General features: G+C 39.0%; 3 protein-coding genes and 1 pseudogene across 5 annotated transcripts in view; 3 read left to right on the forward strand and 1 right to left on the reverse strand.

Moving 5' to 3' along the window:
* Window positions 1-15,522: 15,522 nt before the first annotated feature.
* LOC111863652 lies at window positions 15,523-20,233 on the reverse strand (annotated as a pseudogene).
* Window positions 20,234-21,251: 1,018 nt separating this feature from the next.
* LOC111863661 (glutathione S-transferase) lies at window positions 21,252-34,541 on the forward strand. Of its 2 annotated transcripts, none has more exons than XM_033751151.1 (5): window positions 21,252-21,345; window positions 24,835-24,979; window positions 26,980-27,147; window positions 29,009-29,151; window positions 33,260-34,541. In XM_033751151.1, exons 2-5 carry the CDS (start codon window positions 24,844-24,846, stop codon window positions 33,425-33,427), a joined length of 615 nt encoding a protein of 204 aa, XP_033607042.1. In that variant the 5' UTR covers window positions 21,252-21,345; window positions 24,835-24,843; the 3' UTR covers window positions 33,428-34,541. The 2 variants fall into 2 exon arrangements, with proteins under 2 accessions (XP_033607042.1, XP_023705928.1); XM_023850160.2 differs by lacking the exon at window positions 21,252-21,345 and adding an exon at window positions 21,352-21,480.
* A 3,238-nt stretch (window positions 34,542-37,779) lies between these two features.
* Window positions 37,780-54,053, forward strand: LOC111863671 (caspase-6). 2 transcript variants are annotated; one of them, XM_033751156.1, is made up of 6 exons: window positions 37,780-39,629; window positions 42,063-42,212; window positions 44,688-44,923; window positions 49,752-49,930; window positions 51,505-51,649; window positions 53,001-54,053. In XM_033751156.1, the coding sequence occupies exons 2-6, from the start codon at window positions 42,085-42,087 to the stop codon at window positions 53,765-53,767; spliced, it is 1,455 nt and encodes a 484-aa protein (XP_033607047.1). In that variant the 5' UTR covers window positions 37,780-39,629; window positions 42,063-42,084; the 3' UTR covers window positions 53,768-54,053. The 2 variants fall into 2 exon arrangements, with proteins under 2 accessions (XP_033607047.1, XP_033607048.1); XM_033751157.1 differs by lacking the exon at window positions 37,780-39,629 and adding an exon at window positions 39,995-41,175.
* A 1,746-nt stretch (window positions 54,054-55,799) lies between these two features.
* The window catches only part of LOC111863653 (serine/threonine-protein phosphatase 2B catalytic subunit 3), a gene marked incomplete in the record, with an annotated part of 233,080 nt that continues 216,790 nt past the window's right edge, over window positions 55,800-72,089 (forward strand). Inside the window, 1 exon segment of the mRNA XM_033751146.1 lies at window positions 55,800-55,956. Within this exon segment, the coding sequence (XP_033607037.1) occupies window positions 55,908-55,956 (49 nt within the window).

Here is a 72,089-nt window from a genome sequence, read left to right on the forward strand (position 1 = left end):
TGAGATGGAATCCCAAGCTGGTTGTACTGATCGTAAATGGCAAATAATTGCCTTGTAGATTCATAAGCCAACTACTGATAGAATGAGATACTAAGTAAATTCACCCTTTCCTCCTCAAAAACCATATGTATACGTACACACACAGTTAGTACAGGAATGACTTCTAAGGATACATTTGCCTACTTATTGCATTTTAAGTTCCTAGTTCTTTGTTTAGTGTTGTGCAATATTAATGATTATGTATTCAGTTTTGGATGTAGTTCAGTTCAGACATTTGTTTCTGTGTTTAATATGTGTTTCAGACAGTTCATGTGTTTATGACAGCATAAGTTCCAAGGAGTACACAATTGGTAGGTGAAAATATTTACATGATGTTCAACAAAAGAGGAAGTGAACTGTAATATAGAAAATTATGTACGAGAAGCTTCAGATTTATATTTTTGAGTAAGGGCAACACTTCAGGTACTCACATTCCAATCAGAACATCTGATTCTGAAAAAGTACAGGTTTTGTGAGGATCTTCTCTATACAATGAAATCGTGATTTAATGTTCCTGTATTTAGGGTGAGGATTTGTCCCATCCAGAGTGCAGTATATACAATGTGATGTCCCATATTTAGTGAATTTCAGTTTAGTAAATAACCCGCATTCATTGCAAGGAGTTTTCATCCTTCCAGAATTCATACCAGTGGCATCCCACACTGAACACATACTGTACCACACTGCTTGTGGCATTATAGGTGCTTTGAATCTGTACTGGGATTCTTTCAGTGTTTATTTCATACATCTTTAATTATTTTACAAATTAATGTGATATTATATAATTGTGAAGAAAGCAGTCTTCTGGGATTTGGCACGGTGTATATGTGGTGTTAACCGACGTTTCGGAGGAACGTATCGCCTCCATCTTCAGGGTAGAAGGAAAAATATAAGAAATCTGCAAGTGAAGAGACATATGCTTTTAGCGGTTCTCATGGTCTCTTCACTTGCGGATTTCTTATATTTTTCCTTCTACCCTGAAGATGGAGGCGATACGTTCCTCCGAAACGTCGGTTAACACCACATATACACCGTGCCAAATCCCAGAAGACTGCTTTCTTCANATAACCCTAATCGCAATAATCTGTTTACACTGTTGCGGGGTTTCATGATTTATAACCCTATTCACAAATCAGTTCACTCTGTCTTCAGTAGTCTACACGTTTACAGTACAGGAGCTATGTAAGTGTCCCTGTATCACACTCGCCCAATTTACACAACTACACACATGTCCGGTTCTTCTTTCTGCGAACGCTGCTATACTCCAACTGTAGGCTGCTGACTGGAGAACTGTCTTAGGCCGCTGATACACTTTAACTCTCTCCGGGGACGTCTAAAAGTTAACTCGACTACAACTGAACTCGCTAACGGCCACATTACAACTAACTCACGCTTACTGCTCAGCCGGCTTTTATTCTGTTCGCTGTTGCCTGTTGACTGCGTCAACAGCGTCTTTGCGTGCCACGTCACAGTGTCTGCGTATAGCCTAGCAACGCTGTTACCTCACGCCCTCTCATGTCACCGTGCGAAGGGGGGATGACGGAGCGCTGACTCACCCGCCGCGTCACTGCTGGTGGGGGGGGGGGNCTGTGCAACATGTCACACTATTTTAACAGATCTGAAAAGGTTATAACTGAAATATCACTGCATTATTTTATTTATTTGTATATTTCATTTCATTTGATGCATTCATCTGTATGACTCACCAAATTGGTCATGTCACAGCATCTCTCCAATCATTGCATTACTGTGGCTATACACCCTTTGTTTGATTGGTTTTCAAGAAAAAACATCCTATTTGCCTTGTTGGATGTAGCGCAAAGACTAAATGGTAAGTTTGATTGCGTATGGACCATTTCCAAGTGGTGATTTGATTTGTGCCCATTGATGTGAATGCCATTGCTAAGTTTTCCTTATATATGTTATATGTTGTTATTTGCTTCGTGTATATCCGCAGAAACGAAATAATTCTATCATAATTACATAAGTGGACCTTATAATAAAATGAACAGTTTCATGGTGTACTTTCCATAATGCCCATTTAGTGTAAAATAAAGCATTTTCCCCAGATATTCATTAAATAAGGATATCACTGTACTTACTTGCCTCCTGTCTCTACAATTGTTTTGACGTATTCTCGTTGTTCTGTGTTATTTTCCTTAGGCCTCTCTTATCTCTTGTACATTATTCTCACCATCTTCTAGACATCTCAGTCTAGGCTTTCCCAGTGTTCTTTTACTTTTGGTAGTCATTGTTCTTGCAAGCTCTTGTTTGTTGATCCATTCCGATCACATGACCCAGCCACTCGAAGCGTCTCCTCGTAATCTCTGCTGCCAGTACAATGATTAATATACTGCCTCTTTCTCCTTGTCAGTTCCTCATTTACCAATGTAAGCCCCAGGGTGGATTTTTGTCGGTTCATGTTGAGTATGTGGTTTGATATAAACTCTGTGAATGACTTCAAAAAGAACAACAATTTGTGAAGTAGTCAAAAAGAAAGGATTTTTTTTTAGAATATTACATCGATCTTGTACACCTCTAGTGTGATACTTTAAGTACAAGGACAGCGTAAACTTTTGCTTAATATTATACCATAAAAATGGGGTGTGACCTATGCATATAGATATAATTTTTTTGCTCCCTTTGATATCATAATCATTGCATATGTTAAACATTCGACATGTTTTGTGGATACTTTTTGTATTTCTAACTAGTCTGAAGTTTAAATTGTATCATAATTATTATAAGGAAAGCTAAATTATATTAAATACAATATATGTTCACTTATAGTTTCAGAATGTCTGATGTAATTCCAGCTTTCACCTTTTGGTAAATTATTATTTAACCTAATGAGAATGAACTTGCAAAGGTATCACAAGTTCAGCTGCAAATTTTTTTATGTTGTAGGTATCGTAAGGCATCAGTGTACTATTACAGGAAATTTTTGTTGTGTATCAAAATCCTTAATACTACTATGGATGATTGATATGCGGAATCTGGTGTTATGACTAATGGTCGTGCTGTTCCTAGTGTTTGGAAATATGGGTATCCAATTTCTTTCTTAAATTGATACATAAAAGAAAAAGGAGTATGATATTTATTCAGTCAGGAATAAAATTTTCACCTTTGAAATGTACAGTTATAACATTACAAATATTTTTTTTTTTTATTTTTTAGTCTGCTGACTTACACCAGCTTCAGCGCATGTGATCCAGGAGAGTATAGGTTGGTGAATTTCTTCTTTTATGATGACTTCATTTTTAAATAAGAAGAAATTAATCTTAAGTTGGTCCCTTCATGTCCAGCGTTTCCTACACTTCTGTTTTCTGCCAGATTCATACATCATCCCCTTGTTTACTCCCAGTTGAATTTGGCCAGATCTATCCAACCACATTCCTGCTTAATGTATCCCAGGCAAAAGTACTGTAGTTATGTGTGGCATTATCCATTTTCCAGTGTATATGTTACATTAGTCAACTGTATGTTGCATTAATGTGACACTGCTTTTATGTGTTCCAGCCACCTGAGCACTGACTGCTTTTCTTCATCACTGGTACCATTACCTCCAAATTAAAAATGCCCAACAGCCCTGTAGTACCAGGAGAGAATCCTCTTTTCCTAGATGATAATCCACAGAATGAAATACGGCCGCCATTTGCATAGTACAGGAGGGTTAAAATTCTCACTGCTGGATGATAAAAATTAATATGCATGACATTCTGGGAATTACCCCTGTTACAGTCTTAAGACGACTCTCAATATACTGACAAGTTGCTGCTTTCATTATAATACAGGGATATTACACAATAATTTAATACTTTCAAGTTGCTGTGAGTAAACTAAGCGAGACACAAAAATCAACATTATGTTTAAAATCAATACAAAGTCCGTCGAGTGTAACAATATTTTTTATGTCACTTCTTTCTCACTCTTGCCTTACATGTTTCGGTTTTAGTAAAACCATCTTCAGAGGCACATGGTACTAACAAGAAAACACTGGCGTTGTTTAACTGTACACAGTATATATGCTGTGTGTGGGCACTGCTACAAATGTTGATGTGTAAAAGCACAACACTAGCGAGTACACAACACACAACGCACAGCAATAATCCAACTACAAGCCAATACAACCTCAAGACATCTCCCAACATCGGGATAAATTAAGAAGCAGCCTAACATTTTTATATTTTACCTTAAAAGTCTTAAACTTTTAAATATTTTTAAATATTTTAATAGTGATGTTTTAACGCGAGGGCAACTTCGGTTTGAATGCGAAGGTTGAACGTGCATTCAGTACTCCAAGCTAGTGTTGTGCTTTTACACATCAACATTTGTAGCAGTGCCCACACAGCATATATACTGTGTACAGTTAAACAACGCCAGTGTTTTCTTGTTAGTACCATGTGCCTCTGAAGATGGTTTTACTAAAACCGAAACATGTAAGGCAAGAGTGAGAAAGAAGTGACATAAAAAATATTGTTACACTCGACGGACTTTGTATTGATTTTATGTATAATAGTGTAACGGACCAAAAATGAAACAATTCACAACATTATGTTGTTTGAAGCAGTAAGTCAGTCTTTTTTTTAGTCATCTTGTAAGTGTTCACTGTGGGCTATGTGGATAGCCCTTACAACATCCAAACAGTATGGGAACTCATCTCATGTTTTTCATAAGGTATTCATGTCATTGGACCCCACATCTTGTTGGATCATGTCTTTGAGATTGTGCTGATTTGAACAGAGTGACATAACCTTAATGTTTAATGCAGGCCCATTGATGTGAGGTCAGGTTATCCAGAAAGTCATGCCTTTGGAACTTCACAACCATTCCATTATCCATACATGTTCTCATTTAGGAATAATACTGTATTGTGATAGTGAGGTTGTACCCCATCTTGGCAAAATATCAAACTTTTTCCAGAGTCCTTATTAAGCTGAGGGTGAGCCGGGATAGCACAGTTGGTATAGTGACTGGCTACAAGCTGGACAACTGAGGTGTCACAATTTTCTCATCTCACATCATCCACACTGGCTCTGGGGCCCACCTAACCTATCCAATGAGTACCAGGACTCTTTCTCCAGGGTTGAAGCAGCAGAGGGGTGATGCTGAGCCCTCGCCTCCAACTAGTGCTGAGGTCAAGAAAACGTGGCTCTATACATCCACTCCCTCATGTGTCTTCATGACATAGTGCTTAATTAGTTAAGCACAGGGATGACCATTTTTATTAACCATTTCTAAACCATGTTGAAATATACAATCTCAGTTACAGTTTCTTCAGCAGACTGTAAGTCTTGTTGTGGGACATAGCGCAGACAGCGCACACCCAAACACCTACAGACTCTCCTGTAAATATTAACTGTGGCATGAGGAGTCCCCCCCCCAAAAAAATCCTTATTTTGTAATGATTCACATAGTTTGAAATGTGAAGAATTACATAATCAGTAAACACAACATGGGATAACAGATCATCATCCATCCAGTTTCAATCATTTTTGGCAATTGCTTGAACCACGTGCAGATTGTAAGTCTTCATAGTTAATTTTTTCCATATATTCTTCCACCTGCAGGCTGTTATATGTGTAATTCTGAACTGGCCTTGACAGTCGAATTCTTAGGCTTTATATGTACATGGCACAAACGTGTTTAACTGTTTCTTCACTAACCCTTGGCCTGCTTGTGTTCTTTCCTTTGCACAGATAACCCTGTTTATGAAAACTACATAAGGCATTGTGACTTTTCCACTTGGTTTGCCATTTTGACTGTTTATGCTAAGAGCACTCCCTGTGGTGTCTTCAGGAACTTCATATGTTCATAGGATGATAAAGAAGATGAGGCACTGCTTTGGTTTTGTGTCTAATTAATTTATTTACAGTCAGTAAGTTTTTTGATGTATTACAGTGCCGTTGTAGTATCCCTGTAAATTGGCTGTTTGTTCCCCCCCCCCCNCCACAACATTAGGGTCAATATCTGTGCTCATCGGGTCTCCAAAACATTGGTTTTCAATTCAACTTTGATGTATCTGAGCACCTAAAAGGATTTTAGTACATTTATTTTTCATGAAAGTTTCAAATCGTGGGGATATGCTACTAGACTGCTCCTTTTGGTCCAGGTAGTCACATCTTAGCCTGTAGTTATGAACATTTTACATGGCTGAAACTCAGTAGTAAGTACAGTACTGGACAGATGCCTTTGCAGTCCTCTGAAGAAGCATTTGTTTTTTAATAGCGATTTGTGAATTTTTTACAATTTATGAGTGACATTCTTCCATATGAACAGGCTGTCAGTAGCTTATACTGGAACAGTAAATGTTTTGCTGCAACATTACATTCATTTATTTACCAGGTTATTCGGTGTGAAGCAGTAGCTATGTGTAATTTGTAAGCTATATTAATTTGCTGAAACATCACATGAGGAAGACAATTTTGTACCAAGAGTCAGATTGGGTGATGAACTCAGGGATGGATGACTTTCCATAATAACAGGACTTTCTTTCATTTACAGTGCTGCATTTTTGTGCATTGTAGGGAACCTTTTGCAAACCAACTAAAAATCTGGACTGTTCAGAAGACCATAGGTTCAATCCCTAACAAGTCTAGGTATAATATTCATCACACCAAGGATTCAGATATATAATTTGATTCTATTAGCATTAGCAAAATCCACTTGTCCCTGAACCCTTGGTATGATCATACACATATTTAAAAACTTGGCATTAAATTTTGAATATTAACCCTTATGAGCTATGAAACATATCCTAGGCAATGATTGACAGATAGTTACAAAAATGAATCAGAACTCTTTTAACTATAGTACATATCAGTACTGGTTAGAAATTTGTCCTATGGAACTCATAATATGCGTAAATATCTTAGAAGGCCACAGTAGAGCAGAGAAAACTGTTGGCCACTTAACTAAAAGCTGAGTGAATATCCTGTAACTGATTTACATACTCTTTGTAAAGTGCCCTAGTGTCATGGCACATGTATGTATGCACCCACAGATGTGGCTAGATTAAAGACAGTGAGCAACTGATATATTCCTTGGTTTTCTTTCTGCATTGTACACATTGTAATAAGTAATTTGTTCATTAATTGTTCAATACATTTAGATCAAGACTAAAAATGTACTCTCCACTAATTCTGATTAATATACCTATGTGTGAGAGAGAGAGATTGTAATTCTTGAACTCCTTTGGCATATGTTAAAAGCTGTGACTCCCTTATAAGACAGGCACTGGCCAGGAAAGTTGGACCATTTCTGGTCCATCACTGTTTTGTTACAGGGCAATAAATAAAGGCAATTTAAAAAAATCACTGTCTCCTGGGATATAACTTGTGCCAAGTAAAACTAAAATAAAGTTATTCATATTTTAATGAGTTGTGCATCACACCTTGAAGACGTGTGTGAGTGGATTCTTAATCTTTGTGCCAGATGGAGATAAGTAGTCAGCTTCATACTGTGGCTATGTTAACCCCCGGGAAAATAGCCCCTGATGCTTTTTGTATAGAAGACTGGGCAAGCCCAAGAGCTCATTTGAATGCTACAGTTAAGAGAAAACTCTCTTTCTTTTACTTCTGCTGGGAATCAAACCCAAATTCTTCAGTCATGCAAACTGTAGCCTAGTTGCTGTGCTGACTGAGGCATCCTGACTCCTGCAACGCTGTGTAATGTGGCAGGAAGTGACCAGTTTTCAGAAAAATCTGTTGCATCTGTATTCAGTGTAGAGGAGTAAATTCAACTACTGTGAGAACCTCGGATCTCACAAGAGCAGTTCTTGTTTACCTCAGGTGATGTTGATGGCACTATAAAAGATGATATACAGTATGTATAAGTTATATGAATCTTCACATGTCTGCACCAGTTTGCTATTCATTTTGTCTTGAGTAACAGTAAAAATGTGACATGTTTAATGTGGTTCTTCCATTGATAAACTGCAGATGCTAGTTTTTGTGGTCATAGGTTGTAAGAACTTTGAAATTTATGGAAGAACAGTAGTTTGGGTATGGCATTAATGTACGAATGCAGGTTGAACGATTCAGAGAAGAGGAACAGTTATTATTGCACATCCTGGGTGGCGATCGATGTCACAGGTGTTGCAAGTTATGGAGCAGATCAAACAGCATGTCTAACAAAGAGGAATCAACAGTGATGGAATTGCATATGAAATAACCATCAGTAATAGAAACAAAGGATGCAAGAAAGACTTAAGACCCATCCAAAAATACTGTATTCTGATGGACTCAGAAATCTTGTGGACTCTTTTAACATAAACTGCGCTGAAGAACAGGGCTATCTAAGAAGATAAGATGTATCTAACCACGGCTATGAAATTACCTTGTCCAAACTCTTAGTAAAAAGATCGTACATAACTCTGTCAGTGAAGTGACTGCATTAAATAACCAGAGTTCAGTTCCTAACAGGGACACATATGTTTCTGTTCACAATCGTGTGAAGACTGCCTCTAGAGCTTGACCAGCTTCCTTCTTAATAGGATACTAATGGGCTTTTTCCTGCGAGGTTGAAGAGTAAAGCTAACAGCTCACCTCAACGCATGTGGTTCATAGATCTAGGATGCATGGAGCTTTACCTGTTCAGTGATATTAAGTTACTGTTTTCATTTCCATGCTGTTCTGACTTGCATCTGTGGTACAAAATTGCCTTTGCTCTTAGGACATGTTTCAGAAATATGATTGTGAAAACGACGGCTGTGGAAGATGTGAAAGATATTGACATTATGATACTGTTACATATGGACTATGATGGTCACAGAATTTTTGTTCATAGTATGTGAGATAAAGAGTGTTATGCAATGCATTCCCTTAGTTGGAATAGAAGAAGAGGAAAAGAGAAAAATTAAAAGAGTGTCAGAATAGGAACATCATGACAGAATAAACATAATTAAATTATGTACAAGTTTAATCATGGGTATGAAACCCTAACAGACCAAAGCTGAGAATTTCAGTTCTCTTTAACAAAGAAACATACAGTATGTATGAGATCTCTTAAACATCTGTTTAAGTTCTGTGTTATGGATCAAAAGCAGGGTCACTTTCTTAGTTATGAACTCATAAGTGGGACATGACATTTCAAATGCTTAAATTTTTCATTAGAAATTTGGGCCATGGGAATTTTTGCTATAAGGAATTTTATATTTTATTTATCATTATGTATGAGGATTTTGAAGTGAAACCCATTTGAGGATTGTTCTGGCCAAAGGGGTAGAGTCCTTCAAAATAGTCATCATGGATGTTAAGACGGGTGTGCCACAAGCACAGTAGGTGGTGATTGACTACTGATGTGTCATGCATGCAACCAGCTGTATTTTCTTGCAGCCCCATGAATGGGTATCATTTCAACAGCCCTCATATTTTACAACGATGCTTTTCTGCTAGCTATGGTTGGTTCCATGATTTCCTTTGAAACAAAGCATTTCATCACATAATTTATGCACTTTTGTTTTTCATTATGGAGTTTAGTTGTATCCCCATATATTCACACATTCCATTCTTGTGTATAGAAAAATATATTCAGAGTCAAAGGAGATAGCAGCTTGTATAAAACCCAGAGTGAGCATGCAGGAAGGCATCGCATGTGGCACATTTTAATAAGAATCTTACTCTGTTATTACTGCATGTCACATGATCTGCAGCCTTGCAAGGTGATAGCTGAGACACTATGCCTTACAGAGAAGTGTGATTAGTGTGACATAAATATCAAGTTGATAAATATATGAAAAGTTTAAACCACTCATCACTTGTTACAAGTTAACTTCATATAGTTTTTCATAGAAAATATTTCGCTTTTGCCAATATGTCTTATAGATAGTGATATTTTCATTAACTGATAATTTTCGTGAATTCTTATGTAAATCACACATCCAAGGTTTTTGCCATAATGTTTTGTAAAAGAAGGTGTTAAAATTACACAATGAAATGTATATAATTTGTTTTGCTTGAATTTTTTAAAGATTTAGCTTGACATTTGACTGATGGGTGTGCAAAACTCAAACATTGGAAATCAAATAGTACTGTCTTCTGGAGCGTAATATCAGTTAGTCCTGTAGAAGTTTACTGACATGTCAGAGAAACATACTGCCTCCATCTTCAGGGTTGAGGATATGCAAGCAGAGTAGTGAAGTTACTCTGCTTGCTTGCTCAGCATACTCTTGGCTCTGAAGATGGAAGCAGAATGTTCCTCATAAACATCGCTGAACTTCTGCCAGATCACACTGCATCATATCACAGAAGGTAGTACTCATCATAGTCACTGCCATGAGAAACTCACATCTCACAATGAAAATTAAATTATTCAGGACACCTGATACAGAAAAATGTATTGTCATATTTCAGTTTCTGATGAAGTTATCTCATAGTGTCAGATCAACATCTGGAAGGTTTCAGATTTTCAGAACACATTACATCATGCGGTTTAATATTCCGTTCTGTGATCTGTCACATCTTGCACACCCAGCTGTGATTCTTGAAAATATATGTACACTTCATTCACAAAGCTTTTAGTGTCACCAGTAATTATCCTCTGTCTACTTTTTAAATGTTATTTGCTTATTATTAATACAATTTTTTATTAAATTTATAAAAATTAGGACATTTGGAAGAGTTAACAGCTCTCGTCCTCTCAGATGCATTTATTCTTAGTAGGCATATACATACAGTCACAAGTCTGTTGAAACTTGGAATGTGTCAATTTGTGATAACAAGCAGTAGTAAACTAACTTTTAGTTTAATTATGATAATAGTATTCACCTGTTCTGATTATTTGTTTATTAGTTTTAATGCTGCTTTATGAGCCAGAACAGCCCAGTCATTAGTGTCACTGGTTACATGCTACCAAGATTCAGTTCCTGGCAGGGCCACGATTTTGTATCCACTCGGCCTGCCATGTAATGGGCATCAAGAAGTCGTTTTCTTCCATTAAAGTGATCAGAGCAAGAAGACAACTACTCTTCTCTGCCTAGTGATAAAGTTAAAATTACATGAAACTTGTACATTTTTCTTTTGATGTGCATATGTTATGTCATGTTGAATAAAAGTGTGATTGTGAATGATGAAATGGGAATCACTTCAGTCTTAGGCCATGTAATATTTTTTTTAGCTGAAAATGTATAGAAAATTGGATGAGGTACTAAGATGACCATGCATGGTGTTTAAATAAGAATTTGGAAAGTTTTAGGTTTTCACATCAGTGACTGAAAATCTTGTCCCCTGGGATGTGGTGCATGAACTCTGATCAGTACCAAGATTTTGGAGGAACCTGTTGCTTCATCTTAACACTTCGTGCACTGGCGATTTAAATATTTAAATCACCCTGGGGACCGGCATTTTTAAACCTACTACCCTAACTTGTGCACTGTTCACTTTAAAAATTAATATAAAATCTCGTAATTAATTTTATGAACTAAAATTTTTGGAGAACACTTACCAATGCTCCTAGAAGTGCTTGAGAGTGTGATATTTGGAATTTCTAAAAATGGATCTGTTGAGCAATACTCTTTCAGATTATCCCTCCTTGTATGGCCCATTAGAAAGATTATTGCAAAAAGATTTTCTCATTTCTGCTGAAGTGACATCCACCCACTTCATCGCCTTATAACTTCTGTCATAATGTTCACGGTGTTGGAGATAGTATCTGTTAGTTTCCTGACATAGCATGTCAAAGAAACTATCTCCAAAAAACAGTTCTGCTACCTCAGACACTTGCATTGGGTCTGATGGAATTTGCTTAAGTCTGATAGCTCATCAGAGAAGTCAGATATTTCTTGTTCTCCGAGAAAACGCTTGTACCTCAGCCTCTTCCGACCTTGATCCATTTTGCACTAGTAGCTTCCTGCCTGGAGCATGCAGCTTTAAGATGAACAAAGGCATTTCCTTTTTGAGTGGGAAAGGAAAACAGTTGGGTCATAAACAGCAGGGTCATGTTACTGACTACGAAGCAAACATTCAAGAGGTCTATCACGCACCAGTCATGTGTCTGCCTGGCGCCAGTGCAAGGTATAGTGTGTTTCAACATAACATGTCTAAAATCATAATAATATGCCACTGGTCCGCCACGTTTAAAAGCGCTGGGCATAAAAATATGCCACCAGTCCGCGAAGTGTTAAGAATAGAAGGGTAGGCTGTATGGTTCCCCACGTCCTCTGTTCTTTTTGTGTTGCTGACCATTTCTTCCCATGCTCTGTACCCTTCTACCCTGACAAAGGAGCCAGCAGTTTCCTGTGGAATGTTATGGTGTCACATCCCAAAGGACAGTAATCTTAAAAGTATTTGAAAAGACTCTGTTTTCCTGTTAAGTTACTACCCTGAAATTGGCTTTGAGTGACAGGAGAACTGCAAAAGTTCCAATTAGATCATTTATCTCCAGGCAGACATTCAAGCCATAAAAACAAACAGTCCCGATTCATACATTGAACATAACGTGGGATGGAAACTCAACTTTTACTCCTGTTTATTGTTTTCCAGTCCTGCAAAAAGTTTATGTGTGTCAGTGAGTGTCCATCCTTTTTTTAAATATTTCAGCTTAAGTCGCAATAAGCTTTAAGTGGCTTGAGATATTATTCACTTTTGGTAACATAATTTTTCATTGCTCGATTTCCTTGATTGATCCAAGAAGCTGAGTCCTTGAGAAGCCACAAGTCACACAGCTACCCAAGAATTTCCCAGCGTTTTATGGAACCTGAAGATTCATTGTGTTCATGAGCTCTCCAGTGGTCCCCATCCTGAGCCAGATGAATCCAGGCCATACCGTATCCCTTTTCTTGTGCCCCGTTTATTAAACATATTTTATTGTATTATATTATATTACTAGATAAGGTGAAGGTAAAATTGTCCTTGTGTTTCTGTAGACACCATACAGTGAAAGTAAATCCCTATGCCTAAGCACTGCATGAAGGTGTTACTGAGGAGTGGGGGCATACATTGATAACTTCAGCAAAACGATGTATGTAACGTCGAATAGTAGAATGATAGGTGATTTGATAGGATTTGGAAGGAGGCGGTAGTTGCCTGATTGACATTCTGTCTGGCATTTTTTCTGGAGGAATTGATAGAAGCCAACAGAGACCTTAGTCAGCCCTTGTCACCTCTCGTATATGTCTAGTCCCAAGGTTAAGAATGTGGGGAGCTGTACCTCCATTTCACCTCATGTATTTATACCATGGTTTTTAATTAAATACGAAGACAACTTCACCTTTTCCACTTTTACCCGAAAACAGATGTACTAACAAATTATCGTAAAATGTACACAGTTAGAGTTGTCGTAAGTCATAATTCTTGTCTTGAGTCAAGATAGCTCAGTCAGTATAGTGATGGGATACGGGTTGGACGGGCGGGATTCAATTCCCGGCAGGAGTAAGAGATTCTCTAATCCACAGCGTTCAGACCAGAGGCCGGGGAATGAAGCTGATCACTCACCTCCATCTAGTGCCGACGTCAAGATTGGTGGAGCTATACCTCAACTCTGCCGGTCACGGTAGCCGAGCGGTCTAAGGCATGCACTGTCCTCGCTAGCTCGGAAACCGGGATCGTGGGTTCGAATCCCACTCAGGGCATGGATGATTGTGTGCGTTTTTCTGTGTTTATCTACAGCTAGAGGCCTTGCGACGAGCTGATCACCCGCCCAAGGAGTCCTACCATGTGTGTAAGATCTAGTAAACCGAAGTGAAACGGAGAGTTTCATGAAGGTAGGCCTAGGCCCAAATGTAGGCTGTAGCGCCAAAGGAAAAAAAAAAACCTCAACTCCCCGTATGTCTTCATGGCGTAGTGCTTGGTTAAGCAGAAGAACAAGTTAATAATTATTGCCTAATGCTTTAAGACGATATGTTCCAGAAGAATCCGTTTGTCGGCTCCGGAAACATTCTTGAAGTAAGAAATTCGCAGAAAATATATTTTGGACAATTGAGGTTAACAGACCAGAGAAGGAACACGCAATAAGGAGGATAATAAGAATGGATGAAGACCGTTGTCTTGTAGAATTTTACCCCGTCTAGCCTAGCAGATAATTACCGACTACCAGGAGGAATGTGCTATATCAGTCTTAAACCAGTGTCTCCCAAAGGGTGATCCGCGGCCCCGAGGAGGTCTTGAAGGTTTTCATGAATCAGATAGGAAAAAGTTACATTAAATTAGAAAAATACATGTGAGATTTGAGGTTTTCACGGCGGTGACTATGAAGAATGCCGTCTTCTGGGATGTGGCGCCGTGTACATGGAGTGTAAACCGACGTTACGATGCGTTCCTCCGAAACGTCGGTTTACACTAGATATACACGGCGCCACATCAGAAGACGCATATACAGTTTAAGAGAAAACGTACTTCATGGATGTCATTAAGATTCATCAGTAATTATCATTTGACACTGTTACATCCCACGCATTCCTGTTAGGCAGGAGTCCCCTGAACATAACGAGTACGTAAAGGTGAGCAGTGGACTCAGCTTGTTCAGGTTCTGATCTAATGGCGGTTTGTGAACAAGGCAAAAGGCCTTTGGCTTTCACAATGCCAAGCAGCTAAGGTGTTAGTGAACATAGAAAGTTAAGTTGTCCGTGTGCTCTTTATTATTATTATTATTAGAGGGAGTGGGTTTCCCCATGCACTTATACCAGTTATTGGTCCATTATGCGTCCCCCTTTAATTTCTACTGTCGCCATACCCTACCTGTACTGGTGCGTGCTGTCAGCCCCGTTCAGCCAACGAGGTCGACTCCATGTACCAGAGGCATTGGGAACTACTTGGGCGGGAAATTGTTGCCTAATTTTGCTCAGAGGTCTCCTAGAGACATAGAGACATGAGCGACATGAGGATCTTTTACGCGCCGTAAATCTACGACACGGGACCCACGGCTTAAAGTCCCTCCCGGAGGACTTATTCCCTGAATTTTTTCGCCCTTAAAAATTCCACGACCTCCGCCGGGTTTGAACCCGCGTACCTTGAATCATGAGGTGGGAACGTTACCCCTAGACCACGGAGGCCGCTTTGTCCGTGTGCTTAGTTAATTAAGCAATTTGTAATGAAGATGTTCAGGGGAGTGGAGGTGTAGATCCATATATCCATAATGTTGGTACTAGACAGATGAATGGTCAGTTTCACGTCTCGGCCGCTTTACCTCCTGAGAAAGTGTCCCTGGTATCATTTGGATAGGAGGCAGGACGAGTCCCAGAGCCGGTCTGGACACTGAAGAAAAGAACATATCTTTCTTTGCCGGGAATCGAAGCCCGTCGCTGTGCTAGATCAGATACATATTGTAACGTGTTTTGTTACTTAAGACGCCGTTCGGATTGTTAATTGGTTTATTTAACAATCTACAAGTCTCGGCTACAATTAATTACAAAAATGTTACGGGTTTCCATACTTTAGAACCCTACACACAAATCTCTTCACACTCTCACGATTCACTCGTTACAACTGAACTTGGTGACTACTATAATTCCACTCACTCCTTACTGCTCACTGCTGGCTAGATTCCAACTCAACTCATAGGTTTCCCTCTGCTTTGTTTAGCGTCTTGCTGAAGTAAGCTATGACACGCTCCTGTCCGTCCTGTATTTGAGACATTACTTGCATCTGTGTCCAATGTGTCCGGGTACTCCTCCATTAAGTAGTAGAACTCCTTTCATTCACAGGTTATGTACTGTACATTCTTTCCATTAGCTAGCATGACAAGCTTGGTCGAATCATTTAACAAAACGCCCACACCCTCGTCGCAAAGCTGGTATCCGAACCCATATTTGTCTGAGTAATCTACCCACTTACTAATCCAAACAAGAGGTTGAGCAGCTGGGTCAGTGTCTTCATCTCCAAACACTCCGGTCTCTCTGCTAGGGTTTGATTAGAACAGAGAACACAACTGGCCTCTTAGGGTGGGAAGATGGTGTTGAGAGTCAGTTGCTGGACACTCGCGCTGACCACTATTGGGTCGAGCAAGGCTGCCAATGGGATGACGAAATCCGGTCTTTTTCTTTGGACTTGAACCACCTGTACCCACTTTACTAATGGTGTTGACTTCAAGAAGAGGTTTCCTGCCCACAGCCTTCTCTGGTTTATCTGCTCTTGGGGCCACAGTCAAACAGGACACAGGCAACTGGGATGGAATGTAACCAGATGTGAAAAATTCACTGTTGAGAAGTTCCTCCACCTTTGGTCGGCACTTGGGATCCAGCTGAAGTGTTGCTCGGATCATCTTAATGGCAGAACTTGATATCTGTGAGGATGCTGGTATCTTATATTCACACCTCTTTATCCGAGAATATGTCTCTGGTACCGAATTAGTCTCAAATGGTGGCTTTCCAATCAACAGTGTGTACAAAATACAGCCAATTGACCAGATGTCCGCCTCAAAGCTATGCCCCTTCTTGGTCACGACTTCTGGAGCAACGTAGTTGGGTGTATCACAAACTGTCCTTTTCCTCTCTCCAGCAAATTCAATCTTAGCAGCAAGGCCAAAATCTCCAATCTTCACTTCCAAGTCATCATTAAGAAATAAATTGCCAAGTTTAACCTTTAAACGACTAAAGACAACGTATGTCGTCTTTAAAAGAAAGTCACCAGCACGAATGACTACATATGGTGTCGCAGAGTCCGCGCGTGGCAACGTTATATAAAATTAAATTTTAAGATCACGATGGATAATCCTCTGTTCATGGAGAGAAATAACACCAAGCAGTATTTGACGCATATAATATCGGACTTCAGCCTCAATTAAAATTTTCTGCGTTTGGGTAACTCCATCATTGACCTCCTGCAAAGTTCCAACACAATATAGACATTCTGATTATCCTAAAAAAAAACGTGGAATCCCACCACATTTCTATGGTTTAAACTTCGATGAATAGCTATTTCCTGCGTCAACTCCTCCTTGTAATTTTGAATGGTCATCAGATTCTTGGAGACAATTTTACCAGCATACACATTGCCGGTCTTCATATCAGTTATCTCGTAACACTTCGCAAAACCACCCTTTCCGAACGCTGTTGGGAGTTGTTTACGGCTACGTGGCAACTGCGGTGTCCGTGTTACGTCACCGATGTTTACTCGCTCTGCATAGCGACCAGCGTGCTGGGACTCGGCTCACTTCGGTTCCGCTCGGCACGTCACGGCTGGCGGGGAGGTAGGGGCGTCATCTATAACGCAACACGTCACAATATTTTCATTTGTTTATTAATTTTTATTTTACATTTAGGTGGAAATGCTACTTCGCAGTTATATACTAGGAAACATAGTTCGCAAAATTTATGCGAACAGAAGATAAATATTGGAGTACATTTTTTAACTGTGTCCCTGCATTTATTTCTGTTGGGACGTCCAGTTTTACTTGGAACTCGGGGACTAAGGCCCATAAGACGCTACAGATAGTTTCGTGTTCATTGGAAGGCTGGTGCTCAATTGGCCTACCTCACTCCAGAGGTCAGTACAAAAAAGTACGGTTGTAAGAAACCTGCCTGCATATTCCTATGGGAAACACCGACTCTCATAGTAAATGTGTCATTTTACGTTCTCACGACGGCAACTGTGAAAATTACTTGTCTTCAGGGAGTATCACCCCATGTTGTCTAGTAGAGCGTTGCCAACATTTCAGAGTAACCTGCTGGCTCCATCTTCAGAATGTTCTTTCAGAACGTTGGTTGCGATGTACGAGACTACACAACGTAAAATCTTAAAACGCAAGTCATCATCGCGTGACGAAAGAGCGACTAGCGAGCCGAAACGGTTTAATCATACCTTGCGTAGGTTGCATAGGCAACCTTGAGGATTAAAAGTTCTATGCGTCCAACAGAGTATCCTTAAAATATACAATTTATGCTTAAGGCCGCGCCAAGGCAACGATGGGCCCTGCGCAAAGTTTAACCTCCCTCATTCTTCTTTTTAAAGAAAATACTTTGCAATTTGATAACAAGTACAATATATTTACATTATCAAAAGCGAAAATGTCAGTAAAGGCTTTCTATATAAAATTTTACGTTATAATTCTGGAACCATACAAGTTTTCGGATTAAGACAATTTCCGTTTTGAAATAGTGATACCTTAGTCGATGCATTGAGTTGGCTGTAGGCTGGACGACCGAGAAATAATGGTTTGATTTCCAACAGAATCAAGAGATATTCATATTGTATACAGTAGGCATGTCCAACGCGTCGATCGCGGGACGATTTTTGGTCGATCTCATAGGCCTATAAGGAAATTATACGTGAAATACATGTAAATTCACTTGTAATATAATATGATTATATTCAGATTTTGAAAGGAAAATACGTGTTAAAGTAGTCTGTACTTTCAATGTGTGTTGCTTTTACAACAAACATCATGTGTCGTGCTATTTTTACCAATATTTTTGCTTAAAGCGAGGTACGACGATAGGAGGGGGTGGTATATCACTGACAGTTTTGACACTAAAAAGTCGATCACAACCTGTTTGAAGTTGGACATGCCTGGTATACAGGGTCCATACCTGTTGACAGGTTTACTGTTTACATTAAGATAAATCAACCGGGGAGTGAGGGTGACCACTTACCTCCATCTAGTGCCGAAGCTAAGAAAGAAACTCCTCCACGTCTTCATGACGCTAAGCTCAATCAAGCACTGGGATAGTGCAGGGTCCATTTTAGATAGGTTGTAGTGTGTATCTACATGTATATATCGCATGACCATCTCTTTCTTCTGTTTCATGTTAATATGAGATGGAAATTACCTGAATTGAAGTTCCACATTTTTACAATTCATATTACAATACAATTTCCGCCTCGAAATTTTACACTGCCTTTAGGGATTTAAAGTGAGCACCATGCTTTGATAGCCATCCTGTTGAATTTCATGAACGTCATATCATCCATAGTTCATCCTGCTGTGCTATATTATCAGCCGATTATTATTATTATTATTATTATTATTATTATTATTAGATGGGGTGGGTTTCTCCATGCACTTAGACCAGTTATTGGTCCATTGTGCGTCCCCCTTTAATTTCTACTGTCGCCATACCCTTCCGATACTGGTGCTCGCTATCAGCCCCGTTCAGCCAGCGAGGCTGGCAGTGGTACCCGATGCTTCCCCATCTACCGGAGGCATTGGAAACTACTTGGGCGGGAAACTTTGCCTAATTTTTCTCAAAGGTCTCCTAGAGACATGAGGATCTTTTACGTGCCGTAAATCTACGACACGGGTTATACTTCTGTTACCGAGGAAAATTACTAACAAGCTCGAGAATCGCATCGCTAAAGTTCGTAGTTATTCCAGGGTCCGTGTTTTATTTCCATAAATACATGTATTCCTTTCACCGCCTAAGGTTTACACAAATTTATTTAAATTAAACTTAATACAGAACCTCTCTTTAGCCTTCATTACCGCGTTTCTTCACAGAACGCGCCTCAGAATTCTACGATTTTAATATCTATTTCTGTGTTTACCTGTATAGTTAATTATTCGTTTCAGAAATTCACATTATGTAAGCTTTAGAACATTTTAAAACTACGTCGTCGTCGTCGTCTTCTTCTTCTTCTTCTTCTTCTCCTTTACTCGTACGTTTTATTAAATATTTTTATCACAATGTACCGGAGCTGTGTGTTATTTTGAGGGTGTTTTGAGAAAACTGAGCTCTTTTCAACTGAACCGGAGAAATGATTCCCTCACTTCTTAAACATCTCAATTTTCTCAAAACATTCTCTTTTTCTTTTTATTGCTAGTGGGGTGGGACTATTTCTCTTGTACTGAGGCCACTTCTGGCCTATTGTACCAGCCCCAGATGATAGGTGAGGGTGATTGTGGAGCAACTGGTGGAATGAAGATTGGCAGGGGAAACCGAAGTACTCGGAGAATACCTGCCCCAGCGCCACTTTGTCCACCACAAATCCCACTTGGCCAGAGCCGGTATCGAACCCGGGCCGCCGTGGTGGGAAGCCAGCGACTAACCGCTTGAGCTATGGCGCGGCCGTGACATTCTCATTAAATACGTATGCTTTAAAATCACAGATTTTTCCTAATCCGTATTAGAAGGCTTACCAGAACGGTTGTGCCATTATAGCAACATGCACAGAGAAAGGCGAAGTAGTCTGTGCATTACCTAAGCACCACTTCTTGAAGAATTCTTGCTGCTAGGTGATGCCAAGAGATCAGCACTACTTCCGTCTTTACCTTCATTATCCATTGCGTAAGTGTTTGGTTGGGCATCAAGAGTCAGTCTGGACATGCTGTCGAAGACAAAAATCCTTGCACCTGCTGGGAATAGAACTCCAAGTCCTTTAAATATAAATAAGTATTATGAATTTCTTTATGCCAACTCATAAAATATACTCACTTCAGGTAACTTAATTTTTTCTAGCTTGTTCGTTATCATTGCAATTAATGATTAATGATGAAGCAAGTCACTGGCATGAAGCCGTCAGCAAGAGAGCTGAAGATGGAGGCGATATTTTCCTCGGAAGCGTCGGTTGACTTTCACCGGACTGCACGCAATTACAAACCACAAGACAGAACTCTACATAGCCATCTCTGTGAAAACCTCCTGTTATATTAATTTATTCCAGATCATGTCGGCAATAGCGCAATCGGTATAGCGTCTGTCTACGGGCTGGACGGCCGAGGGGTCAGAGTTCGATCCCGATAGGGGCAAGGTTTTTCTCCTTTTCACATAGTCCACGCTGGTTCTGGTGCTCACCCAGCCTATCTAATTTGTATCGGCGACTGTCCTCCTGGGGGTAAAGCTGCTCGGGCGTGAAGCTGACAACTCCCCTGCAACTAGTGCCGAGGTCAAGAGTATGTGGATCTGTACGTCCACTACCCCATACGCCTTCATGACGTAGTGCATAATTAAGCACAGTGACAACTATTTTAGATGTCGCCATTTTCGATCGAATGGGAAATCTTCTCTTGTCAAGTCTGTTTTGTCATTGTTTATATTGGTTCTGATATGTTTTATCGTATACCTGATTAATCATCATAACACATTTTACTCGTAGTCTATAATACGTGTATTGTAGCTTTACGACCTCTATGCGCTCTATGCAAGGCAACCCTTTACGACTTTGGCAGCCATCTCTTGTTCAGGGGGAGAACTTGAATGGATGTTGCCAACTTCGTAAGCGTTCATAATACTCATAAGTGACTGTACGAACACCCCCTCGTTTAGATGTAAGTCGTTAATGTAATTTGTTTGACGTCGTATGACATTGACTAATGAAACCAAATTAAATAACTGCGTAACTGCTGCTGGCTGTGGCATGGTGGTGTCTGACAGAGACTGAACAGGACTGAACATTCTGCTTTTGGTAGCTAGTGAGAAGGAGTGTGACCGAGTTACAGGCAAGGACGCATCAAGCCCCCTAACACCCCTCAGCTTCCGACCCTACCGACAAGTGAGGAATACATTGTGTAACCGGTAGGCAAGTTTACGGTAGAAGGTAGATATCGTTGGTTGAGGTTTGGAATTTAAAATAGGTAAGGTTGTGAGTATTTTGCTTGCATTGTGTACATTTGCGTATTTCACATATTAAAAGACATTTAATGAAATTAGTAATAAGGTCTGTTTGACGAAAGCAAGGTTTTGTAATGGGGTTGGTAAGCGGGAATTCATGTTACATGACAAAGAACATCCACTTGAGAGACCGAAAAGGAGATAGGATGATAAGAAGAATGGATCCCAGGGAACTAGTTTATGATTGTCAACTTTATGGATTGCATCCTGTTGTGTATTCAATACTTATGTGAAGTGGACCGTTAATACAAATTGAATGATATCTTCCAAGGCAGAGACAAAACACGTGTTGTGGTGTCTCTTGCTCGTTTCTCGTAAGCAGGTGTATGCTACATGTTTCGACCTTTACTGAGGTCATCATCAGGGAAATTCCATAAAACATGAACTAAGTAACTTACCCTAATATGGATCCATGTTGCGCAATATTCGTAGTGATTATTAGCGAATACACCGTAAAGAATGTAAAAAGTATATAGGCAAGTTAAAGCGAAGTAAGATTGTTATTAAAGGTTAAAACTTATATATTAGGAATTAATAAATATTATTTATTAGCATAATACATCCTAAAACAGGTAAAATTTGCCCCCTTGCTTAACTAATTAAGCACTACGCCATGAAGGCGTATGGGGGAGTGAATGTATAGATGCACATTTTCTTGACCTTGGCACTAGTTGGAGGTGAGTGGACAGCTTCACGCCCCTGCCGCTTTACCTCAGAGGAAGGAGCCCCCGGTACATTAAAATGCAGGTTATCTTTGCATGTTAAATGTTTATATTAAGTAATTCCAAATAAATCGTTTTAAAATATATTGCAATTAAATGCAGTTTGTTGGTGTTTTGTTGGGGTTGTGGTTGTTATAGGATTGTGTGCTGATCCACTGTGTGGAGGTTTCCACAACTTGCCTATATCTTCTTTAAGGTGTATTCGGTAATAATCACGACTACAAAAATAAGGCCTACATACACAGAACAAAAAGAACGCTACTAACAGGAAGGCTGAAGAACACAGTCAAAGGACCATCCATGATGGGAAGTCCATGTCGGGATGTTTTCCTTTGTGAACAGGACCATTGCTGACTGGAACCAGTTACCTGAAGGGGTGATTGGGACTCACCCCGTTAAAGCACATATATTTAGAAAGAAGGTTAGGAAAGCAAAATCAGTAGAGCAAGTGAAGTGAAGTGAAGAGAAGAGAAGTGGTACTTGTATTAGGTCATTGTACTTGTACTGTACTGTGAAAATTATTTCTTGAGACGTATGTGATTTCTTGAGATGTATGTTTTTTCTTGAGACGTATGTGATGTATTTTTGTTGAATGTATGTCCACTTTTGTAAACACTGCCACCGGGCATAAGCCCAATTGCAGTAAATAATAAATATATATATATATATATGATAAGGGCACCAACACAATTAAGAACTACTTATACACAACACCCATGCCACTGCAAAACGAAACCTAACAAAACAATAATTGGATAAAACGACTACAGCCCCCAAGCAAAAATATTGAAATTTTAATTCAGTTTTACTTTTTTTTTTAATGGTTTTTAGGGACTTTTAATAGAGTATATTTATTTAAGTGGGAGATATCACATTCACATGTGACAGGTGAAGTTGCACATACTACACGGTAAACAGTTTTAGTAAATAGAGACACCTGATGATGGACGTGTACGTCTGTTGAGCCCATTTCATTAGTTATTAGGTATAATTTTTGTAAGATTGTGTGCTTAGGTTGAAATGTTAGACGGCTGGCCGGAAGGCGAGGAGACAGAACCGCGGCTGACTCTTCGCATTCCTTGGCAGTCGATCGAATTGTCTTTAGAAAAGCCTGTTTAAGCATCAGTGGAAAGACCCGGTCAGGTTTCGCTTAGCGCGACAAGGCATGTCCGCAAGATGCCAACCTCAGGGATTTCGCACGTGCAGCTTTCGCAATTGGGAAAAAGCTGAATCTTGGAATTGAGAAAAGAGGCCGTTTCAGGCACTCTGTTTCTAGCAGTTGCCAGAAACGAACGAGAAAAAGCAAAGTGTGCCTACGGAAGACCTTGGGATGGCGCCATTGTTCTTCCTGTGCTTCATGTTTAGCGCGGGTGAGTACTTGTCTGTGGTCGGGTCACTGATGGCTTAGTAGAACTTTTGGGTTACATTATTTTGGTGGTTTAATGTGTTTTTAGGCGGTAGAGGTGTATAAGTGTTTTAATTTTATTATATATGTTTCATTTTTGTTGTTGTTTGGACAACTTGAGTTTTTGTGACCCTCCCAGTGAAGCATGCTTTCCACAACGTAGGTTAAGAGATATCCACGGACGTCCGATAGGGGGTGAGTACAGTCCATGCCCCCTATCAGGGCACAACACGGCTGAAACATGTAGTGAGGAGGAGAGGGAGATGATAAACAGGTTGCATTGTGGATGGAAGTATAGTGTGAATGAAGAGTACAAAAATTTCATAATGTGGATCCATTTTAGGACAGCTAAATTCAGGTATATGTTTTACGGGATTTGCCTGATGATGACCTAAGTAAAGGTCGAAACACGTAGCATACACCTGCTTGCAATAAACAAGCAAAAGACACTACAACATCTATTTTTTCTCCACCATAAAGTTATTCTTCTGTATACTGTGTTGATGGTCCATGATGATAATTTTAATTATCACAGCATGAAAACATACTGGGGAGTGGAGGTTTTAACTCCACCATTCTTGACCTCAGAATCAGATGTGTGTGTCCCAAGCAGGCTTTTCTGTTGGCTATTTTGAACCTCCAGGTTCATCGGTATAGATTATTATTAATATTATTATTGTTGTTATTCACTCACTAGAAGTTACTATTTTTAAGTAAGGGATATTAGCAATAGTAAGTATGTTTGAACGTAACTTTGTCTTAAACCATGCTGGAGAGGAATGTTCCATTATGTATGAACTATACTTGAACCTTGACTGAAGAGATTTTCAGTGCTGAGCTTTAGTTACCTTGTACAGTAATTTCCTCATTATAGATGTATATAGTTTGTCTCCTTGAAGTTGACTTGGTTCAATGGGTAAGGAGGTATATGAATTGCAGTCCTTTTTTGTTTCAAATTACATAGGATAGTATTGTGGCGTGTTGCCTAAATGCCAGAATATATGAGAGGCCATCCATTGCTAGACAATGGCTTGTTAAAACACGTTTCTGAGACAGCACAATTTAGTTTGTCTGCCATTAAGACAGTTTCTTTTATTACACAACCCTTGTGATCTCTTTACAGAACTGGGGATCTGTGGAACACAGTTTGGAAATTGCTGCTACAAAAGACATTACGATTCTTGTTTCAGTGAAGCATCATGAGCCCAAGATACAAGTTGATATACTTCCCAGTTAAGGCCCTGTCTGAGCCCATCCGCTTTCTATTATCATATGGTGAAGCAGAGTTTGAAGATTATCGTTTTGAATCGGAACAGTGGCCCCAGCTCAAACCATGTAAGTCCAATGAAGAATTTGTTTCTACAGGGAGATCGAAAAGTTGCACACATCAAACTGAAAGTTGTTATAAATTGTATTGCGGTTAATATAATTATATCTCCTACCTTGAGATGGTACTGTAGGAGTACTAATGAGTAGAAATGCCATCTGTGGTGTATCGGTCATATAAAATCTGCAGTATAGCTTTGTTTATTGCGTGACAGACATGTCATTTTCCCAAGAACAACAAGTTTTCATTGTGGAACATTATTTTGCCAATCGTTCTTACACACATGTCGCAGACGAGGTTCGTCGGGCATATCCAGATGCTGCAGTTCCTAACAATTGAACGATAACCAGAATAATCAACCGATTTCGGGAATGTGGATCAGTTTCAGATAGGAAGAGATCCCGGAGAAAGGCCATTTTGACTAAGGCTAAACTGGCTGATGTGGAGAAAATGTTGCAGCGTTCCCCTTCAAAAAACTTGAGGAGACTAGCAGCGCAATCAGGGATTTTGTACGGAACTGCTCAGAAACCGATGAAGAAGTTACACCTTTGTGCATATCGTGTTCGCTGTGTGCAGGAACTGAAGGACCTGGATAAAGGAAAATGCTTAGTGTACTTATTTATTTATTTCGTCTATAGATCATTGTTACATGATATAGGACAAGTCAGTTACTGTACATTGGCGGATTACAATAAGAGAGTAAAGTTACGATACTTAGAATTGTTTACAATAGATTACAGTAGATTACAATAGTTAAGAGTTTGTATAGTGCGAGGTGGAATCCGTATTAGGTCCCCTTTGGCACGTCGGCTTCCATATGTCCTATTGTACCTGTACCGGTAATTATACATATGGAGAATTTGATGGAATGAGGATTGGCAAGGGAAACCGAAGTACTCGGAGAAAACTGAGATGGTTTCGGACATTTGGTGGCAACCATGGAATTGAAGAGTTTGATAGGGTTTTCTTCACTGATGAAGTGTGGTTTCATCTTAGTGGCTACGTGAACAGTCAAAACAGTAGGGTTTAGTCATCTGAAAATCCACATATGTTACATGAAAAGACCTTGCACTGTCAGAAAATTAGAGTGTGGTGTGCTCTATCACATTGTCGAATAGTGGACCCAATTTTCTTTGAAACAACAGTGAACAGTTGAGTGTACCAAGACATCAATTACACAGTTTAGTGCGCTTCTGGAAGTTAATTGCAGCAAGACGGTGCCGTGTGTCACACATCTAATGCAAGTATGCAGTTCTTGTGTGAGTTTTTTGGTGACTGTCTCATTTCAAAAGGGTTGTGGCCCCCGCGTTCACCCGATTTGCCACCAGCAAATTTTTTCCTTTGGAGGTACCTCAAAGGAATTGTCTATAAAAACAATCCGCATACACTGGATGACCACAAGAGGAACATTATGACGGCGATAAACAGCATCAGTTTACAGCTGCTCCACAGAGTGGCCTCAAACATTGTAAAAAGAGCTCACGCATGCATTGCTGAACAGGGAAGCCATTTCGAGCATATGTTGTATCGACATGATTTGATTTTGCATTTCTAAGATGTAAGGTTATAAACATTAATGGTAAGTGCTGTATGTCTAGTAGTTTGTGCATTAAACCAGCAAAATATAATTGCTTAGTGTGATGTGCGCGATTTCTCGATCTCCCTGTACTTAAGGCATTCTTTATGAAGTGAAAAAAGTGGCCTGTTAGGAGGTTTTATGTGTCTTTATGATAGTGTCAATGCCTAAACCAATGGATAGATTATTTTTTTACGTTTGATATTTGAGACTTTCACTGAAAGTTATTGAGCATTCTGATTTTCAGCCATTTTGTTCCATTGTAATGTAAAGTTCATTTTACATGCAGACCATGAACAGACTTTCTTATGTATATCATAAACTGTTAATCAAATTTAGGTTCTTCTGGGTGTTCAAGTACCACTGCAGCAAATAGATGAAGATAAGACAATTTTTGAGTACTTTGTATTTTGGATGTTGTGGTGTTTACAGCTACACCATTTGGGAAGGTTCCAGTTCTTGAGATTGATGGGGTTCAGACCCATCAGTCAGCTGCTATTTGCCGTTACCTCGCCAAGCAGTTTGGTCTGAATGGCAGCAATGATTGGGAGGCTCTTGAGATAGATGCTATTGTGGACACTTTTGGTGACTTCAGACAGCGTAAGCCACATGATTATCAGTTACAAGAATGTAGTGTAAGAATAGAGCAGTAGAGAGAAAAAATTAAGCAGAAACATGTAGTTGAATAAAAAAAGAGTGTAATTATAAATATTATAACTATAATAGCATGTTGTGTTGTTAGAAATATCACATATAATTGATAATAAATAATATATTTATGAAGTTTTTAATATATTGTGGCATGATAATATTTAGACCAAGGTTGAATATACTTACTTGTCTGGTAGTTTGTTGAACATGCTGACTTTTTCTGGGAAAGTTCCTGGATAGGTCAAAAAAGAAATGCTGGCGTAACTTACTCAATTTTGGCAGTCATCTTGTTCAAAATAGTTTCCTTGGGAACATATACAGAGATCCCATTGTTTTTTCCATGCTTCAAAAGCACCGTGGAAGTCATTTCCCTTATGCTGTCAAGTACCGCTTTCGATTCCCTTTGTATGTCAGACTCTGTTTCAAAACATTGCTCCTTCAGTTCCATTTTCAATTTGGAAGCAAAGTGAAATCACAGTAGGAAGGATATGGAATGATAACCATGTTGTTGTTAGTCATAAACTGTTGTTTTCAGGGACGTGTGGGTGGGCACGTTTGCTGTGTTTGTGGTTGCACCAAAGTTCGTGTGTTTTTTGTTGCACATTTTCTCTCAAGCATCTCAAAATGACACAGTAAAAGTCAGAGTTGACCATAGTGTCAGGAGGAACAACTTCACTGTGAACAGTCTTCTTTGCCTCAAAAAAAAAACAGTGAACATGTTCTTTGTTGACCTCTGTACCTGCCGCACCTTTTTTGCTCTTGGTCATTCTGGGCTCTTGTACTGGGACAGTTGTTGCTTTGTTTGTGGATCATAACCATAAATCCAGCTTTCATCACCCCTTATGATCCTAGAGATACTCATAAAAGTTGGATCTTCATTGGCCTCTTGTAGCTCAAGACTCACGTTTATGCACTGCTGCTTTTGATCATTTGTCAAGAGTCGGGGAGCAAACTTCTTGGCAGTGCGGCGAATGTTCAAATTTTATGTTAAGCTCTTATGGCAAACTCCATAACTGATTCCAGCAGTGTCTGTGAGCTTATGGATTGTTTGGTGACGGTCTTTATGGATGAATTTTTGATTCTTTGCAACGTTTTCTGTTGTTTTGCTGGTGCTTGGTCACTCTGAACGTCCGTCATCTACAACTGACACTCGAAATGTGAATGCCATTTAGGAACCGCTTTCTGACTTAAAGAATGTTCTCAAAAAGCCACACGAAGCATTTCAGGGGTTTCGGTACCAGATTTACCGGGCTTCATGCAAAACTTTATGCAGACGCATTGCTCGATTTTGCCATCCATAGCAGACAAAAGGAAACAAAGTCGAAAAAGCACTCCTGTAAATCAATGCGTATTCACAGCGTGGTGTCACATGGCAGACTGATGCAATAGGTTTGTGGAAGTGTGACCTTGGCTTTCCCTCTCATCATCTTTCACCAAAGCAGTTACAACAATAACGGTCTGGGGACTTTCCAATATCCTACACTTGCATTTCTAAGGAGTTAAAATAACATTTCTTAGAAGGTAATATAGGGGCCGCGCCATAGCTCAAGCGGTTAGTCGCTGACTTCCCATCGCGGCGTCCTGGGTCTGGTCAAGTGGGATTTGTGGTGGACAAAGTGGCGCTGGGGCAGGTTTTCTCCAAGTACTTCGGTTTCCCCTGCCAATCTTCATTCCACCAACTGCTCCACAATCATCCTCACCTATCACCTGGGACTGGTACAATAGGCCAGGAGTGGCCACAGTACAAGGGACTTAGTCCCACCCCACTAGCAATAAAAAGAAATAATAGAAGGTAATATTCCTGTTATAGAAATTGCCAATTATCACTATGATCAAGACGAAGCTTCAAAAGAAAAGAAATGGGAACCTTTGAAAAATGAAACTGTGCCTTATTACATGTCAAAGTTTGAAGAAGTTGTGAAGAAGAATGATGGGTACTTTGTTGGTGGAAAGGTAAGTGTGATTGCTTCTACATACAGTAGCTGGGAAAACATACTGGATAATGATTTGTATGGCATGGCTACATTTGGATTTTACAGATGTTAATGCATGTGGAATCATAGTTTGGAGAGTGAAATAAATGTAAAGACAGAATAGTGTCAGGAGCTTACACATTTATGTCAGTACTTGGAGTCAGTACAGCCTTATCAGTACATTTTTTGCAAACCACTGAATGAATATTTCTCTTTTAGTTTTCTGATTGTTTAACAGTTTTAAAGGCAGTTATTTTCTAGGTTAGGGCTGCCCATCATCTAAACATAGAGGGGCTGAACCATGAAAAAAAGAACATACATATTTCTTCTTGCAGTAAAATAATGCACTGTTTTTAATTGAAATGGTGAGGCAAGGCAGTTGTTCTGAGTGCATAAGGAAGCTGTCAGTGATGGCCTATTGATGGTGCTTAAAAATCAGCTGCTGAAGATATGATGCAGTGTATCAATATTGCATACAATCCTGAAGTCATACTAGTTCAATACATTTCTAATTTAATACATTGCATGTCATGTGAAATGAAGTGAAAAATGTTATAGAATATTTAGTGAGTTGGTTTTGAAAAACTTGTTGTATACAATTTTCTCCCATTTTAAAGAGGAGAAAAGCATTAACACATATTTTGGAAAATGGAAGGATACTCTATTGTGCCGCATAAAACCAAAATGAAGGTTGCATGCAGTCATTGTTTCACTAATTGGTCAGCCCTGTTGTTGTATGTTATTACTTACCATGTGTCACTAATATGTGATACTATAGTGTTAGTAGGACATGCTTAGTTTATATACTCTTCGTAATTTGTAATTCATATGCTGAGTCCTGCTGTTTGCAGATTGAAAACATAAAGATGTTACTTATTCACATACGCAGGGCACCAGGAAATTTCTTGCCGACTTGCCATGTTGAAATTAACAATGACCTGTCGCAAGTTCTTAGGCTCAGTCTAAATATGTGAGCAAATGAATTTTTGTAAGGTTTTGGACTTTGCATGTAGGTAATGGAAGAAAATTTTTCATGTCACATGTGTTAGCTCCTGTTCATGTTTTATGTATGCCCCCAGTGTTTACAACTGCCGAAGTAAATTCGAGAGGAATGTGGAGTACATGAAATTGATAGTTTTTCCACCAGTGCTCACGTAACCCAAATGGTGGTGTAGGTTATTATGTTACTAGTCCTAAATGGGAGGCATTTCTTTACTTTTACATATTTTTTGGTTGCAAGAAAGTAATGTGCATTTGCATTAAATCTGGTCCCTAATAATAACAGATTTAACAGTGTTACTGTTGAATCTGTGAAGATATGAATTATTAGAGCATAGTTTTGCTGTGGGGTTTATGATCTATGAATCTGATTGCTTGTAATTCAGTGTACCTTTGTTGTTATAACCGAGATGTTTAATGTTGCATTGTGTCTTATGTATAAGCCTGATGGTATTTTATGACAGCTTCAGTATCTAGACTATATGGCATGAAGTGGTAGTATGATAGATGAATAAGGAACTGACAGTGGTATGGTCTAATTGAGAACTATCCCATCATCTCTCTGGTGCAACTGAGGAAACCACGAAAAACCTCAGCCAGTAGAGCCAATGTCCCGACAAGATTCAGAGTGAGTACTTTCAGAATATGAGTATAGAGTGTTTTGCTACGCTAACCTGTTTGGTTGATGAATACATGAAATTTGTTTTATTTCTATAACAACAGCATTCCACATTTGTGTATTGTGATATACTAGGTGGTTCAAATATGACCGGGACTGAGTTTTTTGTAAACAAGCTGCACTGCACAGCAGCTGTGCGATCTTGAGAGGGTGAAGCCACAACCTCCACCCTCCCTCCTGTTAGGGTTAGAACCTGTTCAGTCCTGTCTGGAAGTTGCTAGAGTGATGAGTGAACAGAAGGTACCGCGGAGCGTGGAACAACACATTGTGATCAAATTCCTCGGAGAAAACATCCCGTCCGCTGAAATTCACCACAGACTCCAGCAACAGTATGGGGAAGAGTGTCTCTCACGGACCCATGTGTTTGAGTGGTGTAAGTGCTTCAGAGAGGGCAGAGAGCGCGTGGAGAATGAACCGCATGATCGTCGGCCGCGAACATCCGTCACCGAGCCAAACATTGATCATGCAGACGGGCTTATTCGTGAGAACAGGTGCATCACTATCAAGGAACTTGGAGCAATGCTGTCCATCAGTGTTGGTAGTGTAGAAGACATCATGCAATACCACCTGCACTATCGCAAGGTGAATGCACGGTGGGTACCACGCACTTTGATGGACGTGAACAAAATGGTGCGCATGCAAGTTGCCAGTCGTCTCCTACAGCAGTTTGAAGACGAAGGTGATGCATTTTTGAAGTCTATAGTGACCACCGATGAAACATGGGTGCACTACTTCATTCCCTAGTCCCAGCAGTCATCACGCGAGTGGCAGCATACCAGTTCTCCCAAACCCAAGAGAGCGCAGAGGAGCCGTTCGGCAGGAAAAGTGATGGCAACGTTCTTCAGGGACTGGCAGGGGGTTATCCATGTAGACTTTCTGACAGATGCCAGAAGTCAATGCAGCTTATTACCCAGACCTGGCAACAGACGTGAAGGAAAAGATCCGATCCAAGTAGAAGAGAGGTGGAAAGCGGGTAGCCTTCCTTCAAGACAATGCACGCCTCCATATGGCCAAAACAACAATGAAAACCCTCTGGAAATTGAAATGGAACCTTCTGACACATCCGCCATACAGTCCCGATTTGGCACCAAGTGATTTCTACCTGTTCGGAAGGCTCAAATCAGACTTGCAAGGCATGTGGTTTGTGGATGACGCCATCATCCTGAATGTTCAGGAGTGGATACGCCGCCAACCACAACATTTTTTTGAAAAGGGCATCAGGATGCTTCCAGAATGTTGGAAAAAAGTGTTGACTCGGGAGGAGAGTATGTTGAAGACTGACATGTGCAAGTAAGTGTTTGGCAATTTTGGTTTAAAAAAAAATCAGTTCCGGTCATATTTGAACCACCTTGTAAAATATTAATCATAAAAGGTTTCCAATTTTTATTTTACCTTGTCATAACAATAAATATAAATATGATCAAGGTGTAGGTGGGTGGACAGTATTAAAATGGATCTTAGAGAGATAGGATGGGATGGTATGGGTTGGATTGATCAAGCTCAGGATAGGGACCAGTGGTGGGCTCTTGTGAACATGGTAATGAACCTTCGGTTTCCATAAAATGCTGGGAAATTCTTGACTAGCTGCAGATTTGGCTTCTCAAGAAGGGCTCAGCTCTGTAAGTAAATAACAGCAAATATTAAGAACTTAATGTGATTAATATTCTGCCCTAACATTAGCAGCCAGAATATCTCAGTCAGTATAGTGATATGTCATGGACAGGATGATCAGTGATTCAGGCTTTGATTCCCGGCAGAGGCAAGACTGACTCTGGGGCCCAGCCAGCGTTCTATTTCATACATACATACATACATACATCTGCGTTTCAGGATATTCATAAGTGCAATCTGCACTGAATATGAAACATGTTGCAAGCTTTGCAAACAATACATCTTTACAATTCCAACATGCCATATCACAAAAACAAACATAAATGCAAACAACATGCATCTAAATAAATACATGAAATACAGATTATATTTACACTTAATGTCTATATTTATGCCTACTGTGGGACATCCATCAGTCAGCATGCACTCCCCTTCTATTCCTTAGCTGTTGATCCCGACAGAAGAGCAAAAATTCATCAACAGTATATGATGGATTATGTATTAGGACATCCCTTATTTCTTTTATAAACTGTTTTTTATCATGTACTAAATCAGCTAAATAATCAGGCAAACTGTTAAATATTTTTATGCTCATGCAATGGACCCCTTTCTGCCTCATGGCGAGATGTGATTGTAGGACATGTAAATTTCTTTTGTGTCTTGTCGGTCGCAGCTGTACCTCCATTCATGTATTATGTCTTTATGGCATGATGATCGAACAATTTTACCTTGTCAAAACAGTGTGTAATCTTTGTAAAGAATATTGTTATGAAGTATTGTATTCTGCTGTTTCATGTAGCTGACATGGGCTGATCTTTACTTTGTTGGCATACTTGACTACTTGAATTTCATGGTGAAAGAAGATCTAGTGGAAAATCGTCCCAAACTGAAGGCTCTGAGGGAGAACGTTTTGACAATACCAGCTATAAAGGCTTGGGTTGAGAAACGCCCACATTCAGAGATGTAAGAAAAAGGTGCCATGAAGATAGGCAAGAATTGTATGACATGTTTACTTGCAAAGTTGGTATTATAAACATTTAAATTCAGTTATTAATTTTGAAATATTATGTTCATAATAAGCATTTCTTTTTGTTTTTATGTAGAATTCTTTCATAAAAAGAACATATATTTGCACTTTATGTTATGCTAAGCAGTTATTGCTCCACGTGCTAGGATGTTAATGGTTCAAAGATCTGCTTAAGTAAGTTACATGATTTTCTTGTTTCAAAACTTGTGTTTTCATGTGGTTCATGTATTTAATACCCTGAAACTAATTATAACCTTATGTCAGGTGTGGGCAACTGTTTATCCAAGTGGACAGTGTTAGAGTACATTGCTTTGAAGATAATGGTTGAAAGCTGCCAGTGTCAGTAATTGACATATATTCGTTGATGCTTCTTTCACAAGTTTATTTGGAAAGCCTGGGATTGTAATGAGGCTTGCAGTCGTTTCTACGGTACACATTTTGCACATCCTTGTTTTCTTCATGCATTTTGAAAGTTGTTTTCATTTGCATGCATAGAAATGTGAATCTGCTATTGTACAGTCAACTGCTTTGCCATTTAATTTGTGTACAGCGTGGTATTGCACAGAATGACAAAGTCTATGCATTGTTTTGAATTTGATGTGAAAAAGGTAAAATTTCAGGCATACTGAAAGTAAAACAGGATGTCATCCTTTCTTACTATACCACATGATACGTTTCCTGTTTCTCATATGAGGATGCAGTATTAATACTTTACCATGACAAATTTGTGCATATGTATCAGTTCAGGGAAGCAGATGACATCTTTTGCTTCTTTATTAGTTTCATATATTTTCCAAAGAAAACAGGGTTTAATACAATAATTATCAAGAAGTGGGGCAAACAAATATATATATTTGCTGTTCAGATCACTTTTATAAGAGTTCACAAATTCATGTAATTTCTCTGTTATGCAAATATGTATACTTAGTAACTTGTATACTGAAGTTACATATATTCTTGTATTTCATGTGTGCGTTACAGAAATATTTGTAATATCAAGCATTTAAAAATATATTTTTGAATAAATGATATATGCACTTTTGAGTGATAACTACATTTTGTTTGTACAGTATTCACAGTGAATAAATTGCAATGATATTTTATATTTGTTGTTAACCCTTTCGCGCGGTCATTTAAATTCCGCTGCCGTCTCTCCGGCGGTAATATATTCAGCCGTCCATTTAAATTTTGCTCGAAAATGATTTATTCATCATTGTTCTTAAATTATATGAGATAGGAACATGAAACTTTCACTAAAATGATCTTAAAAGGTGGTTTTATAACCTTACCTTATAACATGAGCACCCTGTATCTCGGCAATGGAAGCAGGTTGTTTAGTATTTGAGCAGTAAATGGTACGCTTTGAAGCATGAAACTTTCACTAAAATTATCTTAAAAGATGGTTTTTATAACCTTACCTTATAATATGAGCGCCCGGTATCTCGGCAATGGAAGCAGTTGATTTAGAATTTGAGCAGTGTAATGTAGGCCTTGAAGCATTCGTTTAACCCAACCCTGCCCCACATTCACCGCTCCAATATTGTGTATCTTTTCTTTGGCTCTTTTTTTTAACCACACATCTTCTGTGCGGCCTTGCCTTCTTCCCCGTGAGGGGTATACGTGCAAGGAAATGTCTTTCCGTGACCCGTTTAGTTGCCAGGTCAGCTGTAGTAAATTCAATAGAGTTATCATAACAAGGGGTTGTTGCTATGCCTTTGATATTCCATTCATTTTGGCGGCAGTAGATGTCGTAGGGGTGACCACAGAATTCATGAAGTTATTCTAAGAACTGTCTGGTATGTAGTGCACGAAAGCAGAGCTTAGCTGGCTCAAAAAAAATATTTATGGTCATCCCTCGAAACGACCACCAAGGTCAGTACGATAAAATGGCGTCAACTGGAGCGATAATACATGAAGGAATGAGTTCTTTTCCCCCCCACACACACCAGTATCGTCATAGGGGGTGACCACAGTGTTCTGCCTTAATTCGTGACGTTTTTCCAAGAACTCGCTGCTATGTACTGTGCGAAATCAATCGATCTTGCAAGAATAAATTTTTGGACATCCCTCTTCTAAGAATTCCAATTGAGTGTGTTAGTGTGGCCAGCTCAGGGCAGTATGATATTATAAACACAGCACATATCACGTCTCTGCTGTTTATAACTTCATAGGAAAGAAAACACGACATTCATAAAGGTTTGAATGACGAAACCTCTCCCAAGAGCAACACGAATTTTGCTGCAAGACAGGCATATGTAATGATGACTTAGCACAGGAAAACGCGCGCCTCATTATATACTGTCCTTCTGACAACAGGCCAGCGAAAAATCTAACAATCTACAGCAAAACCATCAATTATTATGGGCGTTATAACATAGGTGTGCAGCTGGACGAAACATAGACGTCGAACCCCCCCAGACGATTTAAATACCTGACGAAACATACACGTCAAGCCACGCTGAACGGTTAATCAGTCAGTGACTAAATTATTAACTGCCTAATATAACATAACTTGTCAGAATAGTTATAAATTTGTTGCTAATAATGATTGGCATATTATTTGAAATGTGATTCTTACATAAATGAGTTCAGGGTACATTATTTTACAAATGGTGAATTTCTCTTAGTTTTTTATTTGCGACAGGCATGAATATTAGAAATTTGAAATCATAAGACGTGACAATAGGCAGGGCCAGGGGTCAGATTTTTTTTTTCTGGAAAATCTGGTAGTCAGACATATTTTTTGTCACCATTAAATATAGGTCAGTATTTTCTGGTTACTGTGGCTCTCACCTCCATTTGTCGCACAAAATTAACTTCCTTTATTGTGCTGTTTATACTAAACACATGCATGACAGGCATAAGATAATGGCAAATAATTCAGTTTAAAAGAGAGATGAATTATTTTGACTTAATAGTCATGCTCACATTTGGATATGGTTTGCCATTTCCTCTTTGCCACAAATGATTGAAAGAGATTTCCAGAACTGCATAATGGTGCATGAGAAATTATTCATCATCCAATAGTTCGTGTTTCCCACTGACAACAAGGTGACCATTATTTTTTACTTGTCAGTATCTTACAGGTACATTTCTCTACTTGTCCACAGGCTGTAAAAGCTGTGATTAGGCAGTATGGAACTGTTATGTGCTGTGTTGCATATAACTTTTATATTTTGTTGCAGTAGGAAGTATGTTTATATGTGATATTTTAGGTAAAAATTTGACTCTCTGTTTGAAAGTGAATAAGATTGTGTTTTCATGTTTAATGAATGGAAGGAAATTTGTGTTGTTTGATTAGGGTTCTTTATTGATGATATTACTTGAATATGGGATGCTGTCATGAAACTAGAATAGCCATGGATCACATGTTTGGGTGTGGTGGACTAAATTTAGGTAATATGTTGGCCACACCATAGCTCAAGTGGTTAGTCACTGGCTTCCCACCACGGTGGCCTGGGTTCAATCCTGGGTCTGGTCAAGTGGATTTGTGGTGGATAAAGCGGCACTGGGGCGGGTTTTCTCCGAGTACTTCGATTTCCCCTGCCAATCTTCATTCCACCAAATTCTCCATCATAATCACCCAGGGCAGGCTACAATAGGCCAATCAGTGTCCACTGTGCCGAGTGGACCCAGTTGGACTCCACCCCCAACTAAGTGAATTTTTTTTTTTTTAATTTAAGTAATATATTCAGAGAATGCTTCGTAATATCATTATTGCCTTCCAGTCCACCAAACCTGCATTCTGTGCACTAATTCTGGTCTCAAACTTTAAAATAATGCCTGTAAACATGATACATTGAATGATACTTTTACTTATCAGTATCTGTAGAAGTTAAAAGTACTATCCATGGAGTTCAGTGGGAATTTGGTGGTTTAGGATGACAAGCTGTCCGACAATCTTACAGTGCAGATTTTTGCGTTTGCTAGCTTTAATGCATATGAAAGTGAAAACGGTAAGTATGAGGAATATTAGGTCACATCCAGGGGGTCTGTATAAAACTTTATGTCCTCCCTGTTGGATATGGGAGCTGCCATTTTTGTAACATTATGAGCAGCTGAATCTACATCATGATGCTGTCAACTCAGGAATGGATCCTGTCACCTTGCTTGGAATTTTATGACATTGAAACTGAAGATGATCACCATAGTGAAACAAATTCATCTGGACAACACTTGGAAATCAGGTATTGATATTTGTTCCATTTATGTATTAGTCTGCTTGCACCTGTGCTCGCTATTTTTTCACTTGCAGATTTTCTTATTTTTCCTTCTATCCTGAAGATGGAGGCGATACGTTCCTCTGAAACTTCGGTTAACACCACATCTACCCGGTGCCACATCCCAGAAGACTGCTTTCTTAATAGGGTATTATACTTGTATGTTTTTGTTAAGAATACCAAAAAGTCACAAATAATCAGACCTAAAATGTTATTAAATTTGATTTATATTTTGCAGCATATCTTTTTCCTGCATTCCTCTATAGTCTCAGTACATAAATATGCTTTTACATGTTTGCCCTTTGAAATTCCAAATTTATTCACAGTGAAGCAGTTAGTCCAGTGTATGTTACACTAATCAGAATGAGCATATTTGAGCATCAACTAATGCTGCTCAACTCTGTTAGGCAGTAAAACTGAATCTGTTTGCTTTCTTTGTCCAGTTCAACACTTTCCTCCATAAGTAAAAGTTTAAGTATGCTGTAGAACATTGATTGTTTCTGTAATGTAGATTTTGGTGTTTAAATGTACTTTCATGCACACAGTACAAAAATATTGCCGAAGATATTACATCCACCATTTTCTTTGGAAAACTACATTACCGATGCCTGAAAAAATTTGTAATGTCCTACAAAGATTTGGCTAGAAGAGTGGTGAAAGCATGCAGGTGGTTAATATAAAAGGAAATGTCATTCATCCATTGGTCAGAAAATTGCAATATGCACTGCCTGGTTGAAAAACTGACCCATCCTACTTGGCCAGCTGCCATATGGCTTGTATGGCAGGGTTTGATTCTTTCCTTTGAAAATTGTGGATGATAACAAAACTTTCAAGCTCAGAATGGAATTCAGCATATTCAGTTTTCTAGAAGAACTTAGTTTCCGTAATGGAGAGATAACATGCTTATTTTGTTGGATAGTGATGTTAGTTTTGCCTATCGATATTTACTCTGTAAGACATATTGACATTGATCAAACAGATGCAAAAGGTAAGGAAATGATCCAAGTCATTTTCATATTTTTCATCCATGTATGGCTGATACTGAAACTTTGTTCTCAGACCCAGGCTACCTGCACACATCATTTCTCAACACTGTTTACTACAAATCCAAAGCCTCACTGTGAACATACATTTTTTTGTTTATTCGCTGTTTTACTTGACTGGCTGCTTGATGCTATACTCACAGTTTCACTTTGTACATGCCCTTATGTTATGTATACAGTATACTTTTGATTATCTGTGCCAATGAAGGGGAAATCTGCACAAATAATCAAAGAACACCAATAGTCCTAGCTTCACGTGTGGTTGGGAGTGTAGGAATTCAGAAATATATGCGTAGCATCCAGCTGTGAGGCTTAGAGAAAAAGTGTTCCAAACATAAAATGCTTGTTTAATTTTACTTTGCAGATTTTGTTCCAAGCATTTTTTGCTTAATTTGCTTGCATTTGGGATACACACAGGAACACATGTAGATCTTCAATTAAAGAGGTTGTTAAAATTGTTATATATAAAAGAAAACTTAAAAATGTCTCTACAGTTTATCATAATTTTTGTCTGTATCAGATTTGATGAACATCTTTCTGGTTTTCATGTCATTTCATGTTTATAGATAGACTGAGTAAACTGAACAAATGCTCTGAAAGTTGTGATCAGTCTTAAAGTAATAATGTATCGATGAGCCATAAACCAGTTAAACTGCACATGAACAATTTAGGGTATTCTGTATCTGGAAAATCCACATTAAATTGTTACTTAAAAACAAGTCAGATGATTGCAATTTTTCCTTCTTGTTTTAGGAAAGTTTAAATGTTGCATAACTGATTTCATGTTTTCTTCCATTCTTAACAGATCAGCTGAACTGGTGATGATGTATTCAGGAAGTATGCACTGTAGCCATACCACTGACACCACCAGCTTTATTTGTAATCAATATTTCTTTTTATAGTAATTAAGCATAAGATGTAGTAAGGAACATTCAAGGGTGACTTAGCCCGATTCTTGGTTTCAAGAATAGGGCCTGCTTCACGTTACAAAGACCAGGCAGGAAGCACCCTGCAGAGTTTTCCTGGAAATTCAGTTCGAAAGTTGACCGGCGGGATCTTTTGGTAAAGTTACACTTGACAGGTTTTGAACCCCGTAAGTCAAAAGTGGGAAGGCCAGCAACCCATGCTACTGGTATAATTTTTCAAGCAGCTGTCAAAAACGACATTAGGACTTTAAGGTCTAAAGTCCCAAATTAAAGCTAGGTGATTGGAGCAGTGAGAATTATGGTTATCTCCCCAAATTCGAATTGTTCCAGTCAGCAGAAATTAGGGTAGTAACTTGGAGGTGGAGCTGAAGCCGTGAAGATTTCTTGCTTCGAAGCAGGGTCAGTCTGCGAGAGGAGTCTCTGAACAACTCTCCAAGTGTACAGCCAAAAAACTAGTGTCACTGGCAGTTGGGTTTAAAAGTCAAAGTTAAAACATAATTATGTTAAAGTGTGTTACGGGAACAATCCCTGAATAACTTCAAAATTTAACGTGAATCTTACTTTGTCTTAAGAGTTTAAGTGAAAGTGTTACTCCTGTGTGTTGTGCTGAAAGAAGCAGTCGCTAAATAACTAGCCAGGGATCCAGTCGCCAACGTTTGAGCGATTTCAAGGTGTTTTAAGGGATTAAAGACAAGTGCTGTTACATGTATATCAAGAAGTGCTAATTAAACAGTGTGTGGTAGTGCCTAGCTATAAACACTCTTATCTTTCCCGCTGACGTGAGGCCCGTATTCACCCTGAGACAGAATCGCATCGCTCTAGTGAGAATGCGGTACCTATCACCTGTAGTTTTCGGTTCATCCCCCCTTTTTTCCTGAAATGTAAGGCTTTACAGTAAGCTTACTGGCGCCCAGCATTAAGGTAACCCATACCCCGCAAACTATTATCCACAACAACAAAAAGGGAAACAGAACTGGATAAGAAGGACGCAGCAGCGACCTGCAAAATCGGAGTACCAACAGGTGAGATGGAACGGCTAGAGGAGCAGATGCAACCGGCAACCAAAGGGCCATAACGGACTAAACGGTTACAGAGAGGGAAGGTGATTCCCAACGGAGTTAGCAGTTAGAGCACCTTGAATATTGACCAGAATGCTGGCTATTCTAACAAGGTTTCTCATGATTATTTTCAGTTCTCCAGATAAATTCTGGAGTAGTGCATTTGGATGGGTTATGTACAGTTTCTTACATATGCCACTCCCTTTTGTTATATAACTCTGGAATGAATATGGCACACTTAATTGATATGTATTCTTGATATGTGCACAACCCGGTGTCCTATCTCTTTGATTGCTCTAATGGTTATACAGTGATACCCTACATAGTACCTACACTGATAGCTTATCAGTGCTGATAAGGAGTTTCCACATCCCCTCTGAAATTTTCAATACCAAAATATTAGTGTTAGTTGTTGCAGTCCACAGAAGGTGTGTGATATATGTAAGTATTTAAGTCGCATGGCAAAAGCATCTAATGGTATTCATTTAGCAGTCACACACTGTGTAGTAAGCACAGTGTGAACTTCTGTAGTGAATATGAATATTTAATGTTTATTCATTAATATTTTTGCATTTATGTTATTAATATCTGTATCCCTATATGTGGTTGTGTAGTTTGAATATATGTATATGTCTCCCCTAAATCTTTCTGTAAGGACAACAAATAACTACATAAAGTGGAAAGATGACTTCTTTGTAGATTTCTTTTGTTCAATGGTGTGAGCCTGTGTGATATTTTTCTTCCTCATTTGAAAGGATGGGATTTTTTTTTAAGATTTATTTCTTCAATTGTTTATGTGGTTTTGAGTGTCACTGAGAAGCTGTGGAGATTGAAATTAAATTTTCATACTTATACATTAGAATTGGTTTAATTTATGTCCCCCTCCCCCAAAAAGGAAAACAGAAAAAGGACAATAAAATGAATTCTGGAAGCTCTAATTGGTTAGTGCTTGATCCATATCTGTAGATGAGCATAAAGAGAAAATTATGTAGTGTCATGGAATAGTATGTTGTTAAGATAATGGTCCAGTGGAAGATGTTGAAATGTGCTCTGTATGAATTACATATTTGAAATAAATACAGGTTTCAAGCTCAAACTAAAAACCACTCTTTTGGACACTTCTTGCATTCATCATCAGGCTAAATGAGATTAAAGTTAGTATGAAGAATACTGTGATGTTTATTGATTTAACCTGTACTATAAATATGAGTTATATTTAAGTGTTATATCTTGCAGTGTAAGAGGAATGATTGTTTTAGGAGAACAGCTGGAATTTTGCAAATGAATGCAATGTCAAGCTTGTATAAGAAGTTACTTTATGTTCTCAGTGGTGTTACATAATATTCTGTGATGGCATCGTCAAGTTCAGCTGCAGGGAGTGGCATGCCTGATCCTGTAACAGCAGATTCAGTGTGTGTAAACCATGGAAGCCAGCAGGAAGGGGAGATAGAAGTACTGCCCGATCAAGATAGGGTGGAGTAAGTAATTCAAATAACATATTCCATATGAAACGATCTCAAGAAGGTTTATGAAATGCAGTGACACAGGAAGAATGTGTGTATGTGAAAATTAATAAATATTTCATTCATCACACCACAAGGGGCATGCAGTGGTGTAGTTGGTTGAGGGTTCAATTCCTGATGCGGTCATTGGATTTTTTCGCTGAACTAATCCTTCCAGCCGCATTATAGCCCTGGGTCGACTCAGCCTCTTAACAGAAATGAGTACCAGGAATCTTCCTGGGGGATAAAGGGCAGCTGACATCCTTACTGCCATCTGTAAGCCTATTATCAAGAAAATGTGGAAGCCTCGACATCTCACAGCCCTATGGACCTTCACTGCCTTTTACAGGGATAGCTTTACCTATACCGTAGTACCTTTACCATTACATCACTGAAACTACTTGCTGTACAGGATGATCTATTACATATATTAAAAATCAGCTATTAGAATGATATATAAATTCGTGAAATTTGATACCATTAAAGAATTTTGCATTCTTGAATTTTCACCACTTGGCTAGGTCAAGGATCTAGCGAAAGGTAATGAATTACTAATGTTACTACTGCAGTTAGATGAAGCATGGCACACCATAATGCATGTTAAGCATGCTTTGGAACACTGTAATTCTGCAACATTGCTTAAAACCACCATGAATGTTTCTTATTGTATGTGACTACAAAATTACTTTGAATTTGAAGCATTGACATGCTTGCTGTATGAATAAAATCCTTATTTAATTGTTCCTTTCAAATAACTTCTTATTTCAAGATGAATACCTACTTTACCAAAGTAAGAAGTTATGCAACTGAAAAGGTTAACTTTTGATTCACACACATCCTTGCCTTGCAATCTCTCTGATCCTAGGGATACAGTTTTTCACAGTCTTACACTTTTCCATAAACACAATTAATTTGATCCGCAGTACATCATCAAATTCACCATAACTAGTATCTTCATCACATACTAAAATTCCACAGCCTTCTTCACTAGTAACATTCCTCTTTGCTTTTCGCTGACATGGCTACAGCGGGTGTATGGTCCACATTATTTTACTGTGGTATATAGATCTGTTGCTAAGCGGTGACTCGGGTCGCGCCACAGCTCAAGCGGGTAGTCGCTGGCTTCCCCCCGCGGCAGCCCGGGTTCGATCCTTGGTCTGGTCAAGTGGGATTTGTGGTGGACAAAGTGGCGCTGGGGCAGGTTTCTTCCGATTAGTTCGGTTTCCCCCTGCCAGTCTTCATTCCAAGTGCTCCACAATCACCCTCACCTATCATCTGGGGCTGGTACAATAGGCCAGAAGTGACCACAGTAAAGGGACTTAGTCCCACCCCACTAGCAGTAAAAAAAGCGGTGACTCTGTAAACAGCTGTCCTTGCTAGATAATGCCTGCAACATAGACACAAGCAACAGTAGAAGTGCGATGTTTTCTTTGGTCCATGCTTTGGCCGTTTCTGGGTAACAGCTCAGTAAATACATTCCTGTGACATCAGACATGAATGCAGCAATAGAAGAACGGTGTTTCTGTGGTCCACACCATGGCCATTTCTGGGAAACGGTTCAGTAAACACGTTCCTGCTGCAATGGAAATGAACGCAACAATGGAAGAACAGTATTTTCTGCCTGGTCCTTGCTGTGGTGTAATAGGCAAGGGACAAAGTTAGTTGATAGTTCAGTTCTGAAGGGGCGGCTGTGAAGAAATGAGTTAGTTGCAAGAGTGCTCAGTTGAAATTCTGGCTGTAAAGAGAAGACTTCATGTGTGATATTGGAGCATGTAATTCAATGAGACTGTTGAAGTTAGCTGTGTTAAGATCCATTTCCTGGAAACGGCTAGTGGAGACTGTAATAGACTGAGGACATTAGTCTGTGTGTGTCAGTGATCTGTAAAGTGAAGTCACAAGCCGTGTCGGTATAAGTGGTCTATAAATCAAGTCACCAATCTGAACCCCATCTGTAGTGAAGCATACACGTGACATTACTTATTTCATAGAATATACAGTTCTTAAGTGTAGAACTCAAGTAAATTTAGGTAAATTTAATTGACATCTTGTAGTTTGGTACATAGGTATCAGCATTTCAGAATAACAAACTTCCTCCAACTTCAGGGTAGAAGAGAGTTACTTTGGTACCTGCCTACACTACATAAAAGAATCTCAAAGCTCACATACAGTATGTTCACATGTTTCTAACCTACTTTGATGTGGATGCTGATGTTTGTTATGCTTATCTTCTAACACAATTTTATAATGACCTAAAATGCCATTAATCTACACTTGGATTTAGAAATGGATATCCTACATTTTTCTACAGTTATTCAATTTATATAACCCTGACCAGGAAGTAATATCTTTGGTAACCAGTGAGATAAGATGGAAGTTGTACATTATTGTTTAATTGATAAATATGAAACATCATTTTTTTGTTCATGTGCTTGAAACAATATGTGTTTTCAGATGGTACACTCCTCCTGTTGGACCAGATGCAGAGGAATACAGAATGGACCATGAAAGAAGAGGAAGGGCTATAATATTTAATCACAAGAAGTACAGTTCACATCTTAATCTTACTGAGAGAAGCGGGACAGAAACAGACAAGATAATTCTTAAACAACGCTTTGAAAAACTGAAATTTGAAGTGGATGTATATGATGATCTAACTGTTGCTGATATCAAGAAAAAATTAACTGAAAGTAATTATGACTTTACCATAGCAAGATATTATGAACAGCATAATCACAGTCTTTTAAACCAATAAATGTTGCACAACTTGAATAATTAAGTTTATGTATTGATGTTTGAAGGGACGGGGTCCTGGAGACCTTGAAATGAAGCAAGTCTCTCATATGAATGGTCCCAGATTCAGTACCTGATTAAACATAACTTAGCTCTGCTGCAACATGCAGTAAAACTTGGTTATAGCAACATCGGTTTCTGCGACACCTTGTCTATTGCGTCAAATATTCAATGGTACGAACTAATTCCTCATAAAGCAACTGTTCTTATACCTTGCTTAGTACGACATGCACAAATGCATCAACCTCGTATGTAACGTCATTTTCATTCCTGAATTTCTCTGATATCGTGGGAAAGTTCGATGTGTCTGCCCACCCTCACTTTCTCTACTTGCTGACGTGACTGTCCTGGAAGAATACGACCGCGGGCTGCAAGAGGAGCGTGGGTTTTATGCGAAAACAAGGGTGTGGGGTGGGACTGCGTGAATAGTGCAAGAGGACGCGGCAGGTTGTTAACTGCATTCCTTTCCTAGAATCTCGTCTAACAGGACCTCACATTGTCTACTTACCCTATAGTGTTCCTGCCTAAACCCAAAGACGTGCAGTAGCGAAAACATGGCAATGAAAAGGAAAGTTTTAAGCATTGAAGAGAAAGTTAAAGTGATTCGTGAAATAGAAAATGGAAGGAAAAGAGCTGATGTATGCCGCGAATTTGGTTTGGTGAATTCTACAGTACAAACGATATGGAGAATCCATGTTAATTCCACATTAATGTTACGTTAGTCTGTACTTAACTACGTAATTCACTAAAAAATGCAACATTTTAACTCGGTTTTTGGTAGATTTTTACGTGACTAACATAAGGCTACTGTGGAAGTGCCCATTTCGGTTACGACATTCTTTTATAACGACACTATTTTTAGGTCCCTTTGATGACGTTATAACCAAGTTCTACTCTATATGCTCTTATTGCCATGTCAAGTATTTCACTATAAGTTGTTGTTTGAACTGTGCCATATTTTATAAGGATTTATTATGAACTTATTCTCTTTTCTATTAATGAGAAATTGTCCCATTTATTTCTACACCAGGTTATGTACTAGCTTCTGCTGTCTTATATGTATATGGAATACTGTGTGACTGTGAAGTATGGCCCTGTTCTGCAAGGAAAGAATAAGCATTGAAGGTAGACCCAACATGAAAGCAAAGGCAACAAGCAGTTGTCTGTGGCAGCACATTTTAAGAACTTTTGGGGGGGGGATGTTAAATGACCATTAATTGGTAGTAACCTGAATTTGTTATCCAACATGTAAGTTTTGAGGTTTTCACAGCGATGACTATGAAGAAAGTCGTCTTCTTTGTTTTGGCACCGTGTATTATTCGTTTTGGCCGATGTTTCGGAGGAACTTATCGCCTCCATCTTCAGAGCAGGTGAATGGCTTGTGAATACAGAGAGCAGTAGCGTAACTCGGAAACGTCGGCCAAAACGAATAATACACGGTGCCAAAACCCAGAAGACAACTTTCTTCATTGTTATGTAACAGTTAAAATGAAACTATTTTATGAATTACAATTATGTATTTCATATTATTAATTTCAAGACAATTTAAAGAAAGCTGAGTTATTTTTACTTGGTGAGGTAGGATTTTCATGGCACCTGCAGCGACATATAGGTATGTGCCAACAATGATTGAGAACAAGTGCTAGGAAGATGATTATAATCATCTTCCATAGATAGATAATTATCTATCTATAATTTGAAGCTGCAGTTAGAATGATCGAGTCAAGGAGATGAGGTGGGGAGGGCATGTAGCATAAATGGAGAAGAAGAAGAATGCATATAGGATATTGGTAAGAAAGCCAAAAAGGAAGAGACCACTGTGAAGACCAAGACATAGGTGGGTGAACATTGTTAAGATGGATCTTAGACAGGATGGGATTGTATGGATTGGATTGATCTGGCTCAGGATAGGGAGGAGTGAAGGGCTCTTGTGAATGTAGTAATGAACCTTTGGGTTCCGTAAAATACTGGGAAGCTCTTGAGTAGCTGCACAGTTGGCGGCTTTTCAAGAAGGGCTTAGCTTCAGGAGTGAGTGAGTGAGTGAGTGTCCGTCCACATTTCTCACTCCCTTCCATCCTTGCCATTGTCCCTTTCATACCTTTATCTTCTTCCTTCCTCCCAGTCCTTCACATTAAAACATGTGAGGTAAATATGCTCAAAGTTACTGAATAGTGTAGCAAACTGAAGAGTAATGCCATATGTCCAGCAGAGTAACAATGTCCTCTGTGAGCACAAATGCAAGATCATCATCAGGCCTGTATACATAAATTGTACCATATCATGAAGTGTTTCAAATAACAGTTAACAGTTCTTAATGAGATTCAGACTCATTTATGTCATGTCATACAGTATTTGTACAATGAACCATATCTGAATAATCTTTGGAACTTTGATTTGTGCTTCATATAGAATAGGTATTGTAGTGAACTGTTATACACTAGAATGAAAGCCAGCAGACAGTGTTTTGTTACACATCCATTGGGTGGGCCTAGTTATAGTAGTGGAACATTTGAATGGTCGTTATCATGCTATTAAGCATTCATTTTTAGTGTTTACTGTAGAGAATCTTTGCAGGATATGAGTCCAGAGTAGCTTCCATTGGTGTGGAAGTTATAAAAATTTACTAAAGAACAGTTATTTGATTCTACGGCAATTACTGGGATCATAGGCACATAGACCATGTTACTGTAAGTGTTGCCTGCCCTAGGTTAGAGAATATGTACTGTTAGTATTATCTGTATGATGCTGATGCTGGCAAACAGAAATATCTTATCACATACTATTAGTCATTGGTATTGTTTATTTTTTGAAGTATTGATTGTGCAAACAACAGAGAGTTTGAATTAGCTGAACAGATAAGGAAATTACTGATTTTAGGCTTTTATAGTAATTAATACTGATGCTAATTCAGACCTTGGGTTTTTGCACTGTATGGATGTGGACAATACTGGTGACATTTTAGGGGTACATGCTGCCTCTGTTGTCAGTGTCAAAGTGTGTATGATTGGTAAGTTTCTATGTATATATAGATCTATATTTTGAAAGAGCAATGCAGGGAGGGATCATCCTCCCCATTGTTCTCTCAAAACATAAATCTATATATTCACAGAAACTCACCCACAATGCACTCTTTGACCCTGAAGATGGAGGCAGCATTTACCTTCAGAACATTAGCAACATTGCCCTTGTCCACTTGATGTAAATATTAAGCTTTATTTTTTGCCAAGAATAGGCAAATCAAGTCAGAATATAAAGCTGTTGGTGTTTATATATACTTCCTATCAAATACAACTTAATAATGTAACATGTTGCGCAACGGAGAACCCCTCTCCCCCAGCAGTGACGTGGTGGGTGAGTCAGCGCTCCGTCAGCCCCCTCCGCACGGTGACATAACACGGAATGCAGCTGTGACACGGGTAACAGGCGGGCACTGCGACTATGTAAGAAAGCTACACTGCCTACGAAGACAGTAGGGTTGAAATATAGCAGCAGTCGCGGTAAGAAGACCCGAACGCGTGGTTACAAGATTTTATGTGACAGTGTGCAATAACTAAGAAGTCAGCAAGTGGAAGACTTATTGTGTGCTTTCAAGACTTTATGTGTGCTGTAGTACAGTTATATTTGAAGTGTGTAATTCAGAGAGACTCGTATAGCTCCCACGTTATTAATACGTGTAGCCTACTGACAATAGAGTGATTTGATTTGTGAATAGGGTTATAAATTGTGAAACCCCGCAACATTGTTATAATTAATTGTAGCCATTACTTGTAGGTTGTAGGTTAACAATCCGAACGGCGTAATCAGTAACAAAACACGTTATTCAGGATATAAAATATTGTTTGTTTGACCTATCACCCTGCATGTTCACCTGAAGACTGTAGGCATTGTAGTTAGTTCAGAGATAATATAAATTCTGTTTCTGGAGGTGGAACTGTGTAGGATATAGGCTGTATTTCTTATGTTTCAGGGTACCTTATTGCCTCTATTTTGCAGGCAGACTGGCTATCCACTGACCCCTGCCCATATTTGTATTACATTAGATATTAAAAAGTCATTGGGAACTGCTCTGTTCTTTTCATCAACACACAGTCACTAGAAAATGAGACAGAATAGTAGACCTTTAATTTATAGATTGGCTTTTCAGGCATCTTCAGAGGTTCACATTGTGATGATACCAATTATTTAAATTTTCATAAAGATATCTTCATCACTTATTATGTGTACTAAAATTTTATTCTTAACACCATTTAAAAATCCTTAGTATTATCATGTCCTAAAATAATCTGTTTCAAATTTGGCCATTGGCCAGAATATGAAGTTACACCATTCATCTCATCTAGTACTGAAGATGAAAGTTCATGATGCTGTATTTTCACTTCTACATACATATTCATGTTGTAATGCTTAATTAATTAATTGTTCCTTATTCAAGTGATGGAGTCACTTTATGGTGTGGAACCTGAAGGTACACTGACATCAGCATAGAAGCTCAAAATTGTAAGCCAGTTCCGTCCATTTTATGTCTTCACAACAAAGTTCTCTTAAGATCTATTTCAATATTAACCTCCCAGCTGATCAGGCCTTTCAAATGATCCCTTACCTCGAATTTTCTAACCAAAATTTTGCATGTAACTAACTTATATCTTGCTTTCACATGGCCCACCCAGTTATTCAGATTGTTAGTAGTATGAATATATTATGTACTCTGAATGTCCATGCTTACAGTTTCAAAAGATGACCACAAAAATGAAGACTGCATTGTTGTTGCTGTGCTTACTCATGGGAAAGGAAAAGGCAAGCTTTATGCGTATGATGACTTCTACAGGGCAGATACGCTGTGGTCAAGTTTCACAGGAGATGTCTGCCCATCACTGGGTGGAAAACCAAAACTGTTTATTGTCCAAGTAAGTGTACAAAGTGTAAGAGTGTTCTTAGGAAAGTGCCCTGTAAAAGAAATTGACTAGAGAACCATCACTAGAACACATTTCAGAGACCTGTTTGTGTTTACTAATGTCAGTGATTACAGAAAACTGTTTTCTGGGTTTAAGCTCACAGAACTGTTGAGATTTCCTTTGCATGTCCCACAAACTGAACATACTTGTATTTCTTACTTCTGCTGGAAAAACTGAGTGATTATATCAGCAGAAAGAAATACAAAAGAATATTCTGTACCCCCCACTGTCTGTGCGGATTATTCGGTTTTCAGAGTATCTTAGGGCATTTATGGCCCTTTAATATTCATTCATTACTTCATGAGTTTATTAATAGTTTATAAAAATACATGCTATTATGTATATATATATGTACAGGAGTCTGTGAACCAATATTTCAATTTATTTCCTGCCCTCTCCTTTGTATGGTTTTCATCAGTCCATTGTATTTTGTCCATCACATTCCATGACCTTTAGTGAGGATATATTGAGTTAGGGCCAGTTAGAAATCTAACCTGATCCTGCTTTTAGCACTGCACTTTCTACTGCTTTGCCTAACAATAATTACAGTTTTAGCCCATCACTACCATAAAGCAGTTCTCAATGTAATATATGAAATTTGAAACTAAGATAATTTTAGAATATCCATGTTCTTCACCTATTCATGCACTTAGTTTATATAACTTCGAGCAGAGTTCTAAAAATATGCTTCCCCAGACACCATGGTTGAATTAATGGAAACTGTTGGCAAGCAAATAATTTAGCCTCAGTCTAAATGTATTAAAACTTAAGAAATAGATAGTTGCTTTTCATTTTTAAGATACAGAAAGCAAGTCAGAAAATGTATTACTTCTGTTTTCTGATCTTAATTAAATATATTGAAGTATTTATATGAAACATACTGTAAGAGTAAAAGGAAGTGCGTTGCTGTAAGTTTCTAGTAGATTTAAATACATCGTGTGCACCACTTGGGATTTCTGGGTTTTTGGGTATGAGGGTGGATGCAAACTCTGTTTCCAGAATATCATGTTCTTTAGAGTACAAGATGATAGATAAAGTCCAAAATCCAGTAATCCCAAGTAGTAGACTTAAGTTGCCTTTCTGCATATGAACTAAGGGTGTTGTGTAACTTTTCTCAAACTGGATTGCAACCCCTCAGTGAGTTGTGACAAACTGTAGAAGTTTCATCGGATTCTCCAGGATTATTTAAAGTATAGCCATATCCATGCACAATTTTGCCAAGTCAGTAAATCAGTAATATTCAATGTAGGTGCTTTCAGCAATGTAGCTGGGGTCAGAAGTACATTCCACAAATTCTGTCATGTTTTTACGGGAACATTCTATATCTTACTGTAGGTGGAGAAAATGTAAAGTTATTTATGTTCCTGTTGTCACTGTATAGCCTTAAAGGGACTGCCAACAGTATGCAGAACTGAACATTTGACTGACAGGTGGGAATGTTGATACATTTACGTATTGTTGTAGAAGATCATTGTGTCACAATGACTGAGAGCCCCTGACTTAAATAATTAATATTTATAATGCAGGCATGCAGAGGAGAGGAGGCATCAGAGGGTATGAGCTTTAAAAGCAGCATTCAGATAGACAGCCACAATATGAACACAGAAGCATCGCATCGCTATTCTATTCCTGTGGAAGCTGACTTACTTGTTGCATTCAGCACATATGAAGGTCAGTTCCTATTTATCTGCTTACTTGACAGCTTAAACGTTTGTTAATTTTGTTGTGTGGATAAATAATTTGATTTATTGTCATATGTTTATTTAATGTTCATAAAATGGTTTTTTAACACTTTGTCGTGCCATACAGGAAAATGAAATATCTCCTCCTATGCTTAGTGTACTAAAATGTATTTTAATTATGGAGGGTTTCAATCAATCATACAGCAAACTAAATAGTGTGGCAGATGGTTAAAATACAGAATATCTTATAAATCTGGAACCAACAGCCAAATAAAAGTACTTTTTTTATTTTTCATATATTTTACAGTATTTTATGTACATTGTATATCCCCAGCCTATCTCATAGTATATGTACAGACAAAGCATCAACTTCCTTTGAATTATTTTTAGCATATGTAACTCAGTCAATATAGTGACTAGTTTATGGGCTGGACAACCATGGAATTGGGGTTCAATTCCCAGTAGTAACAGGGATTTTTGTATTGTCCACCGTAGCCAAAATGGTTCTGGAGCTGGTTCCCCCAGTTTGGCGTATGGATGCAAGGCTGACTACCTTGCTCTGTAAAAAAATTACTGTTACAAAATCCAAAGATGTGAAAACCTGATAGTTGAAATCACAACAGAATAGACAAGTCTGACTGAATCTTCTAAGGAAGATTATGTCTTAAAAATGGATGTTTTGCCAATGGTACTGGGTGTTGGTGGTGGTAGTGATGGTGATAATGATGATATTAAAATGCAGGAGTCACAAACTTTCTGAAGATCTAGTAGTGGAACATATATTTTGTTACCAGTGAGGGGTGCCTTACTGTGGCTCTTTGCTTCTGCAGATTTCTTCCTGTTATTATACTATTCTTCCAAAACCCTACAGATTAGGTGTAAAATAAAGGGGAAAATCAGATTTTAGGAAGGATTAATTGTGATGATTTCTAATTATATTAAACTTAACATCTTTGGATGTGATACATCATTTTATCTCTGCCACTCTTGGCCAATGAGATTGCTGGAACTCCAAAAGACAGTTCTCAAATGCTGAATACTAGTATATGTCAGACAGAATATTTAGTTGACAGTAATGAACAAGTAACTATTTCTTTTACCTCTATTAGAATGAATCTTGGAGAATAGGGTTTGAAAGTGTTAAATTGATTGAGTGGCTTCCAGTTACATTCTAGTGGCAAATTTTTGTGAACATGATGGCCACACTTTCAGCTCCAGATAAGCAGGGAATATGTTGACCAGCTGAATAGTCAGCTACTCAAGAAGACTTTGTATTATGAAATCGGTTTTCAAATCCATTACTTTATCCTGATGTAAGAGATTCACTTTTCTTTTTACAGGCCGTGCTGCTCTTCGTCATGTTGAAGGTGGTACATGGTTTATCCAGGAGCTTTGCAAAGAATTAGAAGATAATGGAGAGACATTAGACTTGCTTAGTTTGTTCACAAATGTGAATCGCCGTGTTGCTGTGCACAAGGAGTATAAAAAATTGAAACAAATGCCAGTTATTCAGTCAACCCTGACTCGCAAGGTTTTCTTTGGTTCAATGACTGCACGCAGCAGGATAACCATCACATCTGATGTTTTCAGCCTACAAGGAAGGACATTGGAAAAACTGGATGTTGTAATAGGGATGCTTGAAAATACGATAGTATCAATCCCTGTACCAAGAACAGGGACAGCAAAGAAACTAAGTTCTTCTTTGAACTGGGACAGCCTACAGTCATCTAAGCAAACAGTGGTTGGCCCATTACCAGAAATGCAAGATGTATATAGAATTGCAGAAGCCCTTAAAGTGTTCTTGGAAGATGAAGCTGACAAACTGAAACCTGTAGTTAAGGAAGGTGGTGAATTTATACTCAATTTCATATCATGCTGGGATAATTTGACTAAAGAATTAAGGTGTTATGGTTACAAAAAGCTGGTGGTATTTTTGAATGAAAATGCTAGAAATTGGAGGGTGTATAAGTTATTGCATATTCCCGATATTTGCTCCTTGAATACTGAAAACTCTCACCGACGCTGGTCACAGTCAGATGTAACTGATTCAGATAGTACTTCCAGTAGGAGATCCACAATTCCACGTCGAATTGCTCCAAAGAAATAGGTGGTCAGACACCGAACCTTTGGCTGCCAAGCCACACCATAGAACTTCCTGCTAGAAATTCCAAAACTGCTTGAGGGTCAATGGAGGTTTGACATAAGAACTGACAGTACTTCCTGAAATGACTTTCAAATGATAATAGGCGTAGATTATATGAAAACCTGGTCTTTCCCCTGAATTTATTATTATTGTGAAAAGTATTTGTAAATAGAAAAAATGCCTAGGCAGTGCCTGCCTCTGCCAATTGATTTAATTAATTTTACTTGTATAAATAAAGTCATTTACTGTTAAAGCAGTCAAAGAATTTGCCCATGTATTCCTTATTTATTCATCCAGTCACACCATTTGGATCCTTTCAGGTACACAATACACTTACTGTGTACTCATAACATTCACACTGAAACCTTGATAAGCAATGAACATACCAAAAAAGACTATATATGTGGTATAGAAGGAGGAACTACATTGACATTTAAAAACATTGAAAGTATGAAAACCGATAGCAGTAGCATGGGATGCGCTGTAGTTTCCCAGAATTTCAATGAAACTGATGATGGCCAAGTAGGCTGAAACATGTAGTGCACTGACAAATTTTAAAAGGATTTAATTTATATTTTGATACTGTTGCATGGTGGACAGTAAACGAACCTGAAAATAAATTTTAACACCAACTACAGCAGGATGCCTAGACATAAATTAAGTAAACTACATATACTTAGACAGCAAGTTACATTTTATTATAGCTGCTTTTACAACATTTTCAGGTGTTGTTCAACAGTAATTGTGTTTTAATGCTAGTGGGGTGGGACTAAGTCCCTTGTACTGCAGCCAATTCTGGCCTATTGTACCAGCCCTAGATGATAGGTGAGGGTGATTGTGGAGCAATTGGTGGAATGAAGATTGGCAGGGGAAACCGAAGTACTTGGAGAAAACCTGCCCCAGCGCCACTTTGTCCACCAAAAGTCCCACTTGACCAGACCCAGGATCGAACCCGGGCTGCCGCGGTGGGTAGCCAGCGACTAACTGCTTCAGCTATGTCACGGCCACTTGTTCAACAGTAACATCAGTGTAAAAAGAGAAGAATTATATCCTTTTCTTTTTCAGACATGACTTCATAGGCAATTACAATAGCTTCATTTCATTGTGTTCCAAAGACAATGACAGTAATATAGTACAACCAAGATGCATTACTGAATACTGAGAGATTTAAAAAAGTCTTAAATCTGTTGGCACCAATTCCAGCGCATGTAGATTGGCAAGATATTGCCAGGGAAGCTGCTTATATTTGTTTCTTACACCCAAAATACAGTTAATTCAGTTGCATGCCATTAGCTAGTGGCTTGGTTTGAACCATGTCCCAAATTTTGTATGTATATTTTTAAGTAAGATGAGACAAGCGTTATAAAAATGTTATTCCCAAGCTACAGCTCAGCATTTTGGTGAGTTCCGCAAATCATGAATTTCTTGAAATACAAATTTATGCGAGTCAATTTGTTTTTATAAAGATCAGTTCTTTGTAGCCTGCTGTGAATTATCAGCCCTTGAAACACAATAGCTCTCCAAATTGCTATTATACACAGTGATTCTCCTTCAGCTGCTATTTGCGCCACATACCAGCAAATTTTTCAGAAAGGACTTATCAGCTGGTGAATTGTATATTTCGACATACAGCTAAAACAGAGTATGAAAGTACCAGCAAATATTTTTTTTGAAAAAAAAAAAAATGCTGATTTTATACATTGTATTTTGTGTATAATACTTCCACTAATTCACTTTATTCACAAACCTACATCTTAATTAGATTTTAAATTCGGAATCATTCTTTACGATTTATTCTAAAGTATGATGTAAGCAGTTAGTTTTAAATTTGTTGAGATGAACTACATTGATAGATGTTAATTCGCCATGTTAAACAAGTTCAAGCAATTCAAATGTCCCGCCCAGATGCGCCACTCTTAGGGTGTTTGCGGTATTCGAAGACTGGTGGGAATAATTTCCGTGCGCAGAAAGATGCGCAAGACGCAGTGCAGTGGAGTTTGAGTTAGCGACATCTTGTGGAACAGTAGGTTTTAGCTTGTGAAATCAGTGGTTTTCTCGAACATCCAATGTTTATGGTGTAGTAAAATTGTCAGAAAACTGTAAAATGTCAGCAAACAATACGAAGCTTTCCACAACGGAGCGGGTTATAAAAAGTGAGTGTTACGATATCCATAGAAAAGTGGGATGGTACATTTCCCTTGTACAGGATTGATTTTCTCAGTCGCCATTTCTATCGATTACCTTACGAATATTATTGTAGTTATTCTGGCAAAAGGTTACCGTATATTTATAGGAAACTTAAATTCATGGTATACAACTTTATATGATGCGTCTGAATAATGTTCTTTGCCTTATCTGGCTAAAATATCCTTGCTCCTCACCCATGTCGTCTGCTGGAAGTTGGGTTAAGATGTTGACATTTTTGACAGTATTCAGTTTTGTTGGATCCTAATGAATATGTTTATATTATCAAGAACGCTGAGCAATTTCTCCATGTTTCTAAACGTTATGTTGAAAGAATTGACCATATTCATGATGAGTTTTAACTGCAAATGGCAAAGAAGTGTAGTATATCAATGTTTACAATCTGTGAACATGTTGCCGTACAATCAGGATCACCGACGAAACAACCCAGAAGGGTTTAATGAAAATGATTAGTTCTATAAATTCTTCTGCTTAGAGGAAATGTAAACCTAAACCATTACCGAACATTGGGTTGTGTAATATTTTAAATTTAAATAGTTTGGTCAGTGATATTGCAGCATAATAACATGCCCGATTCATCCCAGAATACAGCATTTATGTGAACATACTTAATTTACTTCACAGTATTTTGTGTATTGCAGGATATTGAGTTATGTTGGATTTGTGCAATGATTGAAGCAAAGGGCAAGGATTGTATGTATAATTTTGAAGTTAGTTGTAAATGGTGACACTTGTTTGTGAGGTTGTAGGTTATGTCCTGCGTTGATATTTGTGCAACATTTTTATATTTATTCATATCATCGTTTTCCATCAGCCTAATCGCAAAAATGTTAAACTTATAGTAAGTAAATCATGACCAGCTGTTGATGAATATTTCCATTGCATGGTTTTAATAAATGAGTTTATGTTTTATAAATAACTGCAGTGCCATAGAACTATTACATTTGTTAAACTTAGCATGAAAATACTGGTTATGGAAGTCGGAGGTGCGTTTATGCTGTAGTTGGTATAATGTTATTTTATAAAATAGATGAATATGCATTCTTTATTTAAATTTGGGATTGATACATGTTATCCCTTAGAATAGGGGCCCACCACTATTTTTGGGTAATTGAAAACTAGGAGAAGCCTTTAATTTGCAGTGGGCACCATATGAATCTACCAGGAAAAAAAAGAGGCAACTTGAAATAATTGTATCCGTGCACCCTATGTTCTCAAACTACATTATTTTCTAAAGAGTCCTTTGGCATGCTATACAAGAAATACCTTTTGAATAATAATTTGTTCTCTTAGAGATTGTCACCTTGAAGTATACGCAAATCCCTCAGTTAATGTGACATGTGAACGCCATCTGAACATATACAACTCCTTTGCATTGGTCAGAGAATCATTAACATGGCTTTGTGATCATTAAAGTTAAGAAGTTATGAACATTTTAAAATTCTTGGAGGCACCAAAAATTCCTGTTTAGTGCTCGAAGGCACTTGCTGGCACATGGTTACCAATCCCTGCCTAAGATAACCTTTACATTGTTGTGGGATGTTATGAACATAGTGAGTAGGCTTGCAAGATTAATGTTTTTGTGAAAAAGTATGTCTGGTTAGGTTATTCATGTTAATGGAAGTGTGGGAAATAATATTTACATCTTTCTTTGTGTAAATACACATGCGAGAAATAAGATAAGGGTGAAGATTGTGGGTTCTGACATTTTGTGTGTCACCAGCTTTCTAAAGAACACGGTGCCTCCATCTGTAGGGATAGAAGTTTGCTTCTGATAAAGGTTCTGCCAGATGATTTCTGAGACATGAGGAACAACTACATAGGCTGTTGGGTTTGCATTCCTTACAGTTTGGCACAGTTTCCATCATTAGAGGTGGAGATGATGAAGTAGGTGGAATGTAAAGGTTTAATTTTCCAGTATACATAACAGAACAGTGCTGTACCACCTCTGGATGTTATTATACAGGTACATAGAAAGAACAGGGTGTGGTAAACTAGAAATATTCATTGTGATTACATTGTTCTGATCTGTACTGACTACAGTCTCCTGATGCATGGTTTGGCAACCATATCCAGGGTTGGCCCTGAAATGGAGGCAGCGGATTCCTCAGAAACGTTTGCACTTATCTACAAAACTGTAAAGTGTCAATCAAGAAGACCATAATTTTAATACCACCATGAGAACCTCAAATCTGATATAGTGATAATTATGTTTTCAGATTTCCATTATGCATTTTAGATTAGACTTCACATATTATTTACAACACTTTAATTATTGTTGCCTGTTTAAGTCACGCCAAAATAGAACCTTACAAACTTGAATTTATAATAATGAAAATTTATGTGTGTACGTGTGTTTATGAAATTAGCAGTTTCAGCTAAGTTCTGCAGATGCCATACACATTTATATTTGCAGGATCTGAAGTTCTCACAACAGTGGTTACAAAGAATTCTGTCTTCCGGTAGATAATGCTATGTAGTCAATTGAAAGTTAGCCAGTGTTTCAGAGGGATGTGTGTCAGGGTTGAAGAGTAAGTCAAGCTAGAAACCAGCATGCAGCAGGTGGCAAAATCTGCTTTATGCTGGTTGACTTTCAATGGATTGCACAGTGCTGTACCCCACAGGATAGAACTCTTCACATATAAGACATAAAGTTGTCCCTGTGCTTAATTAATTAAGCAATACACCATGAAGGTGTGTGGGGGGTGTGGGTGTATAGATACACATTTTCTTGACCTCAGCATTAGCTGTAGGTGAATGGTCAGCTTAACACCCCTGCTGCTTTACCCATGGGGAAAGAGCCCCTGGTACCCACTGGGTAGGAGGCTGGTTGGGCCACAGAGCCTGTCTGGATGATGTGGAGGAGAGAGAATTCTTGCCCCTACCGGGACTAGAACTCCAACCCCTCGGTCGTCCAGCCCATAGCACTGTTCACATATATGTTTCATATATATATATATATGTTACAATAGTATTGTGGATGTAAAATGTTTACATTACTAAATATGTTTAATTGTAGATTACACTTCTGTTGTAGTCTGGAAGAATTAAGAAAATAGGGTCTTGGAACAACATCAAAAAATAGATTCATGACAAAACTGTTCAAAAGAATAAAGTTTGGAAGTGCTTATTGTTATTCAGGTCAGTAAACTGTTACTGTCCCCATCTGTTTTGCAGAATTCTGAAGAACAGTACACAGAAGCATGTGTTTCCAGTTGTCTTGATTTGAATAAAGCATGTAGAATTGTTTGAAAACACAGTGCTCAGGAAACTGTTTGGACCTAAGAAGATGAAATAAGTGACTAGTTTAGGATATTACACGGTGAGGATTTCATGGTTTATGGCAATATTGTTAGAATAGTGCATCAGGATAGACTGCAAATGGTTTAGGAATATGACTGGGAAGGGGGAAACAAAGACTGCAGGATTTTACTGAGGAAATCGAGGGAGCATCCACATGAAAGAATAAAGAGAGAGGACAGATCATCGGAAGATGGATTGTGGGGATTGGAGGTGAATGGCGCTGGCTCAGTATTGTGTTTAATGACAGAAGTGTTTGTGGTGTTGAACCTTCAGGCTCTGCAGTGCTAGTATTAGCAATAATATGATATTCTGCATTGGTGATTCCAGTTCTGGTTCAAAACCTGCAGGAATTCACTGTGCTTATGCACGCAGTATACCACATGACAGATTTCTTGTGAAATGAGTTTGTGTAAGTTGCACTGTAGAGTGATGGCTGGCACATATAAATATACCCTTTTTATTGCAGTTAATTCATCCAGTTTCGTGTAATGTCTTCCGGATTATGACATGTTGTGTGGTAGGCAGGCACCAACATTTTAGAGGAATATACTGCCACCATTTTCATGGTAGAAGGCTTCTAACTTTTCAGCCCTGAAGATGGAGGCAGAGTATTCCTCAATACTGTGGTACCCATCTATCAGACTGCACGGTGTCATATCACAGAAGACCACAATATGAACGTTCACACTGTGAAAACTCAATTCTTATACAGTTCTGTTTATTTTGTATGAAGAAATTGTATCTGCACATTTGCATAGAATTGTGTCGGTTTTGTATGTAGGAGGTACTTGTGTCAGATCACATCTGGGAACCAGTTTTTCTGTCAGGTCTTTTTCACGATTTCCTCACACCCCCCAGAGAATGAATACTAAAGTAGATAATGTTGATTTCATTCTTGTCAACACAACACTATTTTCAAGAATGAAATAAATATCAGTAGCCATTTACTCAACAGAATGCAATAGAATATGATGAACAGTAAGAGTTCCCTTCTGCTGCTACTCCTTTCCAGATGTTGCCCCTCTGCTGTTTCCTGCTTGTGTTCATCACATGACCACAATTTATTCATGCTCTACGTGGTCACCCAAACCAGCCTATCCTTTATTGCATGTGACCAATCGTGTAAGCAGTTGGAAATAAGCGTACTTTTGGGATTCACATTGGAATTTTGCAGTGTTGGATCGGTTAAAAAATTATTTATAGGACTATGCATGATTTGGCAATCTGTTATCATCACTGTCACCAACAGCATATTTCTATGACATGGTCTTTAATTAAGTATGAGAACAACTTTACCTCCCCCCACTCTCAAAAAGTCGTAATTTTGCCCAGCCCTGATTTATTGTAAGATTGGGTGAATTTATATATTGCTTTGTACAAAGTATTTTGAGGTTTTAGAATACTTTATTACCCTTGGCAATATGCTTGGTGCATCTTCCCATAACTTTGCTGAAGCATCAGGTGATTTCCATGGGTTGTTTTGCCAGTATTGCCCTTGAAACAAAGTGATTTATCTCACGAAGAACAGAAATTGGCACACAAATATAATTGTTGAATGACATCGGTAGGTTTCAGATTTATTTTTTCTTTCGTTCAGCCTGAAAATGCAGTTTTTCGTGACTACACGTGATCATTTGGAATGTCATCGACCTCTGGACTAGACTATAATTTGGCTGTTGCATTTCCCTACCTTATATAATCTAAATATTTCCCTGTCGCAGGCTTTGCCATATTTGTCTAACGGTTTCATTCTGTACAGTGACAATGCGAATTTATGTTGGAATTTCCTGTTCCAGTATTTTGGTACAGGTTTATGCGTATAATTATGGTAATACGTTTATCGTATCATATTTACGCTTCAGGACCTGTGATGTATATAAGGGTGGTTTAAGGTTGACCTGGAATTCATTTTCTTTTTCTTAACAAAAGAGTTCAAGAATTACCAAGCTCTCACTCCTTTTCAAGATATTTTCCATTTTCACTAACACATTTTTTCCCATCATCCTTAGAAGTTACTGAAGCCAGCGGCAAAAAAAAAAATTGCAACCTTACTCATAGTCAGTTCAGGACACCACCTTTGAGTTCATCATCATTTTGAAATTTCTATCCAAGGTGTACCTTCCTTGGTCCAAAGAAATTAAAATCCCTGGGAGCTGAGTCAGGACTGTAAGCAGGGCAGCTTATGATTTCCCAGCCCAGCGTTGTCATTGTCACCTTCATCAAATTTGCTGTATGTGGACAAGCATCATCATGCGGTAGGATCTATAACATTTTCCCGGGTCTTACCTCTAAATTGCTTGGTGCACATCATTGTGAATCAAGTTACTGTAATACTGTGAATCGGTTGTTACACGGTGTGGAAGAAAATCAACTCGACTCAGTCCATCTCGATACCAAAACACACTTGTCAAGATTTTGCCAGCTGACAGTTGTGTCTTGAATTTTTTTGGATGGCAGATATCACTTGTGATGCCATTCTGTGCTGGACAACTTTGGCTCTGGAGTGAGATAGTGCAATCACATCTTGTCACAAGCCATTACGAAATCTAGGATTGTTTTTCCCTCCAGTGCAGATGTTGGGGACACACAGCAACTTGTTGCACCTTCTGGTTGAACGTAAAAACATTTTGGGATCCACTGGGCACACGCTTTCTTGAACATTATGTGTTCATGGATAATTGTTTCAACATTTCAAACACTCATGCCAATGTTGGATGCGGTATAACACACTGTAATTCGCCATTTTCCCAAAATCACCTCTTTACACAGCGAATGTTCACATTGCATACAGTTGTTCGGAGAATGTGACAATGTTTTGGGTTTGAGACTTCTTTGCCGCCTTCAGAAAGTTATTGTACCTGTCACAGACACTTGCATATGACGTCACAGGGTCTCTTCCACATAATGTGTATTTAACGTACAGATAATTTCTGATGGTTTTACTTTCTTTCACAAGAAATTTGATGATACAGCACTGTTCTGCACTAGGAGTGTTAAGGTCTGATACTTTCTTGCACTAGTTGTAGTGTGCAGAAGCAGGGCACATTACCACCTTCCAGTCAGTGAGTGCACTGTTACCACCAACTGTATATAAAAGAGGCTTTTTTTGTGCCTAAGTTTTGATGAAAATAAAGTCCATATTAACCTTTAACCACCCTGATGTTTATAATTGTGCTTCATCTGTGTGTGATATTTTGGTAAAGGCATCATTGAAACAGGTTGAACATATTCTGTGGTAGGTTTTGAGAGTTATATTATTGTATTTTAAGGGTATGAATTTTCTGTAATGCCTTATAATCCACAGCATATTAAATGTCTTTTTCATTTTCAATCCTGCTGACCAGTAGGAAACTTAGGAAAATGTGACCACAGGTGTGTAATATGAATGGACCAGAGTCGGCCAGATTATCAAATTGTAACAGATCCTCATATGTGAAAATTTTAAATTCAGTGATGTCATAAAAAAAGTGACTATAGCAAGGAATTTCCAAACTCTGGGCCGGAATTAATGCAGACAGTTTGGTAGATTTTGAGTATAAAGTGATACTTCAAGTTAATATGATTCAGTGATTTCATGATAATTGAAGATGAGAAATGCATACAAAATTTTAGTTGAAATATCTCAGGGGAAATGGAAGGATAATATTTTTATTTTTGTCAGAATAGGGTGCAGTGTTGTCCTGTTGTTAACTAACATGGCAGTGAATCGTTGGGTTCCAGGAAAGGGAGGGAATTTCTTGACTAGCTGAGTGACAGTTAGCTACTGATGAAGGACTGTTTTCTTCAGAGTTCATTACACATCTTGTATTATAAATAATACACATGGTTGCAAAGTAAATCATGTTGTGGATTACATACTGCTTAGTCAAAAATTAATTTTGCGTGAGTTTGTTTAATATTCACAGTATTAAAAATTTCAGTTGAAAGTAGAAAGTCTCAGTGAGTTACATTTTTAACTAATTTTTGTATAATAGTAATTTTTTAAATAAGTTTGGGTCATTCTTCATGTAGAGTTAAATTGGTATGATACAAATCAAAATTATTCATTTGTCAGCCTTTGTATAATCTTTCAGTATCACGTTTTATAGTGTCTTTTGTAGTTGTGTAAATGGTGCATGCAGAAGGATATACACTGCAATCTCGTTATGCATTCGTTTTGCACACTTCATGAAAACAGCTTGCTAAAAGCTGTGTACAAAGGTACTGACTGAATGTTTGTATGCGAAGAACTTTGGCTTGTAAACAGTTGTGTAGCCAGTTAAAGTGCTAGTGTTTGTAAGTGAATAGTTTGTCAGTAGACTCATTATCACAGTTTAGAGCGTTGTTGACAGTGTAGTCCTGCAATTTCAAGTAAATTTTATGGTTGTGTAACAAATTCTGTGTCAAACACAGAAATTAATTCTTTGTGATTTCTAAATTATTTCTTTGGATTTTCTTTCTTGAAGCCTCCAGTATTTGGAAAATGTGTGGACTAGCCCTATAAATTCTCTACATTTCTGTTTTTCAGAATGAAGTCACACATGCAGATTTTTCTAGCACTTATTCTGATAAGAACTCCAAATTCTGCCCACACTCTTAGTCAGAAGTTGAGGAAAATTATTGTGATTGAGTTATCATATTGTTACATTATGAAGCTTTTTTAAACATGGGAGAGAACTGCCCTTCGACATTTGCCTTAAGGAGCATGCTAAGGCCCCCGAGTTGCCATCACTTATTCATCCATTAAGGAAGGCTTGAAATACATTGCAGTATCTCCTACAGAGAAAACTTTCAAATTATACAAATTATCAACAGCCTTGACTTGTTTGATGGTGGTATTAGAACGCTGTTTCATATTATATAAGATTTATTAACACTAAAAGTTACTTCCCGCCTAAGTTCCTTGTCTCCAATTGCTTGACTGCAAGAGCCAGTGCAGAAAGGGGACACTTTAGGTGACCAACTTGGTCACTTGTAAATCCCCAACTAAGTGAGTTGCTCCTGGCTTTGGTTTTGCAATGGCTGGTTTTTTTTTTTTTTTTACATTTCAGGGAATTACTTATTCTAGGTATGTTTAATAATTCGTTACAACCATAATTTGTGAATTCAGTGTCATTACATGGTAGGTAAATTAGTCAGATCTTCAGAAATATAATTTATATATAAAGAAGTTGTTTTGAAAACATATTCATTTTCAGCGTACTTCCCTTAATTTATGCAAAACACGGACTTAAAGTATCATATTCACACATGTGTGACCTTTGTATAACCCTCGACTTGGCATGAACATTGCCTTTGTTATTGTGCTGTTGGATGACCGCCCACTCGTGTGACAACTGTTTGGTCTTCTGAGGTGGAGTGATACTTGCACCATCCATTGTAAGACCCCAGAATTTTCTGTGGCGATAGATTCTTGAAGAACGTTTCTTTCACAAATTCTAAGAATGTCAAATTTCACAAACAGAGGTGTACCTAGTGACCCAAGAAGATGGCATCCATTATCTTCTGAGCAAGGGCCGTGCCATAGCTCAAGCGGTTAGTCGCTGGCTTCCCACCGCGACAGCCCGGGTTCGATCCCGATTCTGGTCAAGTGGGATTTGTGGTGGACAAAGTGGCGCAGGGGCAGGTTTCCTCCGAGTACTTCGTTTTCCCCTGCCAATCTTCATTCCACCAGTTGCTCCACAATCACCCTCACCTATCATCTGGGGCTGGTACAATAGGCCAGAAGTGGGCGCAGGACAAGGAACTTAGTCCCACCCCACTAGCAATAAAAACAATCTTCTGAACAGATATTTTGACCTTGAATTATTTCTTCCCTTGAGGGACTGAAAATGTTTGACCCTCCTTATTATTGGTGCCACTAGAATTCATCGCCAGCTATCCGATATTCCAGTTTCCATTCAGTCTTAGTCTGCTGTAGATATTCTCTGGCAGATTGTGCTTCCCTTTCATTAGGCCCAGAGATGACAGGTGTTGTGCATTAGTTTCAACAGTGATATGTAGAAAAACATGCGTCTTTTTACTTCAGTAGATTTATATTGAGGTTTTTTTTTAGTTTTTTATACTTGTTTTCTTCTCTTCAAAATTTCCGTGATTATGAATTCAGGTCATTAGACCAAGATATCAGTTGTGGGGTTCTTAGAGGTGCCTCTTCCTGTCCATATTAAATCTGTCATGGGCATACAATATTTAAATAATATTTAAAAGTCAGTTTCCACCCCAAGGAAAACATCGCATCGCAGTTGCAAAGATTTATTAGTCGTTTGTGTGTTTTTAAAAATTGCAGTTTATTCTGAGAACCAAACGAAACCCATAAACACACACACACAGTCCGTTAGCTAAATTTAGAGCTATTGGACATAAATGCAAGTTGTACATACGGTTATTGCTGGCGTTTGAAAAGTTAGGAGGTATGTTTCCGGGGCTAAACTAATAGCAGATGTGGAAGGCTTTAGAAATATTTGGCAGGTGGACCTACACCCACGCCCACACAGACTGGTAAGACATGAATAGCAGAGTCTAGTCGAGCAGCGCTGCAAGAATTAAACTGTTGTGTCTGTGCTAGAAGGTATATTTCCGGGGCCAGAATAATGCAGATGTGAAAGGCTTCAGAAACGTTTGTCAGGTGGACTCACATTCGCCCACACGCACGCAGACCGGTAAGACTTGAATACCAAGTCAAGTCTAGCAGCACTGCAGTAAATGAAACGTGTCTGTGTGCTGCATACCGTTGCTCACATGACATTCATCGCCCAGAATGAGTTACGGAATGAATTATGCTTGGTGAACCTGGCAGCGTCAGGTCCTTAGGTCGGAGAGATGGTCGGATTACTGGATACTAAAATTTCTCAGTCTGTGATACCCGGGAAGTGCATAAGGAAATTTCATTCCCGTATTATCTGTTGCAGTGTTTTCTAACTTCTGACCGCAGACCCGTTTTCGCACATTTTCCGGAACACTACCAAAATAAAGCCCCAAAACAAGCATGAAATCATTTTTGTACAGTATTTAGTTCAGTCATAGGGGGCACGCGGTAGCGTAGTTGGTTGAGGCACTATGCTACAAACCGGAAGGTCGCGGGATCGAATCCCAAGGAGGTGGATTTCTTCAGTTGACCTAATCCTTCCATCCGCACCATGGCCCTGGGGTCGACTCATCCTCTAACAGAAATGAATACAAGGAATATTCTTGGGGGTAAAGGACGGCCGGCGCGTAAAGCTGACAACTTTGCCGCCATCTATGAGCCGATTGTCTAAATAATGCGGGACCCTCGACGTCTCACAACCCTATGGGCCTCCACGGCCTGTTACAGGGATACAATTACTTACTTTTTTTACTTATTTAGTTCAGTCATAGGAAGATAACGTTGAATTATTCATGTTGTGTCCGCCGTCAGGACCTACACGAGGAACTGGGAACTTGACAACATAGTGGGGGTTCCTTTGTTTTTCCATAAAAACAATGCTTCTGTGGTCCAAGAGAGGTGCGAACTTTTTTTACTAAACGGGCCCCTTTTTTTTGTGAGTAGTCGAGGGCCAACTACCGGGAGAAATAGCTGACAGTTGAGTGGTGTTGCACTGTCAGCCTTCTCCTATCTGACAGAAGGAAGTCACTGAAGCACTCTGTACGGAAGTGTTTTTTTTTTTTTCAAATAATTTACAAAATATGGCACATTGTAGTTGTGTACTTTCACTTCGTGATTCACAGTTTGAAAACCATTGCTACAAACTGCTTGTTATGTATCGCCCTTAAGAAAGCGCCAAGCTTATGTTAGTGTATGCGTGACGTCCTCTAAATTGATGAAGTTAGTAGTAGCCACGTATCTCAATTATATAGACATTCTTAAAGTAGAGATAAAGTTAAGGTAAAGATGTGCGTGTGCTTAATCAATTAAGCACCACGTCATAAGGCGTATGGGGGAGTGGTGGTATAGTTCCAACATTCCTTACCTCGTCACTAGATGGAGGTGAACGGTGATCTCCACGCCACTCAGGCTATTGACAGGACAGTCGGAAGTTCGGTTCCCGGCAGGGGCAAGAGATTTTTTCTTTAACACACCGGCTTTGGAGCCACCCTGCTTCCCATCCATTGGGTACCGGTAGCCCTTTCGCCGGGGGTAAAGTGGCACTGTTGAAGTAAGGTCTGTAAATAACTTAAGATCGAAAGTTTCGAATTAAGAGTTTTGGTAGAAAGATATACGTAAGCGGTTGGCCATAATGAATTCGCGGAAGACTGAATCACTTGTCTATTATTTGGATGTTTATTCATTCGTATGCTTGGATGCTGTAGCAAACGTCGCAGTGGGCTTTCCTTGGAGCCGATTCATGATGATGATTTGTGAAAGGCGTGATGAGAAACATTCCTTTTGACGGGAGGAGGGCCGATGGAAAGTTTTCTGCTCCTGCTTCCTGGGCACACCCCCCTCGTTCTTCTGGTAAATTGACAGAATGTCAGTTAAAGAAGTTGAGCAGGACGTTAAGGAATGAGGGCGTAATTTGATATTAATATTGAGTGGTCTGCATCAGGGTCGAATTTTGATTTTAACTCCAGGAGTGATTCATGAAAAGCATACAGTGCAAAGTGAAATGTGGATACTTAACTCAAATTTGCCCCAGAACCTAGGAAAAGCAAGCAAAACCTTGATTGAAGTGGCCGTTTTCAGAACCTTCCTGATGAATACTTAAGAGACAGTCGGTATTCAGTTACGCGGAAGTACTAGTATTTGCTCGGTGGTGCCACTTCGCGTCTACTTGTTGAATATAGATTGCACACGTGTTTACAGATATGCGGCATCACACCTTCAGCGTGTATGCGCCGCAGTGCTGCTAGTGACAACTGACACCGAGTTCCTTTCACGGTTACTTTAATTTAATTCTAAACTAAACGTACTGTATCCTTCCGCATTACGCTGCTCTAAGCTCTTAGCTCGTGCTGTATTCCCGCCGATTTTAATTACTGGTGTGACCCAGTGTGCATAAACCGATATCTCAACACTGGATACAAATTACACATCACTACTACGTTAGTATATTACACCAGATTTATTTACGTTATTGGCTTATTGAAAATAACATTTGCGATTGTTAATACTGTCACGTGTTCCTGGTTAAAAATGTAAAGTTGTCCCTGTGCTTAACTAATTAAGCACTACGCCATGAAGGCGTATGGGGAGTGGATGTATAGATCCATACTTTTTGATCTCGGCACAAGCTGAAAGTGAGTGGTCAGCTTTATGCCTCTGCCACCGTGTTCCTGGTTAACGTGACTAGTAATAATGGATTCTGGATTAGCTGAATATATGTATTGGACACTCACAACAAGTCATAACTACAAATAATTATAACACTAAGGATTACTGTAAGTTTTAAACGTTTCTGCTTGCTAGTCGTTGTTTGGTAGCGAATCTTATCTTGTGAACACTTCACAGCTGAATATTCAACTACTAAACTGCCTTTTGAATTCTCTTACGAAGAAATCTCTGACTGAAATTAATTCACGAATCAGTTCCCTTTTATATCTTCCACGCGGCCCGAATAGAAGTCGCAATGCCGAGCGGTTAATTCCCTCTGTTATCCTGTTGCTTTTCACGGGAATCTTTTGTTTGGCAACTTGCCACCTGACAACAGTTCGTTCGCTGCCAGGCATAGGTTCCGGTATCAAGCTGCTGAGCGACGCGGAGAGCCGAAGGAACTGTTCCGAAGAGATTGTGGATCCCGGAGGATGTTGGCTGCCGCATGCAGGAAGGTGTCCCGTCGTGCAGCAGTGGCACGGCGCAAGAAAAATATCTTCAGGAAAATTCGGATCCAGGGAAATTGTGGACCGCGGAAGGAATTGGGCCGCAGTCGGCAGGAGGATACTCCACAGTAAAAGTGGCACCGCGCAGGGGACACGATCGCAAGAGATACGGCCAGGACAGTGTGATACAAGAAACCCGGAAAGGACGGACGTTCGGGAAGAGACGTTGGAAGGGCCCGGAATGCAACAGTGTCATAAGCCTGAGACAGCAGCTACGAGGCAGCAAGCGAATAAAGGACCTAGGAGGCAGACGGCTGCTATGTCTGAGGAAGGAGAGGACAACCACGAACGGCGTCGGAGAGTGGAGCTCAGGACAGCGATCACATCTGGGAAGCGGAGGAACGCAATAGACGACCCTGTATGAGAATTTCAGAAGGGAGATTGCGAAACAGGTAGGCGGAACTTTCAGCGGGTTAGGAAGAATCATGGACTGGACATTGTGGAGGGTTCGGCCCCTTCCGAAGCGGAAAAAGAGGCTGCACACGGAGCAAGAGCCGGAGATGTGGGAGCACCGGCCACTCTAGGAGTTAGGGCCCACCGTGAGAAAGAGAAAAAAGAAATGAGGAAAATCTTTTGATGATGTTGAGAATGTGGACCAACTGGAACCTAATAAGGGAACCGCTCCGGACGAGCTGTCCTTAAGGAGGGAGCTGTGGTAGCGTGTGGAGAAGAAAAAAAACAGCCATGGTAAGGACGGTGAGACCGACTGCAAGATGATACACCATTAGGCTGTTCGGGACGAACAACCTTAAGGAGGTAGTTACTGTAGGATTCTGACGATGGTGTATAACACACAGAGATATTGGGTTTTCGGACTTTATCCATCGTCGTTGTTTTGAGATAACTAAGAAAAACACGACGTTTCGGAAACTGGATCTCTCTCCGTCCTCAGGTGAGGGAAACACCTATTCTGTTGGGTCTCTTAGAATGAGCTAAGTGATTGGTCCAGTGATTGAGGCTAGCTCTTTCAAAGGGATCCAACAGAATAGGTGTTTCCCTCACCTGAGGACGGAGAGAGATCCAGTTTCCGAAACGTCATGTTTTTCTTAGTTATCTTAAAACTAGGATGATGGATAAAGTCCGAAAACCCAATATCTCTGTGAACCTTAAGGAGGGATCAATGTAAGGCATTTACTCAAAGCATTTCTAGGAAACGGCTCGGTAAATACATTCCAACATGCAACAGTGGAAGATGTGTCTCAGTGGACGCATGTTATAGCTCGTTGCTAGGCAACAGTCAGCGCGTCAGTGAACTCGCGGGCTATGAATCACGTGACTTGTTTGTATGTTGTTCATGCGGGGCCTATGTAACGAAAACCACTTGTAGCTTAGACTGGTGCAAAGTGCAGTGTAGTGTAGTTAAGAGTTACTTGCAAGAGTGCGGCTGTGAAGAGAAGACTGTGTATTATTTGGAGTGTGTGATTAAGTGAGACTGTTATAGTTCCTGTATTTTAGTTGCGTTACCAGGAGAAGAGTAGTGTGTACGTGTGTAACAGTGAATTATAACGCGTAGAAATAGCGATAGCGTTATAATTACGTGTAATTACTGATGGTGTGTATACGGAGTAAATAAACCCCTTCATCCAAACCCGAACCCGCGTTATTAGTCACTAATACACGTGACATTATATGTCTTAAAATATGGTTGCAGATCCTTCAGTATTTGTAAAACGCTTTATGTGTTTATTTTTCAGTTCTATTTTAATTTATTTTCTTTTTATTTTATGGGCGAGGGAAATTTTCGCTGCATGCGCGGAGGAAGAGGAAGTGTGCGCGGGTGAAATATGCTGCATGGGCACGCAAATTGCATTCTGCCATCTGCTCCACATTCGTTAATTATCTCATCATCGTACTCTGTATAGTCCCGATGCCGACACCGTCACTAAGTAACCAACTTAAGAATATAAGGAACGCTGTTTGCTTCGTGCAGTAAACAGAATCTTGTAGGATTTAGCAGATGGCGTTCACACTTAAAACTAATTGCATCTATGTGGATTGTGTTAAATGTAATTTTGATACAAATAAGGATTTGCACATTACAACTCTCATGGTGTAATGACGCAGACACGCACAATAATGGCTGCATAATGAATTGCTGTGAAGAAGTCATCTCTTTGAATTTAAAATAACGTGGAAAGCACGCAGGCGCATGCTTTGAATTAATGACAAGTCGTTTTAATTATACGATTTATTTCTGTATGCTCATGCTTGTATTACGTCGACACGAATTTCCGGTTTGTGGCATATGCTTAATGTTTAACAGTAGTTGATGGTAGTTTGATTATGGGTTCCTTAATGATGCTGTGTCAACTGGTAAGTTTTGTAACGTTAATGGATACACGTGATATTGATAATTTAGGGCGAATATTGAAGATTGATGACGAAAGTGGGAACATTGAAGAAAGACCGTGGCCCATTTTAGTGAAGTTGAAAAGAAGCTCGGTGACGAAGGCGGCTGTTGTCTGTTAGTTGCGAATTAGGAAAGAGATAATTGTCATTTAACGAAGAACTAATTCCGTAGAGCCGAGTCCTTCGTGAAGTTCCACCAGTTGCGCAGCTACTCAAGAATTTCCAACCATTTTATTGAACTCGAAGGTTCATTACTGTGTTGACAAGAGCCCTCAACTGGTACCTATCGTGAGCCAGATTATTCCAGTCCATAACTTCCCACCCTGTTTCTGTAAGATTCATCTTAATACGTGTAGGGAGTACGCGTGACGAAAATAACGGGTTCAAGATCGGATGATTGAATTTATTGGCACTTCGTTTACAAGTTCTCTTGATCACACTCAATTATACTTCTGTCACTATTCTACACAATTTACAGTTCACCATTGCACACCCATTAGGATTCTCAGTCGTCACTAGTCGTCTCCTGGCAACGGTTCTCAAGACAGAAACTAGAGCTTCAGGTCACTGTGAAGTCTCCTTGTCTTCAGTCACCCTGTACTCCTCTGTCCTAATCTGTACGCAAATAATCTTCACAATTCAGTAAAGACATGGC

The sequence above is a fragment of the Cryptotermes secundus genome, unplaced genomic scaffold, assembly GCF_002891405.2.
Source record: "Cryptotermes secundus unplaced genomic scaffold, Csec_1.0 scaffold234, whole genome shotgun sequence".
NCBI classification, from domain to species: domain Eukaryota; kingdom Metazoa; phylum Arthropoda; class Insecta; order Blattodea; family Kalotermitidae; genus Cryptotermes; species Cryptotermes secundus.

What these genes read in the sequence shown, in the direction of transcription:
- LOC111863661 (XM_033751151.1), top strand. Translation starts at nt 24,844, where the DNA reads ATGAGCCCAAGATACAAGTTGATATACTTCCCAGTTAAGGCCCTGTCT. An exon ending in TTTTGGTGACTTCAGACAGC is followed by an intron (nt 27,148 to 29,008) that starts GTAAGCCACATG and finishes TTCCTGTTATAG; the next exon opens with AAATTGCCAATTATCACTAT. An exon ending in GGTACTTTGTTGGTGGAAAG is followed by an intron (nt 29,152 to 33,259) that starts GTAAGTGTGATT and finishes TGTTTCATGTAG; the next exon opens with CTGACATGGGCTGATCTTTA.
- LOC111863671 (XM_033751156.1), top strand. Translation starts at nt 42,085, where the DNA reads ATGGCATCGTCAAGTTCAGCTGCAGGGAGTGGCATGCCTGATCCTGTA. An exon ending in CCCGATCAAGATAGGGTGGA is followed by an intron (nt 42,213 to 44,687) that starts GTAAGTAATTCA and finishes ATGTGTTTTCAG; the next exon opens with ATGGTACACTCCTCCTGTTG. An exon ending in CAAGAAAAAATTAACTGAAA is followed by an intron (nt 44,924 to 49,751) that starts GTAATTATGACT and finishes CCATGCTTACAG; the next exon opens with TTTCAAAAGATGACCACAAA.